At 37.0% G+C, this 71706-nt stretch overlaps 4 protein-coding genes and 1 pseudogene across 7 annotated transcripts; 4 read left to right on the top strand and 1 right to left on the bottom strand.

The window, feature by feature from the left end:
- Nucleotides 1-18662: 18662 nt before the first annotated feature.
- On the top strand, nt 18663-23275 carry LOC149381116 (Chaperone DnaJ-domain superfamily protein). Its single transcript, XM_089600900.1, has 9 exons — nt 18663-18892; nt 20106-20196; nt 20290-20350; nt 20767-20844; nt 21031-21104; nt 21533-21646; nt 21881-21988; nt 22716-22754; nt 22833-23275. The coding sequence occupies exons 1-9, from the start codon at nt 18804-18806 to the stop codon at nt 22917-22919; spliced, it is 741 nt and encodes a 246-aa protein (XP_089457026.1). The 5' UTR covers nt 18663-18803; the 3' UTR covers nt 22920-23275.
- Nucleotides 23276-24080: 805 nt separating this feature from the next.
- Nucleotides 24081-32700, bottom strand: LOC149381115 (serine/threonine-protein phosphatase BSL3). Of its 2 annotated transcripts, none has more exons than XM_089600898.1 (21): nt 31799-32700; nt 31481-31541; nt 31312-31390; nt 31105-31184; nt 30924-31018; nt 30692-30791; nt 30446-30515; nt 29746-29847; nt 29573-29654; nt 29107-29286; nt 28035-28302; nt 27723-27960; nt 27419-27589; nt 26618-26856; nt 26130-26214; nt 25957-26055; nt 25660-25859; nt 25497-25572; nt 25188-25323; nt 24950-25089; nt 24081-24851 (listed from the first exon to the last, which is right to left on the bottom strand). In XM_089600898.1, exons 1-21 carry the CDS (start codon nt 32229-32231, stop codon nt 24768-24770), a joined length of 3018 nt encoding a protein of 1005 aa, XP_089457024.1. In that variant the 5' UTR covers nt 32232-32700; the 3' UTR covers nt 24081-24767. The 2 variants fall into 2 exon arrangements, with proteins under 2 accessions (XP_089457024.1, XP_089457025.1); XM_089600899.1 differs by having other exon boundaries at nt 27723-27957.
- Nucleotides 32701-35300: 2600 nt separating this feature from the next.
- LOC149381114 (sugar carrier protein C pseudogene) lies at nt 35301-35735 on the top strand (annotated as a pseudogene).
- An 18379-nt stretch (nt 35736-54114) lies between these two features.
- On the top strand, nt 54115-58313 carry LOC149381113 (P-loop containing nucleoside triphosphate hydrolases superfamily protein). The gene is made up of 7 exons (XM_089600755.1): nt 54115-54529; nt 54945-55046; nt 55136-55222; nt 55530-55623; nt 56093-56149; nt 56756-56835; nt 56919-58313. Exons 1-7 carry the CDS (start codon nt 54282-54284, stop codon nt 58015-58017), a joined length of 1767 nt encoding a protein of 588 aa, XP_089456881.1. The 5' UTR covers nt 54115-54281; the 3' UTR covers nt 58018-58313.
- Nucleotides 58314-63783: 5470 nt separating this feature from the next.
- LHW (transcription factor-like protein) lies at nt 63784-70677 on the top strand. Of its 3 annotated transcripts, none has more exons than XM_089630166.1 (10): nt 63784-64559; nt 65318-65524; nt 65642-65723; nt 66259-66300; nt 66390-66449; nt 66872-68728; nt 68818-68919; nt 69344-69484; nt 69593-69718; nt 69790-70677. In XM_089630166.1, exons 1-10 carry the CDS (start codon nt 64465-64467, stop codon nt 69814-69816), a joined length of 2739 nt encoding a protein of 912 aa, XP_089486292.1. In that variant the 5' UTR covers nt 63784-64464; the 3' UTR covers nt 69817-70677. The 3 variants fall into 3 exon arrangements, with proteins under 3 accessions (XP_089486292.1, XP_089486291.1, XP_089486293.1); XM_089630165.1 differs by having other exon boundaries at nt 63792-64559; nt 69801-70677; XM_089630167.1 differs by lacking the exon at nt 63784-64559 and having other exon boundaries at nt 65366-65504; nt 69801-70677.
- Nucleotides 70678-71706: the final 1029 nt, after the last annotated feature.

Genomic DNA, 71706 nt, shown 5'->3' with positions numbered 1-71706 from the left:
TTTAGGATTCGGTTATGGATATTATTTAATATATTGAAATTCAATTCTCATTCTCTACTACTTTGCTTAATTCAAATCCATTTTTAATGCTTGTTCAAGCTTAGCTACCTTGTTCATGATTTTATACTTCAACTTGATGCTTGAGAAAGATTATGTTGTTAGTGTTTTGGTTTGAATTACTATGTTGCATGCCTAGGCTAGAGATAGTTAGGCTGCCATAGAATCGTGTGAATGCTCTTGGTATGAATGCATGTTTTTGTTAGGGATTGAGATCAAGAGAAGATTTTCCTAATTTTGACATAGGTTGTTAGATGCTCGAGAGAGATTTATCAATATCATTATGTGAGTATGATTAGCAAAAAGTAGTGAGGGATTATTGTTTGTGCGTGAAAGTCATGTATCCAAACCGTTGAATAAACCCGTGAAGCCTTGGTCCTTAGCCTCTCCTTCTGCTTAAGTATTTTGTTATTTAATTGATTTAAAACTTGTCATTAATTTGTGACATCTTTCCATCTTTCCTTTACGTTCAATTCGTGCTAGTGATTTGTTTGTTAATTAAGCTTGTTCCTCGTGGGATCGACACTCGTACTTAAATTCACTATATTACTTGGGCGACACGTGCATTGCGCGCGTAAAAATCGCAACAAGTTTTTGGCGCGTAAAAATCGCGTGCATTGTAACCGGTAAAACGATCAACATCGGGAAGGTGATCAAGGAGCGACTCGTTTTCTGCGCCAACCGCGACACCGAAGTGACGCTCGGGCACGGTGGCATCATAACCGGCATGTGCCTAGAAGCCGGGCTGAGAATCGTTCACAATGAAGCCTGGCTTGGTCTTGGGGACCCCATTGATGCCGAGAGAATAATGAAGCTCCGGCAATGGAAGCATGGGCACGCACATCCGGATGGGGCGGGATTCATCAACATCCCGGAGCAACACCGAGGCGACCCAAATGCCCCCATTCTCGGACCACCTGATGAACCGGAGCACGCCCCGACCCACCATGAGCGAGACAACAACTATGATGAGGTGATGATCATGATGAACCGGCTCGACTCCCGTCTGAGCGACACCCACACCACACTAGGAGGTTTCCTCAACGACTTCGGCGCGCGACAACGGGAGCGGGACGGGTTTCAACAGAATGTCTACAACATGTGGACTGCGCATCAACAGACCCTCTACCCGGACGCCCCGAGCTACCCGGCATATCCTCCGCACCTACTGACGCCGTACCCCGCTTTCCCTTCGTGGGATTCGGGCAGCTACAACCCTCCGCAACACGACGATGAGGGCGGCCACGACGAGGACGAGTAGGGGAGCTCGGCCACCCCCGCAAGGTAAGTCCCCTTTCCATCGTTTTTATTGTGTGATTACATTGAGGTCAATGTAAGTTTTGAGTTTGGGGGGGGGGGGGGTAATTGCTTGTCTTGCGGGGGATTTTTGTACATTAGTAGTTGTTTTTCTAGGTTGTTTTTGTCTTGTTTTAGGATAATTGGTAGAAATTAGTGTTTTGTGTGCTTTAACTGACTCAATAAATGTTTGTCGATGATATGGATAGTCTTAAGCCGTAGACATGTGAAAAAAAAAATCCGTGAATTACCGAGTGAAAAAGAATCTTGTTGAGTGTTGTGTTATCGCTTAAAGCCCGAATAATGTTTGTCTCGATGCTTAGAAGACCTTGAGTAGTAGTCTAACTCAGTTTTGAAAAGTGACCACCGAACACATTAAGAACCTTTTCGGATCCCTAGTCGAAGCGAAATTGAGCGCACATTGATCTAGTAAGAATGATATAGGCATTAGGAATAACCCGTCGAGCCAAAAAGCCAACCCGAACATATTATCAATTAGAACCCACTCACAAAAAGCCGAACGTTTGACTTTCTCGATACTTAGTCAGAAAAAGCCGAGCCATTGATTTGAAAAATCCCACAAAGAACCTCATTGACTTTAGCGACTCTTGAGTGACATGGTTGAGTGAATTTTTCTTATTTTATGACATGTTTCCGACTAGTCTCTAAATATTACATTGTCTACTAGAATACCACGCCGGTGTTTAGTTATTTGGTTATCTAAAAATAAATAAAAAATAAAAAAAAGGAGAAGAAAAAAAAATATATATATATATATATATATTTATTTATGTCGTATAGTTTTATTTTGGCGTGTTGTTCTATGTTGTTGTTTTAAGAGACTTGTCGTTTGTGTTGTTAAGTCAAAGTTTGGGGGAAACATGGGAAATAAAAGACTAAGGATAACGTTCTTATTAGGCAAAAGTTGATGCCAAGGACAGGGAGGTGAGTGAACGAGCTTTGTATGAGGGTTGTGATTTTGGTGAGAGGTTTGAGTCGCTAAGGTCGATGTTTTAGCTACAAAAAATATTATTCCATACCCTTGACCCTAGCCTAAAACATTACAAGCTTTAAAGACCTATTGACGAGCTAGAAATGACATGTGCGCATTAGTGGAGATCAAGGGTGAAGAGAAGGCTTATGGTGTGTCGAATCGAATAAATCATCATTCATAGAATCGATTTTTGTGGTCGCAAATTAGGATTGGGAAATGCTACGAATCTTGGGAATCAAAAGCCAATCGAGACAAAGAACATTGCAAACGGCTTGAGCTAACACGAACTTGTATGGATTCTTTTACATTTGGTAGTTGACTTAGAGTTTAAAACCATGGATTCCCGTGTCAATGTAAGTCTGAAGGTTTGAAATTGAGGCAAATATGAGTCAGTTAGTTCACGTAAAGCATTGAGATATACCAGTTTAGTGTAGGTAACTTCTTTGGTGTGTTTTTGTTTTGTGTCTATTATTTTGTCGCTTGAGGACAAGCAACGGTTTAAGTTTGGGGGTATTTGATAGGTGCGTGTCATACGTAGAAAACTCCTATTATCCCAACTAAATCCGAGCTTGTTCTTGGGTAGTTTTGAGGTTTTTCGTGTGTTTTGAAGGTTTTTAGGTCAAAAATGGGATTTCTATGATGCTCTGGGCAAATCCGTACAAATCAAGGCATTCGGGATCGAAAACGAGGCAAGAATGAAAGAGTCAAGAAGACTCCATACCTCGCGCCGCGAGGTTTGAAAAAGCTTCCCGAGTCATCTCCGAGCAGCTGGCGCGTTCCGCGAGGGTGTGGGATTGTTTACCTCGCGCCGCGACCCCAAGACCGCGCGCCGCGAGGTCGAAGAATTTCAGCGTCCAAAATCCCCGAGCGTCAAGCGTGGAACGCGACCTCCCGAGAAATACTACCTCGCGCCGCGACCCCAGTACCGCGCGCCGCGAGGTGCGCGAATCCAAAAAAGGAAACGCGTTTTCTGGAGCGATCTGGGCCGTCGGATCAAGTTTTGTTACCCAGTCTACTCCAAAAATTAGAGGAAACACCCTAATTTCGACCTAAGCCTATAAATACACTTCTCAAACTTTTGTTTAGGACTTTTTGGCACTTTTTCATTGTTTTTCTTAGTGTTTGGGAGAGATAGAAGAGAAGAGGAGTCCCGTTCTTCATCAATTTGGCGTCAATCACAGTTTTATTCTTTTCTTTTCTCTTGAACTCCCTTAGTTTAATTTTCAATTCAGTTTTTCAAGTATGTTTTCTTGTTCTTCCTTTTCTTTTATGTTATTTGTGTTTTCCCGCTACGCCATGAACTAATTCCATTAAGGACTATGGCGTAGCGGGTTTAGGATTCGGTTATAGATATTATTTAATATACTGAAATTCAATTCTCATTCTCTACTACTTTGCTTAATTCAAATCCATTTTTAATGCTTGTTCAAGCTTAGCTACCTTGTTCATGATTTTATACTTCAACTTGATGCTTGAGAAAGATTAGGTTGTTAGTGTTTTGGTTTGAATTACTATGTTGCATGCCTAGGCTAGAGATAGTTAGGCTGCCATAGAATCGTGTGAATGCTCTTGGTATGAATGCATGTTTTTGTTAGGGATTGAGATCGAGAGAAGATTTTCCTAATTTTGACATAGGTTGTTAGATGCTCGAGAGAGATTTATCAATATCATTATGTGAGTATGATTAGCAAAAAGTAGTGAGGGATTATTGTTTGTGCGTGAAAGTCATGTATCCAAACCGTTGAATAAACCCGTGAAGCCTTGGTCCTTAGCCTCTCCTTCTGCTTAAGTATTTTGTTATTTAATTGATTTAAAACTTGTCATTAATTTGTGATATCTTTCCATCTTTCCTTTACGTTCAATTCGTGCTAGTGATTTGTTTGTTAATTAAGCTTGTTCCTCGTGGGATCGACACTCGTACTTAAATTCACTATATTACTTGGGCGACACGTGCACTTGCGCGCGTAAAAATCGCAACATTGTGCTTTTGTTTGTTCCTCTGATTTGAAAGAGTTAAAAAGAAAAATTCCATTATGTGGACCTGAAGTTAACAAAATATAGATCTATTACTTCTAAAATACCTAAAAATAGATATTTTCTCTATTTCCGACAAGAAAAGCCCTTATAATCATATAGCATTGTATCTCATCGCATGCCACGATGGTCAAAATGGCATTTTTGTCCGAAATAAGGACAAAAATCATTTTTAGATATTTTTGAAGTAGGAAGTCGATCTAGTCTTGATATGTTGTTAACTTTGAAGTCCACATAATGAAATTTCTCTTACTGAATTGGTTGAGAATTTGGATATTCTCGTATTTTTGGATTCGATGGATTTAAGTGAGGGTTTGATGATGATTTTTGTGGAATTTGGAATTAGTCATTGAATTGACTTGTCTCATTTGTCTCGTGTCACATGGTTTGGAGTTTGATGCTTCTACACAGAAGCGTTGGAACTCAATGTGATTTGGAGATTTTATTTTGATGATTGAATTTCTCTTTTTCTTACTCGAGTTTAATATTAAAGAAATTGAAAATTTCTTTGGAGTTGTATTTGGATTTATTTGTAGAATTGATTGAGAAGTTAAGAATCTAAGAGTTTGGATTGATATGATAGATCTAGAGATGGTTTATTTCTCGAGTCCGAGATATTGAAGTCGTCGTATTTTGTCAGATTGTGGTTATAGTTTATGATTTGGAATTGAACTCGAGTTGATTTGATACTTGATTTCTCGGTTTTTGTCCGAGCTTAGTTTTTGGGAAATTTGGAAATTTTTCAGTATTGCTGTTTTCGTGCTTGTTTTTGTTTGGTCTCGTATTTGTAGCTATCGTTGAGAATCTTATCTAGTTCTGATATATCGAAATAGGGCACGAGCTTAGAAGCCGTTTAGCAAAATTGACGAAAAGTATATACTATTTTCGAAATGAAAATGGTTGCGAAAATGCCTCGACACCTAAACCCTTTTTAAAATGTGATAGAATTTCAAATCGAGAGATTGGGTTGTGAAATTGATCGTATTTTCAATATTATACATATATCAGCACCACCCAAAGTCGGAAGTCCGAGGAGAGCGCCGGAGGGTTGGAAGCGGAGTTGCCAGACGCAGACCCTAGCATTGAAGAACAGCGGAGCTGCGGAGAGGTTGCCGAAATGTCACATAAAAAATGTATGAAAAATCTCAGATCTGGAGGAAAAAGCTTCAAGAAAGAAAAAGTAAAAATCTGAAAATAAAATAGAAGACACTATGGCTTCCCTAGGACGGATCTCGCCGCACCAGCAGCGGCCGGGTCCTGGAGGGGCGATGGCGCTCAAGAAAGCCATAGTGTCTTCTATTTTATTTTTCAGCTTTTTGCTTTTTCTTTCTTGAAGCTTTTTCCTCCAGATCTGAGCTTTTTCATACCCTTTTTTATGTGACATTTCGGCAACCTCTCCGCAACTCCGCTGTTCTTCAATGCTAGGGTCTGCATCTGGCAACTCCGCTTCCAACCCTCCGGCGCTCTCCTCGGACTTCCGACTTTGGGTGGTGCTTCGTCGTCTCGGTCTTTGGTGTCGGAAGCTCTGCTCCGCCGCTCGTCTCGGGGTGTCGGCTGTGGGTGGTTTTTTTGCGGTGTTGATCTTTGACGACGGGAGGTCTACTCCGCTGTTGTGCCGTCTGTCGGTTTTTGGTTGCGGGTTCGTCTAGATCTGGCTTTGGGTCTTGGAGTTTTTACGTTTCTTTAGTTTTTAGTGTTATATTTTATTTTTTTTTATTATCTTTTGTTGGTGCTGTAATATGTTTTTGTTTGGAGGTGTGTTAGCCGTCATCCACGTTCTCGTTCGGGAAATTTTGTTAGACTTTTGTCTTTACAGCTTGAAGACGTATCTTCATCCTCGTCAATGGATCACGGTTGGTTGGATCTCTCCGCCATCCATAAAATAATATTTGATAGAGCGTGATCTTTGCTCTATTCTTCTTGTGCCTCTTGTGGATAAATTGGGTTTACCTTGTACTTGGCGTTAGTGGTTGATATGTCTCAACTTATGTCTTTTTTGTTCTTTGGATCAAGAATGTCTAAGTTATATTTCCGGGTGTTATACCTTTATTCTAATAAATGGCTACGAGCCTTTTTTCTTTAAAAAAAAAGAAGAAGGTATTTCAATCATCAATGGAGAATTATATTCTTTAAAAAGAAAACTATAAATCAAGTTCATTAACTATCCAAAACAAAATAATAATTAGAAAACTTTGTTGTCTTGTTTTAGACCTCTGAAAATGTGCATTGATTCCGAGTTGACCTGGTCGAATATAATTATAGTTCAACGGAATCGAAATCATTAAGCATTCATTAGCATTTTTTTTTCTAAAAAAGTCTACGCTTTAAATATATTGCCCGATTAGCATTTTAAATTCTATTAGTACTCGTACTATGCGTTAATATAATAAGTGGACGGTATATATATATATATATATATATAATAACGTAGTCTTGTAAGATGTGCCAAAATTCTGTTCCTTATAATGGTCTTAAAAAATGAATTTATTAGCGAAACGTATTATAAGACAAATCGTTTTCTATACATCAATTAGTCATCGTAAAACCTATTTTCAAAGGCAAAAGGAAGCGTCAAGACAGATTTTCTTAGCATTTTAATAAGTATTAGCTATTAGGTATCAACAAAAAAAAGGGTATCATTAATTATTGGAGAGCAAAGTTGGACATACCTCAATTGATCATTGCCTGAAACGTTTTGTTGCCATATTTATATATTTATTTTACATATGGTTATGCTTATGAAATCACTCTTATGCCGTTTGACCTGCTTTGATTGGAATGACACTGGGCTATATATATATCCTTTACTTCGCTTACAGAAGACCAAAGGTGGATAATATTCCATGAATGCGATAAAGTTCGGTTAGATTAATTTGGCCTTGGATTAGGAAATATTTCTTTACGCATTCACATATTCATGGTCAAACCCATAGACATTGTATAGGAAAATATCCTTTAAAATTTTGTCACACAACTAATCATCCTCTTCTTCTTTAATGTAAAATCTCAGCTTCTGTTTTTTTTTATATGGACATAATTACACCTTAAATTTTTGCACCGTAACAAGAAAATTATTTATATTTTATTTTTACAGATAAAAGTTAAAATGAAAAGAAGTACGAGGGAGATACTAAATTTAAAAGAAGGAAACTTATTGAGAACTAATTAGACAAAATATGGTATGAAAAAATACTTTTTTTTTACCTAAATGAAATAAAAATTATATTTTCTACACATACAAGTCAAATTAAATGCAGTAGAGAGATATAAATATTGAGAAAAATAAGAAATTTAAAATAAAAGATAATTAAATATTTTCTACCACAATTCAGCATTTCTCGTCACCATTATGTGCTACTTGTTAAAGACTAAGGAAGAGTGATAATAACTCTCTCGTCTTTATTGTCAATGTTTAAGATCTCTTTCCCATAAAAAAAAAAAAAAAAAAATATTCACATATGTGAGGATTTCTCTATGTCTTCAAATCAAGGTTTCAAATGCCGTTTTCAATGCCGTTTCGAGTCTTATAATTTACGGAAAATCGACACGTCGACGGAAAATCGAACGAAAAAAATGTGGAAAAGGACAACTGTTATGCGGGTTTTCACGCCGATGGAAAATCGGACGGAAATAATGTTGCCGAATAAATTAATAAAAAAAATACTTGTAATTTTAATCGAAACTTCAAACACTACGAATCATATATATTAAACATAGATATTCCACACTTGAAATCACACAACAAAATGTCTAAAATACGAAAATAATAAGTTTGAACATTACACACACATATATATATATATATATATATATATATATATATATTATGTCTATCCAATACACATATATTTATACCCAAGACACATATATTTATAAATAGGTGTATATAAATATATCTATGTATTATTTATGTATCTTTCATTTTTTAAATTTATTTTATTATGTTTTTAAATTTATATATGTATTAAAATAAAAACAAATAAATAAAACTTTTGTAAATAAACGTTTTGGCATCCATATAAAATGTCTTGGGCAGTTTGGTTTGAATGTCCGTGGCTTTGGTTTTTTTATTTAACTCAATTGGGCTTTATTTTATTTTGACCCATTAGGGCTTTAAATTCCTCCTCTCTAGTTTAGACATCTTCTCCTGCATATGTCCTTCAGCCATACTGTGCGCCGTTGTTAACAAAAAAAAATGGCTAATGTTGAAGACAAATCAAACGCTTACGTACGCCGTCGGGGATTCGCCGTTTGTCGCCGAAATAATGTTACTTTTTCTCTCCACCGTGTCAAAACAAAAGGGAATTCACCAATACTTGCCGATTTTCGCCGGCGCCGTGATCGTCTCCCACGTTGCAGTTGGAGCTCCGATTTTCCTTTTTTCTTTCTTTTCTCTTGACTTTCAGCGACTTTCCTCGAAATTTTACGCGTTTTGTGAATAAAATGAAACGAAAAAGCTTGATCGTTTTATGTCAAAACGACGTGTCGTAGTGTCGTTTCATCGGCTTTCGAACGATATATAGTAGAAAAACAACATTTTAGCTTTCGCCGGCCGTTTTTAGTCCGGCAGCGGCGAATTTCGCCGATATTTTAAATACTGCGTCAAATAGGGGAAGAATTTATTAAAATAAAATCATTATCTTATTAGATACACTAACACGATGAGTTAAAATGACGTCATATACACAGTATAATTACGAGGGCCTAAACCTAAAAGAGGATAAACTGGCATCTGCACCAAAAATGACAAATAAAGGGCACATTTCTAACAATAAATGTTTGAATTAATGACATTTTTGGCCCCTCGTCTTTGACCTCTTTAACACTTTGGTCCCTGATGAAAAAAGTCTGCAGTCTTGGCCCATTATGACCAGACAATTTTCATATTTGGTACTTCTGTTAATTTTTCTGTCCAAATTGCCGGATAATGGTCACGTGCAAGTCACGCCTGCGATACAAGGAGGGTAATTATCGTTTTGCCCTTGTTTGTATATGAAAATGAATATATAAATTAATGAATTCTAAATTAATAGAACAAGAAAAGAACCCCAAATCAAATAACCCCAAATCGAAAGTCCCGACCTAGAAAACCAGTCGAGAGAGAAGTGCGATTCGTGACTCAGCGGATCGGAGGAATTGGCAAGCGTGGAAGATCGATGGAGTCGAGTCAAAGTTCATCGTCGCGGAGGAATTTGCGCAAGCAAGGCAACAACGCCGGCAAGGTGACAAGTGAGCGTCGTGGACGAGTTCCGGCGTGTAAATGCGGTCATATCGGAGTCGAGTATACTTCATGGACATCGGAAAATCCTGGGCGAAAGTTTTATGGGTGTCCTTATTATAAGGTATGGATTTATTCTGGATTTTGTTTCGAGTTTGAGATTTTTCAATGTTTGAATTGGTGAACTTTATACCAGGAGAAAAATGGATGTGGATTTATTGAGTGGGTCGACCCTCCTATTTGTGCTAGATCAAAAATGATTATTCCCGGGCTTTTGAAGAGGATAAATTCGCAAGAAAATAGCTTCCCGGAGGTTGCCGATGTACTACAAGAAGATCAAGTAGGAGCAGTGGAAGAACAATTAAGAGCAATAGAAGCACAATTAGGAGCAATTCAAGAATATTTACTATCAATCGAAGAAAAGAATGAACTGAAACTCCTGAAGCGAATGATTCTGTTGATTTTATTGATTGTGTTTGTGTTGTTGATGAAGTGACTGTGGTAACTTAGCTTGGTTATGCAACTTATCAATGGTAAATCTTTGGTTATGTAACTTATCTTTGAGCAGGTCTTATGTTGTAACTTATTTTGGTTATGTAACTTATCTATGAGAAAGTCTTATTTTGTACGTTGAGCAGTTGATGAACAATGTAAATTCTTCCAATGTATTGATTCAACTATGTGTGACAAAATTGTAACATTCAATATATAGTAAGTTATGTCATATAATATGAGACAAATCATGATAGTCATACATCTGTTTTAAAGTTCCAAAATGAGATAAGTTATGTCATGTACTTCTAGGTTGCCACAAGTTTTTAGCCTTTTTTACAATATATACATGCTTGATTATAATCAAAGCATTAAACCAAAAAAATTGTTCAAAATAAGGACTTCAGACAGGCTTAATCTAAGTCCTAAAAACAGCATCTACTCGTCTCTGAATAAACCCCGCGGTTGCATGACGTTGGTCTTTGTGTTCTGACTCCTGAACCGCGGACTTCTCTGTTTACATTCAAAATGAGCCATGTCAGTCCTTATCTTAAATATCACAACTACGTTTCAAATTATAAACATACCCTTGTTGGCTGGATTGGTTGTGATCCTCGAGTTGCTTGGGATGGTTGAGAAGCCATAGGTGGCTTGTTGGATTGACTGGATGGTTGGGATGGTTGAGATGGTTGAGAAGCCATAGGTGGCTGGTTTGATTGACTGGGCGGTTGGGATGGTTGAGAAGCCATAGGTGGCCGGTTGGATTGACTGGGTGGTTGTGACCTTCGTCCTTGACGTGATGGGCGTCCTCGCTGTCCATTTCGATGTCGCTGAAAAAACCAAAAATGTCAGATTATAACAAGAGATATAACAAGAAACCTTCAATTACGTTACCTCATTTTCTTTCTGTCTTCTATAACAGGTTTTCACGTTGTGTCCCGGTTGACCTCATTCAGTGCACTTTGGCTGAACATATTTCCTCGTCATCTTTGTTCCATGCCTAGGGACTACTTCGTCATGTTGAAGTCGACGAAGCTTCTTTGGCCTTCCTGGTTTGACTCTGTTTGGAGGCATTGCCAGTGGTGGTTGTCCAGTACGTGGCCACTGCTCTAGAGGGTTGATTGGCTTAATATGATGAACATATGTGCTCTCGTAACAAGGTTTCTTGTATCAATGGGAGACATATGTCAAAGGATCTTCCTGTCGGTGCCAGATGCAACTGATTGCATGCGAACAAGGAATGCCTGCATAGAATTAGAGACAAACTTAATTAACATTGCAAAGAGTAAGACTGTTTACACTGAACATTGCAAAGAGCAGAGGAATACCTGACAAATTCCATCTATTGCATGAGCAGGAGTGTGTAGACAGATTCACGGCGTACATGGTTCCATACATGTTTGAGACTTGGTAATCAGAATCACCAGCCCAGTATGGAATATTCTCAGATGATAGAATTTTGTTTGCTTCGAGGATCTTGAAAATTCTAGGTCCAAGCTCACCATGCCACTTCTCAACGGCTGTTCTCTGTTTGGAGAACCTTTGCAGTAGGTACATCCGAATGCGCTCCAACAGTGACAATATTGGTTTTTGCCTTGCCATAAGCATGGCCCTAGTTCCGTTGAAACTTTCGCATAGGTTATTTAACACTATTTCACACTTAGGAGCTGACCTGAAATTGCATCTTGCCTAGTATTGAGGACCCTTTTCAATTAGCCAATCGTACGCGTCTTGATCTTCAGCTTTGATTAGGTCCATCTCTGCCTCAAACCGAGCATGAGAATAAGCCATTGCCGCGGCCATCATTTTCTCTTTCAAAAATGCTCCCTTATGAACCTGGTCAATTATCATTCAAGTCAGTAAAGTGCCAAATGAAGTACATGAGAACATAATATATTGAAAATAACAAATGTCATTTACTTGACCTTCGTAAAATTGCCTTGGAGATGACGTGCACAGTGCCTGTGTTCACCTTGCACTGAGCCCTCGCCCCACAAATCATTCAACGCCTCTTGAAGGCCTTTCTGTTTATCAGAAATGAACGTCCAATGGTGGCCGTTGTTGAGACTCAAATCGTCCCTGAGTAGGTCAAAAAACCAAGTCCAAGAGGACTTGCATTCAGCTTCCACAACAGCATACGCGATAGGAAACATCGAGTTGTTGGCATCGATTCCTATCGCTGAAAGTAACTGACCGGTATGTTGGCCTTTGATATGGCATCCGTCAACACCAATCAAAGGGCGGCATTGTTTAAATCCAAGTTTACATGCTTCAAAACATATATAAATCCTTTGAAACACTGCCTGTCCTTCACTGTTGAGTTCGGATTCAATCTTCACAGTTGACCCTGGGTTTGACCGCTTGATTTCAGCAGCGTAGCTCCATAATGCAGCGTACTGCTCATTATATGACCCTTCAATAGCCTTCGTTGCATGCCTTTTTGCCCTATATGCCTTCATCACGTTACACTTAAGGATATGGTCCTTCTGGACACGGTTCATGAACTCTGGTGCGGACCACGAGTCGTTAGTTTTGAAGCTCTGCATATACTCTTTCGCGAGCCAACTAGCTGTAGCAAATCTGTTAACGTTCACTCTAGGACATGTATGCTTTGGTTCATACGTCTTGATAAGGAATGCACCACCTGTTCCCAGACTTGATGCATAACACACCCATTTGCAATGTGAGTTCTTACACGCTGCCCTAACTCTTTGGGCCTCGTTTTTCTTGAAATAGACGTCTTTGCCCTCTTTGATAGCTTGTTGCCTGATTGCCTGCTTGAAGACATGAGAACTAGGAAATGACATTCCCAGTTTTAGTATCACGTGACGCATATCAATTTCTTCTCTGAACTCCTGAAATCGTGGCAGCTTCTTCTTGATGTGTGCCTTCTGCTTGCCCGTCACACCATCACGAACCTCTTCTGCCTGGTTGTTAATAAAGAATGTTAATATTTTGAATACCAACTATGAGATTGTATGTGTGTTTGTAAGTATGTTGTCGTTTTTTTATTTTTCCTTTTAAGTGTAAAACGACTTGTCGTTAGTTGTATGTGTGTTTGTATAAAAAAGGATTTTAGATTGACTTTAATTCAGCTTTTATTATGAGTTATGGTCAATATGCCATAAATTCAGCTTTTACTGATTGACTTTAATTCTGCTTTTATTTAGGATTTGCAAAGGTATGAGTTGGATGACTGATTATCATTTGCAATAATACCAAAATGTAAAATTGTAAAAGATATTCTATTATACCAAAATGCAATAATATTTTTGAATTCTAATATTTTATCACGAACCTCTTCTGCCGGGTTGTCTTCTGAGTCCGATCCATTGCCTCCAATGTCAGCGTCTATGTTGTAGTCGCTATCATCTTCAGAATCATCAATTAGAACGCCCTTCCCTTTCTTAACTACGCCTGCTAGGCCCAAGTCAACAGCTGCCTCATCCACTTCAATTTCTTCGTCACTCAACTCGAAACCAAACTCGTTCTCAGTTGGCCTTCTCTGATACGCTTCCCATGTCTGTTCATCCATGTCATTTTGTGCTTCCTCATCAACTTCTTCACGGTCTTCCTCCTCAATGTCACCCTGTGCGTCGCTTTCACTGGCCACGACATCAGATAAATGGTCATTAATGACTGGTTCAGGACCCGGGTCCTCATGCTCTTCTTGCTCAGCCACAACGTCGACATGGTGGTCTTCATCGTCCTCACCAACGCTGTTTTGTATAAGTAGTGGTGCAACTGGATGATCACAATAAATATTGACCTCCCAGCTTGTCTTCAGATTTTCAGCTACACGTTCCAGCAACTGACCGTCCAACTCAATCCAAATCACCTTACCCTCAGGCGCGTCCATGTAGTAATCACAACCAGTTGAGTAACCAAGTTCCTTTGTCATCATATTATTCAACACTTGAATAGACATTCTGTCTATATCTACAAACATAAACTGACTTACAGTGCCGCCTTCGTATTTGTCCAAACCATATCCACAGTCAAACCTCACCGCACCTCCATGGTAGACATTGATAGAAAACTTGTTTAGAAGTTCCTCTGAAACAAAAACATGGCAACAAAAGCTTTCATTTTCATGTACAAAGTAAACTAATAAATACCCATTTAAAACATGACACTCATTACATAAATACCCTCAAAACCCCACACCCACCCTTACCTGTACCAAACTCTACCGACAAAACCGGGACCACAACAAACACAAAAGGACGGGAAACAAAAAAAATCAAACATAAATGAAGCCACAACACTAGTGGTCCCATTACCCTCACTACCCATCTGCAAAAACATATCTCACTCGCGATTTATCCCCTTCGATAACAACAAAACAATAAAGAACAAATAAAACCATAAGCTTACCATAAGCCCCTTCTTGAATCGGGGTTCGAGATTTATCCCACTCGCGTTTCTCCCTCGAAGTGGCTTGCTTCGCCGGCGGTGTCGTACGTCTTTTCTTCGACGGCGATGTCATACTTCCTTTCTTCGCCGGGGATTTCATACGTCCTTTCTTCACCGGCGATGGCGTACTTCCTTTCTTCGCCGGCGATTTACCTTTCCTCCGCCCCATAGTCCGTCGTGTCTTCGGCGATTTGCACTGTGAATTTTTTGGGGGTTTCGCGATTTTTGATTTCTGCACTGTGAATTTTTTTTGGGTAATTATCGAATCAGTTTTTACATTTAATTTTATTTTTTTGAATTTCAAAAACACAATATTACACGAAAGAATTACCTTTCTTAGCGGGATTACATAATTACCCTCCTTGTATCGCAGGCGTGACTTGCACGTGACCATTATCCGGCAATTTGGACAGAAAAATTAACAGAAGTACCAAATATTAAAATTGTCTGGTCATAATGGGCCAAGACTGCAGACTTTTTTCATCAGGGACCAAGGTGTTAAAGAGGTCAAAGACGAGGGGCCAAAAATGTCATTAATTCTAAATGTTTTATGAACATTTAGATATTATCCGCCCGTATTTGCAGCCTTGTAGCTGTATCCGATGTTAGTGTGTCTGCTCTTTTGTTCCTTGCGAGAGTTATACTATGCTTCACTCATTAACTTAGAATTTAATTCATTTGTTTTCGTATATTGGACTTTAAATGTTCCGTAAAACAAACTGTTCAGTAAAAAGAGAGCCTAAAATACCTTCCGTAATCAAAGTTGCTTGCTTATCTTCACACAAATGTTATGTTGTACAAAAGCAGAAAGATTAAATACACAAACAACACCCTCTATGATACAAGGACGCTCACAAAGACTAAAAATTATATTGACATATGTCAATCACAATGAAACATGTTTCTAGGAAATATGATATATATATATGTAATATATATATATATATATATATATATATATATATATATATATAATTTTACTATTTGATATTTGCGAATCCAAGTTATGTTTTTTTTTTCAGTACTGGAAATTAAAACGTAGATCACTTCATTTTATAGTTACTTAAAGCACGGGTATTTCTGTATCATTGATAATGTGTGTGGTGATTTGTAAAAATAAATGCTTACTTGGCATTTAAAAGGGAAAAATAACACATTTATACCATGTGTTCTAGTGAAATGTCGAGTTTAACCCTCGGTTTTCAAAAATGTCGAGTTCATATCCCCTGTTTAACTAAAATGACGAACTTATATCCTCTGTTTAACTAAAATGACGAAATTATACCCTAAAATAAATAACAGCGTAACAAATCTCTCTTTCATTGATATTAACTCTTATATAAGAAAAACCAAATCAAATCTAAATCAGTACCCTAACTTCCAAATTCTCAATTTTGAAATAAAAATAGCATTAAATTGAAATTAAATAATAAAACTCATACCTCCTAAGAAATGACTTCATTCCGTGTTCGAATTGTAATTCTAAATCCTGAATTCTCTGTTCGAATATGCGATTTTGATGACTATCAAGTATCGATGTTTACCCATTTGTCTATTTCTGTGTTCTTCACAACTAAGAGACTGTTGTTTATTTTTTAGTTTTTAAATAAATTATATATATGGCGCGAATGAATAAAGATAATTGGTGTTTATATATAAATATTATAGTCAACGTCAATGAAAAGTCAATAAAAAGAATATTCGTGACATTGTTGTCTATTTCATGGTATAATTTTGTCATTTTAGTTAAACAGAGAGTATAATTTCGTCATTTTAGTTAAACAGAGGGTATGAACTCGACATTTTTGAAAACCGAGGGTTAAACTCGACATTTCACTAAAACATAGGGTATAAATGTGTTATTTTCCCTTTAAAAGGCGGTAAAATAGTGCTTAAGGATGTGTTAACATAATACTTCATCCCCAATGGCTTAGGTTGAGTGACAAGACTTCATGCATGTGAGGTGACCTCTAAGAAAATGAGAGAGTTCAATCCTTATGAAATGCAATATTGACATATAAAGATTATATCTTATAATTTGTGTTTAAATGTTCAATATAAGGTGTGGATCATGTGGGTTTGATCCAAGGTCATTGTCTAGATTAAACTAATTCACTGAACTTGATGAAAATTGGAATAACGAATTCCATCGTAGGCCCAAAAACTTTAGGTTTATTGTTAGTTCCCTTGGGTTTGCAGTGTCGGCTAACGGTCAAAGTTGATTTATTTGTATTATTTTGCTGATTTTCGTACCCAATTATCATTACTCAAAAAGAAAGAGAACTACAAATGATTGATTAAATGACGTGACAATATAATCTGGTTATGCCAATTTTAATTAGTTATTGACATAAAGTAGTAATCGGAGAAGCATGATCAGTAGCCAAACATGACCGCGTGGAAGGCTGAAGTCTTGAGGATGAACCTGGGGGAGAGACGCTATAGGATTATCGGGATATATGCCCCTTGATCCTTATAAGAGATTTGGTTTATGCTAAATTTCATGATTTCATCAGCAGGACGAGATCACATAGTTAAATAACGTAGTTAGGAATCTCATCTAAGCTTTTCAAGCGACAAATCTTAGAGTTAACATAGTGTTGCCTCTAGGAATTTTTGAAAGGCAACAACAGGTTGGAGCGGGAGCTTGAAGTTCTCAGTCATTGAACGTCACATATATAGAGACATAGTCACGACTTCCTTCCAAAAAGTCACTATCATCAAAGGGAACATCCAAACAGTAAAGATACATGAGAGAAATAGGGTACAGGGGGCATAAGAGAAAGAGGATCAAGGTTGTTTCTAGAGGATTGTACTTCCTAGAAACTGTCATTCATGATTCATAATACCTCTATAGTTGATTCAACTGAGTATACAAAGAGTTAGCCTACAATAGCATCTCAATTCAACTGGAGAACGATTAAGAAAGCTTGGTGTAGACATTCAAGATTCTGAAATCAGAAATTCAGAATCAAGTATTTCATCATATTCATAATTAGCAAGGGGAATTAAAAATTCAATGTCTGTTATTTCTTGTCCCAAATCAACGTCAAATGTATGTTGTCCCAAGCAATATAGGATACGTACTCTTGTTTTTCGCACTTTGAGCGTACAATTCGAAACACATATGACTATGAACTCAAGGGCTAAGTTTTGTTATATTAAATGTTTCGATACTTGTTTTAGAAAAAGACACACGTTTTAAAAAATAATCCAATTTTCTTTTCTTTTAAAGTTTAAATGCAGTGTATTTTTTTAACCGCATTCAATAAAACACATATAAGCATATAAGACGTAAGTCTTTATATCATTTCGTCGAGATCTTCGTATTGGTACTAAATTTTTACATGTGGGACCCCATTTGATCTATTTTTCCTTTTCTTTCTCTTTCATTTTCTATTACTTCCAATCACAGCATAGAAATTTGATTTTCGCTCATATTTTTCTTCTATTTTATTTTTCCCTCATATTTTTATTATCTCTTATTTTCTGACTTCCAAACGGGACTCGAGTCTTAAAATCTAAACGAAGTATTTTGAAGAGTCACAAACAATGTGCCTTTACTTCACAAATGCAGTAATTACGAAAATACCATTTTGTTATGACTTTAAGACATTAAGGTTTGTACAACTTCACGTCTTATTTAACATGCTCATTTACATATTTAGAGTGAATTCTTGAGTAAGAACTCTTACGTCACAAGATTTGATATAATAGTTTGACCTAATAATCATCACTTCAATTCGATTATTCTATCAACCACTTTAATAAAAATGTTTTGTATGACTATACTTATTTATTTCTTCATAGTTCGAGGATGTAGACTAGTAACAAATGAAAACTTCTAACTTTATTTATATCATCATAGCCGGATTATAAATTTCTGAGAAAGATATGATACGAATAAAAGTATGAATGATAGTGTGGTGGGTGAGTTCTTGGAAGTAAAGCGAGTTACTCCAATACTCTCAAAACAACATCCATGATCTACCACCGTAATCCAGCCTAAAGACGAGGAAAAGGCCTGTCCAATTCTCTCATGAGTCCATTTGCATAGTTTTTTTATAAATAAAAAAAAAAAAAAAAAAAAAAAAAAAAAAAAAACCCAAGGTTAATAGTGTCATTTCTCAAATACTAGAACTAAAAAAAGCCCATTTAGCCGAAAATGGTATTAACCAGAAGATCCAAGTAACGCGGGCGAATCAACCCGTTCATCCTTTCTTCTAATTTGTTTTTCAAAGATTTTGAGTCAGAGTTGAAGGACCAGATCGTCTATCAATCTCGCCGCAGAAAACCATGGGAGAGGTACCCACAGACGATGACTTGCTTCTCAAGGGTTTCTTCGCCGAAGTCGGCGAAGTCGAGAGAGACAACGAAGTTCTCAGGTTCTTTCTCGCTCTCTCGTTACACACTTCTGTACCATATGCAAGAGAAATTGATACGATATATGGTTTTACGTGATTCATCATGCGATTGGGTTTGGATTCTGGTTTTAGTTGATGAATTATTAGGGTTTCAAGGTGTTTATCTTTTTTTTCTTCTTTTTTCTCCAATTTTGTTTGTCTTGCGTTCTATTTTCCAACAGACTCGGATTACAGTTACTGATGGGTATTCCTATGATTGTGACTTGGATTTGCTATGAATTTTTGACACTCATGGATTGAGATTAGGCTGTCTGTGGCATATAAAGCTACACTAATGGATATAAAGGTTCTGATGTCTGAGTCGGTGCCGTATTGAAGGGAAGTATTTATTTGAGATTTTTCAAGTAAAATTATTGAAAATGAAACCTAGGTATCGGTGTCTGTATAAAAAATATATTCTTTTGCGTGGAACAACTACGTAGAAAGACCAAACCCCGGTGGCTTGTATCAGAAAGCACTCAGAAAACTACATCAGACTCGTTTAATATAAGTTGTTATGTTTTCGGAGATAAATTTGCTGATTAACCTCATTTTTTGTATTCTTTTATGTATAGTTTAGTTTGCTTTATCCGTTGTTTTTGCTTGATTCCCTTTGCTCCGTATGGACATAATGATAGTGGCTACGTCTCTCCTTAGATGATCTAAGAATTTGATAACCTGAAACACCATCATCAACACTTCTCTTCGTTTTTAAGTATTAGCAGTTTAATGCCACACTTAACGATCAGTCAAATCCAAATTGACATTTTTTTTTCTATTTAATGAAAATCAAACGTATTTATTTAGTTTTCATTTGCTCTTGAATTGCTCCTATCTTCAGATGGCCTATCTTTAGGAAATATGTAAGTTGTCTAGTTTTAGTTTCTAGGAAGATAAGAAGAAGAAGAAAAAAAAACTCTTATGAGGCGTATATATAAACTCCCAATTGTTTGATCTTCCATGGAATTGGAAAGTGTTTAATGTAGCATTTCCTTGAAGAGCATAGGTGGCTTGTTAGTTAATTGGGGAAATAGGTGGCCAATACTTCAAAGGTCCTTGAGGGAATTGCTTTTTTCCATTGCTTGGTTATGCGAGGTCTAAGTTTGCATATATTGTATCCGCTGATACCCGTGCTTTTGTTTTCCTTGTATGAGATGTATCGATATTCTGATACTAATAAATAAATAAATTGCAGGATCCTTGGGTGTTTTAAGTTGAATCCTTTTGAATACTTGAACTTATCATTTGACTCATCTCCGGAAGAGATTAAAAGACAGTACCGCAAGGTAATTCCTATGCGATGATGGAACCAGGAAGTCTATTTAGCTGTTTATTTCTTGTAGTCTGACTATTGATTTGACTAACTATTACGTTTGTAGTTATCATTGCTGGTTCACCCTGACAAATGCAAGCATCCTCGGGCTAAAGAGGCATTTGGAGGTTCATTGTTCTCCCAGTTTTTGCTATTTTATTTAGATATTCCTTCTTTTGTCTTAGCTTCTCTGACAGAAGTCCCATACTTAAGAGAGATCAACAAATTTGAAGGATTGATTTGTTTTATTTTTTTGAAGTGATTAATGTTCACATGTTCCACTTTTTAAAGAAAAATAAAATCCATGTATTCTTGCACTCTTTTTTTTTCTGCTTCATTGCTAGGGTCGTCGGCTATATTGACATGTAAAAGCAATAATGGTTTTTGTAGAGTTAGAAGTGATGTCATTCATTTGATTTCTATCTTAGTTTTTTAATTGTACTAGACTATGAAGTGTTCTATATTACTGGGAGACTGTCATTAAAAAAAAAAATAGAGGCTTCGTTTTTTCTTTATGTTAATTGTACTTGTTGACTTCTTGCAGCACTAGCGAAAGCTCAACAATTATTACTTGATCAGCAAGAAAGGGATTACATTCTTAGCCAAGTAACTGCAGCCAAAGGTCAATACTGTTTCTGGTGCCAAACAAAGTTTTCTTTACAGTCCCGCAATTAGTTTGGGTAACTAGTTTGTAATTTAATAAGTAAGGCTAATATGCAGATTGTTTAAGGTTAAGGTTGTTGCTACTGTTAACACCATGACCATGTCATGTGTATTCCTCATCCTATGCATTTGTCTTCAATTTCAGAAGAACTAAGGTCGGTGAGGAAGAAGCACCTGAAAAAGGATACAGCTTCCAAAATCAAGTCATTAGTTGAAGAGGTATGGTCATGTCTTGTATGTTTCTCATTTACACATTTGCTTTTAGTAATTTTCTGTTTCCTTGATAGCAGCAGTCGGAAAAAAAAATCGTTTCTCTTTTTGAGGGGTGGCTATACCTTATCTAATAACAAATGTAACTTATGTAACATTTGCATTTTCTTTTCTAGTACTGGTTTTGGTACGTTGGTTCTACAGTTTCAAACCTTGAATTGAATATAGTATATAAACACATTGTGCAATGTGGAGGATAGCAGCATAAAGCAGTCAGTCAGTCATGCAGGCTCTCTTTATTGTCTTGTTTAGGTCTCTGTTTCTTTCTGTTTTGGGTCCACTTTTTTTTTTTTTTAATAGAAGCCAATGTGAACGTCAACAGAATTACAAGGTTGGGTAAAGACGTTAAATGTTTTTCTTTTAAAAACATGTTGCAGGGTAAGTATGAACTACAACATGAACAGTCAGAGGAATTCCAACAAGAACTGAAGCTAAAGGTCAGACAGTTATTAACAGACCAAGAATGGAGAAGGAGAAAAATGGCAATGCGGGTATGTTTAACTGAGCTTTTTTCATTCCGCTGAATATTCAAGAGGAATTAAAAAAAATTGAACAGATTTCATAGAATTGAAAATCTTGGCAATAGTGACGAGAACAGGGACCAGAAAAAAAAAAAAAAAAAAAAGCAACCAGCCCCAATAAGAGAAAATTTCCTCTTCCCAATTATAGGGAATTTGCTAAATTCCGAGGATTTATTGACCCGGTTCTCTCTGGTTTGCATGTAGATATCTGAAGAGGAAGGTAGGTTGAAAAAGGACGAAGCGGAAACCAAAGAGATGTGGAAAAAAAAGCGCGAGCATGAAGAGCAATGGGAAGGAACACGAGAAAAAAGGGTTTGCTTCTGCATCTCCTCATAAACAACATCTATAGTGCATAACTAAGTAGCTTGTTTTTGTATTGTTTTTGGTTCTTTCACCATTCACATGTATGTTATAAATGGATCATAAGGTAGTTTCTCTTTAAAGGGTTGGTTTCCCACATGTCTCGTTAACTCTCAAATGCAAGCTCACTGAAGTCTCCAGGTTTCTGTCTCATCAATGTATTTGAGCTTTATCAATTATTGAATAGTACTTTGTGGAGAAGCAATACAATATAGTTAACTTCCTGCTTAAATGAGTCCGTTATACACTTTAGTGACGTGAATTGTCTATTAAGGTCTCTCTAAGCAAATCTGGTCAGTTATTTTTTTCACAACCATGGGTATACGGACTTTGCCCGACTAATCCCACGAGGCTGTGGCGGTTCGATCGGGAGACCCATTGGGATTATTATGTTGTGCGTTATTATAAACATTGCCCACATGATCTTTAGTCTTACTAATACCGGACAGCCTTGAAAGTTTGACCAACTATATCATACTTTATGTCTGATGCTCTCTGGCTTATTTTCTTGTCCTGCAAACATGTTTCCATGAATATATTTGTCTGTTCGTACACCAATATATTTGTCTGTTCATAAGCTAGTGGGACTCCCATGTCTATTTTCAAGGCTGTGTAATTTTCCTGGCAAAGTAGTTCGATAGTTCTGACTCGTATTCCAACTTAACTCGTGTCTCGACAGGTTTCGAGCTGGAGGGACTTCCAGAAATCTGGAAAGAAGGTGATATTGTCAGGCCGTACCTTTTTTTTCTTAAACAATGTTGTTTCAAATTTAAATTCCTAACCTCTGCAATTTCAGGCTAAGAAGGGAGAACTTCGACCTCCGAAGCTCAAAACGGAAGACCCCAACAAATCTTATGTACAAAGGCCGATAAAGAAAGGTTGATCGTGTGGCAATTGTGCCGTATTTCTAACACATGCTTATCAATCAGTACATTTACCTCAAATGAGAAACATTCAGTTGTTTATTTGAGGAGTTATGCGAGTGATGTTGTCCGTGTCTCTTGATATAATCAAATCTCTTGTACCATTTCCTAGATATGTGAATTATACTAGTAATGAAAACTCTGAAATAGGTTTTTGCTTTGGAATTTTGGTGGCCCCTCTGTGACGCAGGGTGTCCTGTTTACTAGTTTGGGGTACCATTTTGATGCAAATCAAAGAGATAGCATAAACAGTTTCTTTACTGATGATATATGTAACTATCAACTAATAGAATCCTGGACGACACGTATCATCAGATATTGTGATCTCACTTGAAATCATTCTAAGCATAGTACGTTCATCAATTTCAGCACAAAACAATATCTAATCAGTTTGTTCTCAAGTCTGTACGAGCAGGGGTCATCGTACGACTCTAATTCGTACTGGGACGGAGAGCACGTGGTACACTCTTTTTAGTAAATATACGATCTGCAATTTCGTGGTTTATCGGCAAGCTTTAGAGCTAAATTACTGTCTATGTCAGATATACTAGATTATCACTTGATTAAATCAAGAGGCGCTAAATTCAAACTCTCGGATTGTCGATGAAAATGTTCAAATTATTTCAGACCTACATGAATCCCAGAACAACCCAACTTTGATTTTGTGGTGCCAAACCTCCCTCCCAAATTTCAAACCCAATCAAAACCAGCAAGAGATGTCTGCGTTTGCTAAATAAATCGAATATGCTTACCGTCACTCTAAATGAATGACGCACTAGTATCTGTGGTAGCCCTTAGAGTCGACTAAATTAAGAGCATTACCAATTTTTTTTTTTTTATCAATTGTTAAGACAATAAAATACTCCTTTTTTTATAGTTTGAAGTGACGTGGTAAAGCTTAAAAATGTCTTGATACATATCACATTGTCATACTTGTTACTCTCCAATAAATCTTACTCTAAATTTACAATAGAGCATCCACTACAGATGGGTTAATTTAATAGAATGTATTCTATTTCATCAACTTTAACTGTACAGCTTATCGTACTAAAAAACACTCGTGAGCCTTATGGGTAAAAACGGCAGTACAGTAACACCCTACAAGTAATTTGGACAAAAAAAATCCCGAAAATCAACCTTTAATTAGCAGAAGATAAAATACTCCATACTCTCTCTAACGACCAAAACTTGACTTAATATTCTCGTCAAGGGGGACAATAAAAAAAAAATACAAAGTTGCTTGCTTATCTTCACACAAATGTTATGTTGTACAAAAACAGAGAGAATAAATACACAAAGCAACACCCTCTATGATACAAGGACGCTCACAAAAGCTAAAAAAATATATATGTCATCACAAATATGTCCTCTCAAAAGTGAGAAGCGGAACCTAAAAAAAAAGGCCATAGCACGAGGGATAAAAAAATTATTAACTTAGATGAGAAAAATACTCGGCACTACCAATCCATAGGACGAGCATCAGAGACTGATTTCTACCTGCTTGTGGCTCAATTTACAAGGTGGTGAGTGAATCAACTGCACTCGTTTTTGGCACCTCAACAAAGTAAAAATCTACCCGCTGCCCGCAAACCCGGATCCTGGTTTTGAATCTTCTCTTCAATCCAAGGCAAAAGCCAAAAAACTCTAAAAGAAACATACCCGTATTTTGGAATTTGGTGTATGAATTGGATGGGTCTATATAATGCTCTCTCTCTCTATACAGGACACCAAAAAACCCAGGTGGAAGGTATAAGCCTTTTCTTTCCCCTTTTCCGAATCTATTTTGTCGGATATGAACTCGGAATCGACTATATCCAAGCAAGCGAGCCTCGGTCGTTTGTTACTTGCGGTCGGCCCCTCGTTGGCGTTGGCGGTCTGTTTGCATTCAATTCCTGTTTCCATTGTTTTTATTTTTATATTAAAAAAAAAGATTAAAATCGGTCTGATAATGTGGCCACTGTACCCAACTAGTATATGCCAATATATATACCTGCATCCATGTGTCCTCGATGTGGCGTTCTGGAGATGTTTCTGGTGATGAAATCGCTGGGGGAAGTGGATGGATGAGTTTTGGCACCACAACAAGATCTCTGCCTAGAACTAAGATTGCTCCCGCGTTATTTGCAGTGCCTGTTTAAAGAGTGACAAATTTAGTTTATATCCTAACTATTACAACTAAAGGAGTTTATGAAGTTGCATGAAAAACTGGGATTCATCATTGGACGTACCACAATAATTTGTGGCAGAGAAGAGTGTAATCAGATGACCCTGAGCGAAACGCTCAAAGCCATCCATTACACATTCGTGCGCACGGACGATTAACTGAAGATCATTGTTATTGCAGAATTCCATGACGCGGTCAGGCTGGAGCAAAAAAGATGTAAATGTTTTAACAACCCAAACTGTTAAGTACTTCTCTAGTAAACTAAATAAATAAAAATAAAAATAAAAATAAAAGGATAAAAGAAAGCTTCCCATCTGTTTTGCGCATGGATACCTACTAAAAAAACAAGCATATTGGCACAAGTAAAACTCACCCCAAAGGTAACCAATCCTGGGCCCCTTGCATTTGGTCGTAAACCTTCCACGCTGTCATTTTCTGTGGGGTCAGACCTAACACAAAACAATAATGGAATTTTAATACCAGTTATGTTTAATCAGGTTGGAAAAAGATTTTAAACAAATAAGACTAGCACAAACCATAATAAATCCATAAGCACAATTGAGCCAGCTTCCATTGTGATTGGACGCTGAAGATTCTCAATTTGTTCAACATGATTTATCGACCGACCAATACCACCATGCATACAAATTATCTTTTTCTCGATAAGTGCTGCCAGAGGAAGCCAATTGAACAAACGGTTTATTCGATGCCATGCCCAAATTCCATCCCGTTCCCCCTATTGACAAATCAAGAAGTCGGTAAAAAAAAATTAAAAATAAAAAAATAAAAAACAATTGGCCAAGGAAAAAACACAGTAAAAGGTAACATAATACCATGCGCTCAATGCACTCGATTCGGAAGCCAAAAAGGGCATTGATATCCGCAGCTTCATGATTTCCCCGAATTAGATGAACATTTTGAGAATACTCAACCTGCAAAATTCCACCATTATGCCATTATTTTGACCAAGTAACGAGATTACCACTCAGAAGAATACAAGACATACCTTCAGAGCAAGTAGAAGACTAATAGTTTCTAAACTGTGCTGGCCTCGGTCAACATAGTCTCCTAAAAATAGATAATCGATATATCTGGAAGGTATTCATTAAAAAAAAAAAAAAAAAAAAAAAGAGTCAAAAGATTAGACAGAATTTCCCCACTCAAATGTTTAGGCTAGACTAAACACAGCCAATACATATGCTCTGCTATACTTCCAACATTCAACAGGGATAAACTAAAGTTTTAATTAATTTCTCAGATTTATTTCATTTTATTCTTCTAGTTATTTCCGATCCCATCCCCTTAAATATCTTAGGTGCTACAACTAACATTTCACCGTACTGCACTACACTCGGCTGCAATAGACCATTTTCATCAACTGCTCTTCCAGAGAAGACAATTCAATTTTATGAAACTAATATGCCAAAATGCTCATGCAAAATGCAAATAAGTTAACAGAATGATTAAACAGACAATTTCATTTGAAAAACTTACGCAATGTCCCCAGCAGTGGAAGGTGAACCGTACTCATCAAAAAGACGCATAAGATCTCCGAATTGCCCATGCAAATCACCAAATATCTTGATAGGAGCCTTAAGTTGTAAGACACTCGGTTCACTTGAAAATATCCTCTCAGCACTGTCACATAAATCTGCTATTTCATTGCAATCTAAGAAAAATTGTCGGCGGACAGGAGGTTTCCAGCCTCGAGGTTTCAGAAGATGAGCTATCACCTGATCAATGAAAGAGAGAACATAACAAAAATAAGTATACAAATAAAAATATAAAATAATAAAGTTATACACTTAGCACAGAAGAACTAATCCATTTAGAATTTATAACTTACCAAGTCAAATTTAATAAAATGCTAATTAACAAATAAAAAAGTAAAACTAATTCGCCAAGGATATGTGGCACAACAGTTTTGCACAAATTTGTCTCCTATCGTTGCACCCTAGGAGTTGAAAAGAAATTTAATTTTAACCATTTAAAGATGGTTTAAGTTTGAAAGATGGTTTAATTTTAACATAATTGGCCTAGCGCCCTTTAGCTTGTATCTTGCTTTTTCATAGTAAAAGCTTACTTTTTTCTCTATTTTTTTATCGAGTTTCTTCTAAAAAAAAAATAAAAAAAAAGTTTTAGAAAACATAACATTCTAGACATTCTCCCAATTCTACAGAAGACTTTTTGTAAATTTTTTTATAAAGAGCCGGCAACAATTAAATTCCTGATTTTCCGCACTAAAAAATAACAATGAAGAAATTGAATAAGGGAATATCATTAGTCATGCTTCACCTTCTTGGGTACACTATTAATAGACATCTGCCGATCTAATAATTTTCTGGCTGCAGTTGCACTTTCTGGGGTTCCATAGCTTACTCGCCTGCCTTCATTTTCAAACTGATCAATAGAGAGCTGTCTGACCATGCCACCCAGAGCCCCGCCAGTCTCAGCAGCTACAACAACCTGAATTTAAAACAAGAAAGGTGCTCAACAGTTTAAATAAGGGTGAGAAAATAAAAGGTAGGTATTTGGCCTAGCAGACTCGGGCTTTATCAAATGGTGGATATCATATAGAAATCAAATTCTTAATACTCACAGCTCTATGATGCAGTCGAACTCCAGCAGGAGGCATGCTATTTGGCCCAGCAGACTCGGGCTTGATCAATGTAGATATCTGTTTCCCACTCGGGGTTGCCTCTGAACCACGGTCTCTGTCAGGTAGATCAACTTCTCCATTGACTTGTCTTGCTTTAGCAGCAGCCAACGTGGCACTAATTGCTTCTGCTTCTGCTGCTGATGCTTCAACTAGGTATTCGACACCTTTGCTCAATCTTCTACATGGGCACTCCAAATTCAAGAACGAACGACCAAACACAGTCATCTAAACCCCCAATACAACACAACTTACCGTGATCCCTGAAGCATGGCATTCTCAGTGCTTATATCGGTGTAAATGTCACCATTCACAGGCGGGGCCACTGGATTTCCGACCACAACTGCACCATCAGGAGATGCTTCCGATATCGGCGGCCTATTTCGTTCATCAACAAAGTACCTCGTCGGCAGACGTCCTGTTTGGGCATTCGCAGCCGCTGCAGCAGCAGCGTGTGAAGCGGCAGATGTCGTTTCAGCAGCAGCAAGATCCTCGGCGACCAGAAGATCATCAAGCAGCACCCCTGTGGTGACACATATGCATCACATTATTGACCTATATTACTAGGTTACCACGGTAACATGTCAATGTGAGCCTAAAGGCTTCATAGTAAACCAGTTAATATCCTTCAACTTCAACTACAGTCCACAGACATTTCCAGCTATGGTCTTATAAATTGTATTTATTCATAAATGGTTCAACCACTCAATGCACTGTAATAAATATATTAGCACATGAAACAAAGAGGGGCCCTTAGGTTGCACAGTCAGGCTTGCAGTTTGCCATCATAGGGTCTGAGGTATTCATAAGGGCCACAGACCTGATGGGTAAAAAAATTCAATTTAATTGAAAAGAAAAAAAAAAGTACATGTAACAGGGCTTCTATTCAACATCAGGACTAGTAAATGCTAGATAGTGGAGAAGCGGGACTCTTAATTAATAAAATACTAGTCAAAATCCCACAATTGGCCAAGTGCTATCTAGTTTCGTTCTAGACAAAGCTTTCTTTTTCCCCTCTTTTTTAATATATTTTTCAGTTTCTCTTAAAAAAAAAATACTAGTCAAAAGTTGAGTGGGATGAGGCAGAGTTTTCATGGAACTATACTATTATTTTACCATACAATGAATGCAGACAAAATGCTATAGGGAATTACGGGTTTATGAAATGCTTATAAGAAAGTTCATGGAATAGTTGTATCAGCTGAGTCTGAACTGCAATTGAGACAGAGAGAGCATATCTTCGCCGGTTCATGGAATTTCGCAATAATTTATGAAGACTAAAACCATAATAACGAACCAAGTCTATAAAGAAAAAATCATATCATACCACCACGTAGACCGCCATAAATAAAGATCAAATCACCGACTGCAGCAGCAGCATGCCTGCATCTCCTGGTCAGCTCCACAGCAGCATCTCCACCGGCAGCATCGGCACTGTATCTGCCTGTTCTGGGGCTCGTTACAACAGACTTTGTATCGCACCAAACACCCGCTGCAGTATCCAACACTACATAGGGGAAATGGAGAAGAGTGTAAGATATACTAATAGAAGAAACGAACAATCTGTGATCTCAACAACAATGCGAACTTGTGCCAAAATAAAACAGATATAATAATAAGAGTAAAATCCTTCGGGATGGTCGAATCACAAAACTTTGAAATTCTGTAATTAACACATGCAGTGCAAGATAGCTGACTAAGAGCTCGATAATCAATTTTGATTCATTATAGAGGAGCTAACAGCCAGATAAACTTAATGTGTAAATGGTTGCCTCTAAGGAATAATCATTTACCTGCAACACTGGAAGAGTCTTCAACCATTCGCCCACCACCCAGTGCACCTCCGGATACATGTAATCGTGCATTTACAAAGACCTAGAATCACAATACATTTCATATTCTTAAAAATGTAACATATAATGCAGGGAATGATGGATATATAAAAACAACTAGCGATTAAACCCACAGCTGCATGCTGATATCGTGGAGATGGTGAAACCCCAGGAGCAATAGCCCATTCCCAACGTCCATCGCGGTGCTTAGCAAGTCCATATGCACTAGCTAATGGCTGCAAACAAAATAAAATTGTGCAACTAATTATGTCCCACAAATGCTTACGTATAAAATGGCTCTACATAATTTAATACCTAATCTGACTTGTAAAGGTCCTAAAAATAATAATCTATGTTAATTCAGCCAGACTAGTAGGAACAGGCTCTTTTTTTCCATTAAGATAAAACACATCGGAACAAAACAAGATGTCTTACTGCTCCTAAACTGATAAGGATATAAATTTATTCATTAATAGCATGAGTTTCATTGTGTGGAAAAAAAAACTGGTAATCTAATATTTATGAGGTATTATGCACTCAATTCTAAGGCATCAAAAATACTCTTAGAAGAGGGTTTTACAACTAGGGAAAACTTGTAGAGCCTAAAATTCATACAACAAGCATATGGAGGTTAGTTTGGTGTATTTGACTTGGCATTGATTCCAAAGCTTGCCATTTTAAAACAAGATTAAAATGGGCATTCCATAAATGGTTTTTAAGTTGTCACAAAAGAATGCATGAGAAAATTAGTGAGCGTCACTACATGTATTATAGCAACCACCAAAACAAGTTTCTTTCTAATTGAAAAAGCACCAAATGTTTACTTAAGCTTACCACACTGTTTGCATCTCTCCCACCACACAAGAGCAAAAGGCCATCAGACCGTGCACTTGCAGTGGCATACCTGATACAATTGAAACAAACTTCAAAATCACGCTGCTATTATTCCAGAAGATATTCCATCGGAAAAAAAAAATAATAATAATAATACAACACTACCCGCACGTGCAATAAGCACCAGTGGTAATAAGCATATTTAAAAGTCACCAAGATCCTAGTACGATGGAAAAGAGATATTACATGCAAGGTGGAGGACCCTCTCCTTCTGGTTCCAATTTGCGCCATTCATAAGGTTTGGCAGCCGTATCTAAGGCCCACACATCAGCTAAAGGTCGTTTTCCTGAAGAAGAAAAAAGCGCCCAATCCATCGTCGTTTGAGTTTTACGTATTCTCAAAATATAATGACCATTCGTCACAAATTTCATAGAGATTAATTAATTAAAAAAAAAAAACCAATGCTTGAAATGCTCACCATCATTCCCTCCAATGGCCATTAGATATCTCTGCCCCACCAAAGCCATTACATGACCATAACGAGGACCTGGTCCAGGGCCTTGAACAACAACTCTGCACAACACCTAGTTCAGAATACAGCAGACAAAAGAAAATCCCTAAATCACAACGCGGCTATAATATATCTCTATTTGTCAAACCTATGCCATCTAGGTCGCTGTTGTGTGAGATCAAGAACATGAAGATCCTCTGCAGACAAACCAGCTGGACCAATTCCACCCTGAAAAACAGCATTAAAGAATGAATCAAGAAGGTAATAATACAGAATCATAAAAACAAATTTTGACTGAAAATATCATTTGCAATAATAACAAAAGTAAAAAATAAAAAAAAAATACAACACTAACCTGAATAACAACCATAGTACCAACAGCGGTAGCTACATGCGCAGCCCTCGGCGTGGGTGGCTCTCCAAATGGAGTGATCCTGTGCAGTCCAACATAAGAAACTCATCCAACATAACGGAAAAAGAAAGGAAATTAAAGATAGAAATCTGCAATCCGTTTCCATTCTTACCTAGACCATTTATTCGTCAGCACATCATAACAGTGCACATCAGCCGTGGCACCCGCAAGACCTGAAATTCATGCGAAAAAACCGCAAGTGCCATATCAGAGCTCAACGGAAGAAACGTAAAATTTAATCGGAAATCTGAATCACCTCCCATGCAAGAAAAACATGCAGTGTTGATAAAGACTCCGATTAAAATAGAAACAAGGCAAATCTTAAGTTACCATAACGAGGCTCAATCAGGATAATTTCCGTACAACTACATTCATAGCATAAAAAATGAGGGGTTTGATATGAGTCAATTAGGTCAATATAGAGACGTACGGATTCCGGCGCTCCCAGCGGAGGAGGGCGTCCCGGAGGCGGCGGAATTGCCCTCGAGGGCGGTGGCCCCGCCGAAGAGGATGAGCCTGGGGCCGATGTAGCCCGGCGAGCCTTCCTCCCCGACGGCGGCCACGGCCGTGAGCGTGTGGCCGCACCTCGGCCCCGGCCCGTCCTCCTTCTTCTCCATCACAGCATTCACCACCGAATACGTCGGAGCGTGCCGCGGCCCCACCACCGGCGCCTGCGTCTGGGCCGCGCCGCCCACGGCCTGTTGCTGCTGCTGCGCCGCAGGAGAAGGCGGCGGCGGCGGCGATGGTGCCGGAGATCCATCCTCGCCGGACTCCGGCTGCTCCTCCGTCTGCTCTCTCTCCCCCCGCTCCTCTACCGCCGGATCGTGATCGTTCTCCGCCACCATCGCGGCATCCACGTCCATTCCTGCTCCGCCGCCGAAGATTTCTCCTACAACCCTGGTTCCCAAGATCCGAGCTAGAATTCCGACGAACCAGAATTCCTATTCACCATTTCCGGAATCCAATTCCTCAACCCTAACTTAGATCGTCTCTTTCCAATAAACTTTACGAATAAAATTAATGCCCCGAGAAAATTCTAGGTCTTTTTCGTTTTCGTATTTGCCTCTCTCTATCTCTCTCTCTCTCTCTGCAAAGCTCGCCTCGCTCAAAAGAAGAAACAAGGAGAAAGATAATCTCGAACAAACCCAAGAATTACAAAGGACATCGAAGTTGTAATGGAAATATATTTACTTTATATATAAAACACAAATCTCTTTCTATTTTCTCTCTTTTCTCTCTCTAAAAAAACCATTCTCTTTCTCTCTCCACGAAATAACAATCGTTGGCTTCCTTTTGCCTAGAAAAAATTAATTTGCGATATTCATATATCTGTGCCTCTCGTAAGCTTTTGCTTTTTAATTTTTATTTCTAATTTTTTGTTTGTTTATTTATTTTTCGGGTTTGTTATTTTAGTTGGATGAATTGGAAATGTCTTTTTTTTTTCTTTGAAGGAAAATTGGAATGAGGTGATGTGTTGTATTTTTTATTTCTTTCCTAATAATTACTTATTTTCTTTACTTTTCTTTGTCTCTCTCTAGAAGATAGTCTATTTAGATCTTTGGATTTTACTTTTCTCTCTCTAATTACATCAGCTTTCCCACCATAAACACAAAATCACAGGTCACAAATAAATCATCAGCTTTTGAAATTGAATTTGTAATAAATACATAGTAATATGCACCACGATCAATATATGAAGTAAAAATGTATGAAGTTCTCATCACAATTCACAACAACAACAAAATCATATTAAATTTTACAACTTCGTTGTATGAGATGTTGAATTTACGGTTTTAAATGAATTTGCAATTTTATCAAATTAAAATTAAAACTTTATGTTTTATAAAATTTAATTTTAGACCTGAAGGTTCTGCTTATTATTTTGATAAATAGTAGGCTGCAATTATTAATCATACTCGACTCAAGTTTTTTTTTTTTTTTTGTTAATACTCGACTCAAGTTATGTGTTACTACTCTTACAATATTGCACAGCTAATCAATTGCTGTTAAAATTCAACTGAGTAACAAACCTAGCATTTTTTTAGGGGGTGAATCTAACATTGTAACCAAAACTGATAGCAAAAATAATAAATCATCCTAATTTTGGCTAGAGTGTTGATTAAGTTAATGTGAAGTTGCAATATTAGCTGTTTTAAAGCCAGGCTTGCTAACTAATACCTGCCCTAATAGAACATGCACAACGTAATAAATCACCAAATTCAACATAAATCTTGTTTAATAAATCAGGCAATTGCTAGTTCTAATAATACCTACTATTAAAATCTATCTCAAATGATTTTTAAATTAAGACTATAAAAAACCCTTGCTCTAAATAAACATGATCTTAAAATATAAGGCAATTGCTCGTTCTAATAATACCTACTAATAAATCTATCTCAATTGATTTTTGAAATTAAGATTATAATAAGGAAAAAAATCAGAAATTGTTTGTTTTAATAGTACCTACTAAAAAAATCTATGTCAAAATATGATCTTGTACATTTCCAATATTTTTTTAAAAAGTAATTGGCGGAAATACATTTATATGGGTATGTTTTTTTTTATGTAATTGGCTCAAACTAAAGGTGTCAAAAGAGTCGGGCCGGGCGGTCCAACCCTTCTTTTTCAAGCCCAAACGAGGCTCGGTTCCGGGTCCGATCTAAACTTTTTTATTGGAGGGTAAAGTCGGACCTAAAAAATATGACCTTAGGCCCAAATCAGGACCAATCCCACGACTCTCGAGGCCGGGATAGGGCCCGGCTTGAGAAGGGTCTAATTTGAGCTTCAAAAATCTCAAATTATAATCATAAAAAATAACTCAAGCCCAACTCAGACCATTCATGAAGCTTGATTTGGCCCGACCCTTTTTCTGAAAAGGGCCGGATCCGTCCAAAACCTCTAAAAGAATGGTCGGGCTAGTTAGCCCACGAGCGGTCTGGCTCAATCGACAGCACTAGCTCAAACCATTGATTTTGTGAGATATTTTAATTTATTTTACCTATAAGCACATCAAATTTTGTTTTTTAGCAAAAACAATATTCTTTTAATAAAAATAAAAAATAAAAATAACCATATACACATATTTACCTAATGTGTGAATCTGATGCCGAAACCAATGAAGAGTCGGCCGTCAATGGGCATCCAGACCCGCTAGGCAAAGCCATTGACAAGCGTGTCGACGAGGAAGAGAACCCCACCGAAGAACATGGACCGTTCCCGTCCAAATCAGCTAGTGACATAGCTAGCCACCAGCGAAGAAACAAGCGCCGCCAGGTAAAGCAACAACGTGAACAGTGTCAGCTTCACGACGTGAACAGTGGAACGTGTTGACAATAGTACCTTCCCTCATATTCTTCCTATTCAAAACAATAAAAAAAATTAAAAAAAAAAAAAAAAAAAAAAACTTCTCCAAGAAGGTATTCGTCGAAGTGACACCACCTAAAACAAAACAAAAATACAAATAATCGGTGTCAGTGTTATAAACACACGAGAAAGTAAGTTTTCTTTCTTAAAGAGAGAAAGTAAGTTGGTTGTATTAGCAAAAAACATAAACACAAATGACGTTTTACGATTAAATCCGGGTCTTGTGGAAGCATCAATTGAGAATGAAGTCGTGGCTGGAAGAAAACGACAATTGAAGTATATGTAGTATGGGTTTTTACAAAGCCAAAATTGATGACACATTTAAGGCCGACTGCGTAGATTGCAAAAAGAAACTTGACGAGTGATCGAAAGATGAGACTAACTCGTTTAAGTAAGCATTGGGGAAATTGTCATCGCTAGACTACATCAATATGACAAATGTCATTCATCACATGCAAAACAAAAGAGAATATTTATACAATTATTATACATGTTTTTTATCCATAATTTTAAGGAAAGGATCTCGATTAATTTAATTTGTACAATCGGTGCCGCTTTACCTGTCGGAGATGGCACCGAACAAATTCAGAGGAGGGTCGAACATCGGGTTCCAGCTCTCGATCACTATCGGAATCGTGGTGGCAAACGTACTCAACTACTGGTTCACGGAAGCCTTCACCAGAATTGCATGGCGGCTGAGCCTCGGCGGCGCGATGGTCCCTACTCTCGTCATCACCATTGCCGTCGTATTCCTCCCTGACACCCCGAACTCGTTGATCCAGCGTGGGGAGCACGTGAAGGCGCGTGAGATGCTCAAGCGCGTGAGGGGAATCCCCAACGTGGACGAGGAGTTCGCCGACTTGGTGGCGGCCAATGAAGAGTCGTTGATGGTCATGCGGCCGTGGAAGAACATGACAGAGAGGTGGTACAGGCCTCATACCACGATGGCCGTTCTCATTGGCCGTGTTGTTCCGGAAAAGCCCGGCTCTTGCTATTTCCAATAATACCAACTGAATATATGCATGTGATTCTATAATAAAACACTCATTTGTTGCTGCTTCTTTCTTTAATAAAATAAGGCATGAGTATTGAAAATTGTTTACAAAATAAGTATTTGATATGTTACGTATATGAATTATGCTACAACTCTAGCGACTAGTGTGGAAGAAAATCCAACCAAACAATCAGTTAACAGCGTTTCTCCACATGGTTACGGACAAATAGCAAATGAGAGTAAAATTAAAAAACTGACGATTCAATTAAATTATTGTATTATTTAAGTAGTATGCTTAGAAAATATTAACCAAGTATTAAAAAAAAATTAGGGTACACACCCATTAATGCTGACATACCTTAAAAATCTCAATACAAATATAGATTTAATCTCAAGTTGACCTGGATTCAGTGATAGAGCTAAATGAAAGCTTTCATGTGGTTCTGTTGTGTTATGCTTTTATCATCCCTTACACGTGGCAACTAGAAGAAATCAACAGAGAATCAGTTACAGTTTCTGCAAGACTGTTGAATTATCTACACAGTTGCTTAGTTGGAAAGCAAATAAGGGCAAGTCTATAAATAGGAGAAGTTAGGCACATTCTATATAACACATTGTATTCACATAAACATTCCATATTCAGGGAAACATTGAGAGGCTTGAGATAGAGAAAGAGAGTTGGTAAAAGACTCAAGATTGAACAATGGTGTTTTGAGTGAATTGTAACCGGAGTGTGAAAGAGAGTTCTATTTGGTTGATAGTTGATTGATCTCGAATGTTGGATTAGGTCATTCTAGACCTAACCAGTGTAAAATGTGTATTTATTTCTTGTGCAGGAAGTAATCTTGATGATATTGAGAAATTCAAATCTGTAAAGGCATTTTCATAGCAATTGGTATAAGAGCCTATTGTTTCGTTTGAGCGGCCAAGAATGCGAGTCAACAAGGTCGAGGTGGAGCATTTCGACAGGAAATGAGACTTCTCACTGCGGCGCGTGAGAATGAGAGCCGTGTTGGTTCAAATGATAGTGGCTAAAGTGCTAGGAGGAGAAAAAGAACTATTTGCAATGCTGACAGCAACATAGAAGGCATATATTCTAGAAATCACGTACAACACTCTTGTTCTTCACCTAGGAGACAAGTTCTTGCGTGAAAGCTTGAAGGAAAAATCTGAAGCAGGGGACGGGACCATGAGATCCCATTTTTTGAGCTCCAAATGGCCAACTTTATCCACAACACGTTGTAAATGAAAACATAAAGTCATAGATAAACATCAATCGAGCCAATAAAGGATAGTGACAATAATAATACTAATAGCTAAACAAGTCCCCACAAAGATAAACAAAATGATACTAATAACTAAACAAGTCCCCAAAAAGATAAACAAAATAATACTAATAACTAAACAAGTCCCCACAAAGATAAACAAAACTCTCCTCCTGAATCAACTATCGTCAACGACAGGTCTGGCGGGGAAATCATCCTCGGTGACGTACTTGGACCAGAACCAATGCTTCTTCCAGATGTGGCTCATCTCGTCTATGGAGATCCCCTTGGTCTCCGGCAAGAAGAAGTAGATGAAGGCTGTTATGACAACTGTTGTGTGGGATTTTTCCCCATCCAAAAAACGTCAAGGGCCAACTCAAGTAAGGATGCATGGCAACCCCGACCCAAAGAGAAGAGCCCGGGATTGAGACAAGTCGAGCTCACCCCTGAGGGGACCTCCCATCCCGACCTCTAGCCAGGCTCGACCTCCAGGCAGGGTCGACCTCCAGGCAAGCTCGACCTCCAGGCAGGCTCGATCTCCAGGCAGGCTCGACCTCCAGGCCAGGCTCGACCTCCAGCCAGGCTCGGCCTCCAGTCAGGCTCGACCTCCAGCCAGGCTCGACCTCCAGCCAGGCTCGACCTCTACCTCATGTCTGAAGGGGGAGCCCGAGTAGATGACGGTTTTACCCCAACCCATCATCAAATCTCTATAAATACCTCTATTTTTCCTATTTGGAGGTAAGTTTGGCTCACACTTACAAAACCTCTGCTTCTCTCTCATCAGAGATTCTCTCTCTAGAACTTTGAAGCACGACACCTATACTAATGTTGAGCGTCGAAGTGCCCCCCGGAGGAAACCCCTTCGCGGTCCTTTAGCTCACGTTTCTCTCTTTTCTCAGGTGACGAGTCGTCGAAACTCCTTTTTCGACACGGCGGAGGTACACGTGTTGGGACAACTTCTCCGTTCGACCACCGCGCGGTCATAGGGTCCGGCCCTAGACCGAACCGCGGACCGGTTTTCGTGTTGATCCATTTTCAGGCATTAACAACAGCTACGAAGAAGGCAAAGAATATGAAGAATCTGAACTTGAGGTGGCACAGCATGGTCAAGAAGACTTGAGCCACGACGAAGGTGAAGAACATTTTCACTGACACGTTCGTGCTCTAACCCGTCGATCGGACCTCCAGTAGGAAGATCTCACTCGGCACCAACCATCCTAGTGGGCCCCATGACCACGCGAAACCCGCCACATAGATACAGATGAACGTCACCACGAGTATTGCGTACCATCTCGGTAGTGTTGTCAATGGTGCCCACAAGAAGAGTTGTAATCTTTATTTTGTACATTTGATGTAATAAAGTCTCATGAAGACTCTTGCTTGTAATTTCCTATTCATTCATTAATAAAGTTGAAACGTTCATTCATTCTTTCTTTGTTTGAAGTTTTATGATAAAACCTTAGTCTTTTAGTCCATAAACAAACCCAACAACTTACGAAGAGACAAATGTAGATTTGCATGAACAAACTCTTCGTAGTTTGCTTAAAACGATATATTCGCAATCTGATGGTCAAAGGACTATTGACCTCAGTACGATTGTTAGAAGAATCTATGATGTCTGGTTATGAGGCATTGAGAGTTGGAGACTCTATAGTTCTTCTAGGTATCTTCCGAAGGTACTGAATTGACCAGTGCACTTCTAGAGACAAGATAAGAACAAACCATTTAACCTCTTATGTCTCGAAGTCACTATGTATGAATTGCATCATGCTTACCTTAATCCTGAAATGAGACATGTCATTTCACAGCTTAGTATTCTCATTTGAGAAAGTCAGAGTTCGGACTCACTATGTGATTCCGAACAGGGCATATTGGTGAAATACTAAGTTGTGAGAATGTCATGAGTAACTTTGTGAAGTTCTCATGGATATGGAATTCATGTACAAGATTGCTGAAATGCAATGTATGTCACCTCATGCTTTGTTCCTTGGAGTGTGAATAAATGAACTGGCCAGTGTCCAAATTGAGTCCTGACTCTTTTGGATGAAACAATGTGACTTGTTAGCTCCTCGTCAATACATTGTTTCTAACTTATTCACAAGCGACAAAGGAGTTGAGGAAATAACAGCTAGAATGGTAAAATGGTAATTTAGTAAATCCCGACTAGCTGATGACATTCATGAAGGGTAAACATAGATAATATTCAGTGGATCCGCTCATCATAATTAGGTCGAATTCTTGAGTAGAAAATAAATTCATTTGAACCGAGAGATTTTCAGTGTCAACTCTTTAGTGGAGTCAGTTGGCATTAAGCTAAACTTGGAAAATGTTTGTGAACTTTTGAGTCCAAGTGTTTAGCTCAAGCTTTGTTCATTTGGGTCCATGAGGTCACTGTCACGAATCACATCGATAGGAATGGTTAAACTGGAAGCTAAGTTAAAACAAGAACGAAAATAGTTAAAAGGGTATTTTTGTCTTTTGAGACAAAGGATGAAATGAATGTCAATAAATTTTTTTGACAAGTTCATTTGATGACTTAATGTCACTCGGCCATGACTTGATCATTGGGCCTCGTGAATTAATTTCATTTCATAAGAGTTTTATTGAAAATTCTTAATGGGCCTTTTTCATGTTCTCATGAATAAATGAAGAAGCTTCTAGAAGCTCCTTCTAGAGACATGTTGGGCGCCTACCCTATAGAGAAATAGGAGAGTTTATTTTGTGGATAAATGTATTTAGATACTTGCCAAAAGAAAAAGAGGAAACAAATTTGCATAAGGAACTTCGGCCATGTTGAGAGAAAAGGCAAGCCATGAACAAAATTGGAAACAAATCAAGGCTTCTAGAAGCCCTTGTTGGCCGAGTGTCTCAATAGGGAAAAGAGGAAATTGGCTCATGAATATGTGATATTCTATAGAAGAGGAAACTACCTTATTGAAGGTGAGACCTCTCCTATAAATAGGAGCCTCATTTCCTCACATTTCAATTCATCCAAGTTTAAGAGATTTGAGAGACTCTCTCTCTAGAACTTGTGGCCGAAATTCTCTCTCTCTCTCTAGTTTATTTTCGATTTTTTTTTCTTTGGCACCTAGGTCCTCACTTGACCTAGAGTTTAGCTCTGCGACTTCGAGACTCGTTCTTAAGTCGTGGTGTTTAAAAGTGCCCACTCACTGATTCCTTTTATTTCGAGTGATTTAGTGATAGAAACTTTCGTGGTTGCTCGAGGTGCCGAGGAAAGGAAGAGAGACGTGCTGCGAGGGGAGACGAGCGTTGTAAACTTTCCAAAAGCTTCTTCAAAGTTCAAGCTTCAAGAAAAGTTAGTAAACTCTTAGCTCATATTGGTTTTTAATTACATGTACTTGCTTCTTTGTCTAGGTTAGTAAAAACTGTTTTTACTTGAAAAGAAATTTTTTAAAATTCCGCCGCTTCCCGAAGCGTTTAATCTTTTTCTTAAACCCTAGATCAATTCCAACAAGTAGTTCTCCTGGAGTTCCATCCACACCGAACTTCGCTGTGATTAAAGCCGCAACGGCAATCTGCAAAATTAATAACCAAATTTTTTTAATATAGTAATTTCAAGGGATCATTTCTAATTATATTAGATACATTAATAAGAAATTTCGATACGAATTCCAAAAATAAATATTTAATTTTAAAGAGGGAATATTTCTAATTTTAATAAAAAAAAAGTTAATTACTAATTGAATGTATGTATATAGATATAAAAAAAGAACTAAAAGGACTAACATGCAAAAAAAAAATAAGTTACCTGGGAGACAAGCATCTGTGCGCCACCGACGAAGAAAAGCGCACGTCGTCCCCACTTGTCGACGACGTACATGGAGACAATGGTGGCGACGCAGTTCACGATCCTGGTGATGACGACAGACATGTACATGAGTATCCACTTTTAATGGTTGAGTATGTTTGCTTTAAAACTAAAGGTGTCAAAAGGGTCACACTACTACAAAATACCTATTAGAAGTCGCTATATTTGCGTCGGATACATTTTTGAGCGACGCATAACATTATTTTTTGGAGCTCGTTTGACGTGGAAAAGATTAAAATGAAGCCATTTTAATTTTATTGGGCCACGTGGCCTGTCGTCGCTCAAAAAGCAAGCGACGTGGGGCGTCGCTCGCTTTTTGAGCGACGCCAGCGACACGTGGTGTCGCTCAAAAAACGAGCGACGCCCCCCCTTTTTTTAAAAAAAAAATGCATAAGTATTTCGCACAACAGTTATTTCACACTTCATCTTCTTCATTCGACATTTTCTCTCCAAAACCCCCAAATACCTTCATTGAAACCCACCTCCACCACCATTACACATCTCCACCGACCACCTCCACCACCATTACATATTTCTAGCACTCTACTCCGGCCGGCGTCGTGGTTTTGGTGAACGTTTTCGGTCGTGACGCACGGGTAAGAGGTTAGTTTTAGGGTTTTTTTAGGTTTTTTTTGTTTTTTTGTTTTTTTTTTTTATTTCATGATATTAGGAGTAAAGACTCTTAGGTTATTTTTTATTGATTTCGGTGTGAAGGATGTGCATTTGTTGTTATTTACGGCCGTCTCCGCGCCCGTAGTCGCCGCCGGTCCCTCCGCCCCTCTTTCGTCCGGTCGCCGTCGTCGGCTTAGGTAGAGTTTTTTTTTTTTTTTTTTTTTTAATAAACATTTTATTAAATTTGTTGTTACATATTTTCAGCCTCTCATTAGCTTGTGGACGCCTTTAATCCGGTTTTCACTCGCCGTCGCCGTCGCCGCCGCCGCCCGTGTTAGCATCCAAGTAAGTTTTTTATTTTATTTTATAAAATGTCAATTTTTTTTGTACATATTATATTGGGCGTCGCTTGAAAATTGTGTGTCACTAGATAATAGAAAATGATTATTTTTTGTGTTTTTGATATATGTATCGATGTGTTATGTTTACTAGTAGTTTATAGACTTTAGACGTCGCTTTTTCTTTGTTGGACATGAATTGTGTGTGAATTGTGTGCGGATTTTGTTGTTTTGTAATGATTAAATAAGTTATGTTTAGCTAGTAGGTTAGACTTTAGATGTCGCTTTTTTTTTTGCACGTGAATTGTGTGTGATTTTGTTGTGTTGAGATGATCATATATGTTATGTAGTTTAGATGTCTTTTTTTATTATTTTTAAATTGGGTTTCATTTTTGTGTATAGCTTTATTATGGATAAGTTATGGATGTCGGCTCGTAGAGATTCAAATCAATATGTGGATGGTGTGAGAAAGTTCTTGGACCATTGTCTTAGTGTATGTGAAAACATAGAGAGAATTCCATGTCCGTGTGTCAAATGTGGGAATTTAAGCTTTGGTAACATTACTACCCTAAAAGAACATTTGATATGTAAGGGTATCGATCAAAGCTATAAGATATGGATACACCATGGAGAAAATTATGTGGCAGAACATAATGTTGTCGTTCAAGAAAATTTCGATGAAGAAGACGTTAATGCCCCTTACATCGCTGAGATGGTTAATGATTTGCAAGATGAACTTCAAGACAATCCCGACGAGCTTTATTCTCTTTTAAGTGACGCCGAAACTCCTCTATATCCTGGTTGTGTCAAGTTGACCAAACTTTCAACCTTAATAAGGTTATTCAACTTAAAAGCCAAATACGGATCGAGCGATGTTATGTTCTCAGAACTTCTTGGCTTGCTAAGAGATATATTGCCAGAAAATAATCAGATACCCTCGTCTGTATATGTTGCAAAAAAAACTCTAGCGGCTATTGGTTTGGGATATAAGAAAATTCATGCATGTCCAAATGATTGCATCCTTTACCGTAATGAGTATGAAACTCTTGAGCAGTGTCCCATGTGTGAAGCTTCTAGGTGGAAGCAGAAAAAGGATACAGAAAAGCAATCTAAAATCCCTGTAAAACTATTGTGGCACCTAACAATCATTCCGCGTTTTCGTCGATTATTACGAAATCCTAAGCACGCTCAAAGTTTGACTTGGCATGCTAACCAAAGGATCGATGATGGAAAGCTTCGACACCCCGCAGATTCGCCTGCCTGGAAACATGTTGACTCAAAGTGGTCGACGTTCGGCAAAGAGTCTAGAAATCTTCGTCTGGCTCTCTCATCCGATGGTATTAATCCACATAGTCTACAAAGCAGTAGATACAGTTGTTGGCCCGTGGTTCTTGTGACGTATAATCTCCCGCCTTGGTTGTGCATGAAACGCAAATTCATGATGTTATCTCTACTTATCTCTGGTCCCAAACAACCAGGTAATGACATTGATGTGTATTTGGCTCCATTGATAGACGAACTGAAGCTGTTGTGGGAAAATGGTGTCCAAGCTTTTGATGGACATCTTAAAGAGGAATTCACACTTCGGGCTGTTCTGTTATAGACCATAAATGATTTCCCGGCTTATGGAAATTTATCTGGTTATTCTGTCAAAAGCTTTAAGGGATGTCTGATTTGTGCAGACGATACTGAAGGTGAATACCTGAAATATGGGCAAAAAGTTGTGTATATGAATCATAGACGCTTTTTACCATTAAATCATCGTTTTCGCAGATGTCAAGCGGCGTTTAATGGCAAAAAAGAGTTTCGTACAGTTAAAAAGCCATTGTCAGGAGTTGAAACCTTTAATATGTTGTCGAAGATGAAACTTAGGCCTCTGGGAAAAATTGTGAAAAAGCCGAAGAGTGATACGTCTGTAAAGAGGAAAAGAGGGGAGAAAGTAGTCTACGACGAAGGAAGTTGGAAGAAGAAATCGATATTCTTCGAGTTAGAGTATTGGAAGCATCTACTTGTGCGTCATAATCTTGATGTCATGCATATTGAAAAGAATGAGTGTGATAGTGTCATTTCTACACTGCTTAACATTCCGGGAAAAACAAAAGATGGTATATCGTCGCGGCGAGACTTGGTTCATATGGGAATTAGAACTGAATTAGCTCCGAAGGAGAATGGAAATCGTACATATCTACCACCATGTTTCTCCTAATCCTCCGGATTTCACAGATGAGGAGTTAATAGACTTTATGGTCGCCGAAGGTGTCTCGCCACAACCGCCGCCACGCAAATCTAAGATTAAGAGACCCAAAAAACCCGTTAATCCACATGGAGCCGAGCCGTACGTACCATCTCCAATTGCTGAAAATGCGACACGTACTCCATCTACTAAGGTTAGTACATTTGTCGTGACTTGTTCGTAATAGCGCTCAAATAGAATATAATTATTGTTTATTGTCTTATAGGAAACTACTTGTTTGCTTGCAATTGGGAACATCGACAATATCGTCGCATCGGGAATTTTAATGATCGATGAGAACCCGAATCCCATGATGCACACGAGGCGTCTAGATGCAGAAAATGTCAGAGTTGCAGTGATGTTTGTAGAAGACAAGCACATGAACGATCCACTTCCCATTCCTGTAGATGACGAGATGGTGATTCTATCCGACGCGATAAAATCTATTGTTGCATGGCCAAAGAGACTAGTTATACCAGATGATGAAGAAGTAAGTATATTTTGGTTTTTGGTTATATTATATTACTATAGATGTAATTGAAAGTGTATGCAGGTTCTCACACGAAGCTCGAAGAGGAAAGGCAAATCAACTCCGGTCGCGCCTAGAACGCAACCAAAAACTCACCCACCTCCTCCTCCGACTGTCCCACTCACTCAAGATGTCGCTAATCCAATTACGACGTTGTTGGATATTGTGGCAAACACTACAGACGATCATTTATACACTATGGACACCGATCATGTAGTATTTGGCACTCCTGCGGATTTAATGGTTTTAAAAGAAGATATTGAACAGTTCTTAGCATCCGAGGAGATTAGAGCCACAACTATTATGATATACATGAGGTATGTATACTAAAAAAAACTATTTATTTTAATTACGGAAAATCGTATATAACTTGTTCATTGATTAGGGACTTGTACGCGAATTATCGACAAACCGAATATCGATTTGTGAACCCGGTGGAAGTTGCAATCGATGTTAGACCTAAGAGCTTCGATGATCGAGTGAATCATATTGCATCTCGGTTGGATGCTTTGAGAGGAACACAAATGTTGCTTATGCCATGGAACTATTCGTAAGTTCGTTAATGAGTTATTATATATTTTTTTCAAATTGTTTATAAGTTAAGAATTTTTTTTATTTAGGAGGCATTGGATACTTTTGGTCATGGACGGATATGGTCATGTGTACCATTTTGATCCTCTTCATCATGCTATTCCGAGTGATCTCAAATCCGTCCTCTCAACGTAAGTAGTAACTTTTTTATCGTATATGACATTTTTCAACTACAATTCTATTGTGCATTTAGACTTATTAGACTTATCTTATGTAGAGCGTTTGGAAGATATTTTAACGTGTCGTTGAAGGTCGCTTGGCATAAGGAAAAGGTACTATAAAACATACATAATTTTAATATAAACATGTTCATAAAAATGATGTATTTTACCATAGGGCCCGAAACAACCTTCAAGTACGGAGTGCGGATATTTTGTCTTACTAATGATGAGAGATTTTTTTAGAGGGAGATCATTATGTGATACCCTCGCACATGTAAGTATCTAATTAATAGAGTTTCTTAATATGTTATGTATGTTTATTAATATGCTTATTTATTTTGATTTCAGTTGCGATCGTTGCAAACTTACAGTGATACCGACATGGACGAACTTCGACAAGATTATGCTAGAATTATTGTGGATGGTATGTTGATGTCTTTATATTGAACTATGATGCGTTAAGTTACTAGAATTAGTCTAAATATCTTTATATTGAACTCAAATTATTGTGAAAATGGTAAACTGATTGTAAAAACTGCGTTAACTGTTATTTTGTTATGTTAAAAAAAACTTGATTATGAAATTTAGCCCGAAAAGTTTGAGCTGCTATATGTTTTTCTGCTTGGTTTGAGTATTGTTTCGTCTGTTTTGTTGCAGGAAAATTGGGTAAACATAGTTTTTAAATATTAAAAAAAAAAATATGGAGTCGCTCAAAATTGAGCGACTCTAAAAACCTTGAGCGACTCTAAAAACCTGGAGTCGCTCAAAAATTGAGCGACTCCAGGTTTTAGAGTCGCTCAATTTCTGAGCGACTCCAGGCTGGCGTCGCTCAAAAATTGAGCGACGCCAGGTTATTAAGCGACACCAATAAAAAGAGCGACGCCCAATTAAAAAACCCGCCAATCCAACGTGGCGCTTACGTGGAGCGTCGCTCGGTCATAAGCGACGCCAAAGCTTTGGGCGTCACTAACATATGCGTCGCTCAAAAAGCGACGCCCAAAATATAAAGCGTCGCTTTTTGAGCGACTCTAAAAAGGTATTTTGTAGTAGTGTCAGGCTGGGTAGGGCCGGTCCAACCCTTCTTTTTCAAGTCCAAACGAGGCACGTTTTCGGGCCCGACCTAAACTTTTTATTGGAGGGTAAAGTGGGGCCTAAAAAATATGACCTTAGGCCCAAATCAGGAACAATCCCTCGACTCTCGGGGCGGGGTTTGGGGCCGGGCTTGAGAAAGGTCTAATTTGGGCTTCAAAAAGCCCAAATTATATTCGTAAAAAAATACCCCAAGCCCAGCTCAAGCCCTTCATGAAGCCTGATTTGGCCCGACCATTTTTATGAAAAGGGTCAGATCCGTCCAAAACCTCTAAAAAATGATCGGGCTAGTTACCCCACGGGCGGCCCGACCAAATTGACAGCACTAGCTCAAACCATTGATTTTGTGATATTTTAATTTATTTTACCTATAAACACATTAAATATTGTTTTTTAGCGAAAACACATTATATAATTCTTTTAAAAAGATAAAAAAAAATAACCATATACACATATTTACCTGATGTGTGAATCTGATGCCAAAACCAATGAAGAGTCGGCCGCCAACAGGGGCAGACCCACGTAGGCTACGGGGGTGGCCCGGGCCACCCCCACTTTTCCAAAAAATAATAATATTTTAATTATAAATATAAATAAAAAATAATTATAACAAAAAAAACCGGGGCTTCCGTTAATGTTTGCTATTTAAATTTTAAAAAAAAACCCTATTCTTCATTTTTCTCTACTTTTCACTTATGCGCTCTGTCTCTCTGCCACTTCCTGCCGCAAATCAGAGCAGAGGTAAGTTATTTATTTATTTAATTCTTTGTATACTTTCAGCAAATCAAAAAATTCTGCCGCAAATCAGAAAATTCACTTTATTTTATACATTATACTTGTTGCCTGAAGTAAAGTATATTGCCTATTTGTGAACTTTAGATATAGCCTATTTGCGGCAGACTATACTTTTGCTTATGATAGTGCCTTTTTTTTTAATTCAACTTGTATTGTTATATAGTTTAATTGACAACCATGCGGAAACAGCTTCATTTATTTTTTTTAATTCATTTTTTTTTTCAGATGAAAACACCCACAATTCATTCATTCTTCAAAAGAAAAAATATTGAATCTTCATCTTCAGATAGTCAATTACAGTCTAAGGATCATGCTTCAAAATTGCAAAGAGTTGAAGTTGTTGCCGAATTTGATATCGATAAATTAGAACGTGATCCAGGTTTACGACCACAAATATGGAAGTATCCATTCGATAAGCGTGACGAAGTTCGAAGAGCTTATATTAAGAATGGACCATATCAGCCTATACTTTCTATGTATCCAAAATCAGGTGAAAAACATTCTCGAAGTTTTCAGTCATCTATGTTTACCCGCTTCTCATCATGGTTTGAATATTCTCCTGCAATAGATGCTATATTTTGTCTGCCGTGCTTCTTATTTCATAAAGAAGATGGACCATCAGGATCCAATGCATTCACTGTTAATGGGTTTCGGACGTGGAGTAAAGTGGGAGAGAAAAATTATTCACTGGTGGCACATGTTGGAAAGGATCATAATTCTCCTCATCAAAAGGCACAACATGCCTTGTCAGATCTCTTGAATCAGTCTGCTCATATTCCAAACCGGTTCGAGAATTTTATATCACAAGATATAATAGATAATAGACTTCGTCTTAAAACCTCCATTGAAGTAGCTAAGTGGCTTGCATACCAAGCATGCGCATTTAGAGGTCATGATGAGTCTAGCACATCAAGAAATCGCGGAAACTTTTTAGAATTGTTGAGATATTCTGCAGCTTTAAATGATGATGTAGCAAACGTTTTGGATAAAGCTCCACGAAACGCGTCATATCATTGACAACGATTTCTGATCTATGTCAATGGTTGGTGAAAACAAGATAATCGGAAATATTTCCTTTGGTGTATAAAGTGATAACTCTTATTCTCACACTTCCAGTTTCTACCGCTACTACTGAACGTTCTTTTTCAGCGATGAAGATAGTGAAGACCGCACTTCGTAACAAGATGGAAGATGATTTCTTGTCGGATTGTTTGCTCGTTAATATTGAGAAAGAAATTGTTGAGATCTTTAGCATAGATTCAATAATAGATGATTTTCGTGATATGGAATCAAGACGCTCTTTATTTTAATTAAATTATGTATTAGGATACATTTTTTTTATGATATTTAGTTTTTATAATATAATATTTTAATTAAATTATGTATCATGACATTTTTTTTTCTTGGCCACCCTCAACTTCAATTCCTGGTTCCGCCCATGGCCGCCAATAGGCATCCAGACCCGCTAGGCAAAGCCATTGACAAGCGTGCCAACGAGGAAGAGAACCCCACCGAAGAACATGGACCGTTCCCGCCCAAATCAGCTAGTGACATAGCTAGCCACCAGTGTAGAAACAAACGCCGCAAGGTAAAGCAACAACGTGAATAGTGTTAGCTTCACGACGTGAACAGTGGTACGTGTTGACAGCAGCACCTGAAATTCATTTATATGGTACGTTTTTTTATGTAATTGGCTCAAACTAAAGGTGTCAAAAGGGTCGGGCCGGCTAGGCTGGTCTAGCCCTTCTTTTTCAAGCCCAAACGAGGCTCGGTTCCAGGCCCGACCTAAACTTTTTTATTGGAGAGTAAAGTCGAGCCTAAAAAATATGACCTTAGGCCCAAATAAGGACCAATCCCACGACTCTCGATGCCGGGATTGGGACCGAGCTTGAGAAGGGTCTAAGTTGGGCTTCAAAAAGCCCAAATTATAATCATAAAAAATACCCAAAGCCCAGCTCAGACCCTTCATGAAGCCTGATTTGGTCCAACCCTTTTTCTGAAAAAGGCCGGATCCATACAAAACCTCTAAAAATATCGTCGGGCTAGTTAGCCCATGGGCAGCCCGACCCAATCGACAGCACTAGCTCAAACCATTGATTTTGTGATATTTTAATTTATTTTACCTATAAGCACATCAAATATTGTTTTTTAGCGAAAACAATATCCTTTTAAAAAGATAAAAACTAACCATACACACATATTTACCTGATGTGTGAATCTGATGCCGAAACCAATGAAGAGTCGGCCGTCAATGGGCATCCAGACCCGCTAGGCAAAGCCATTGACAAGTGTGCCGACGAGGAAGAGAATCCCACCGAAGAACATGGACCGTTCCCGCCCAAATCAGCTAGTGACGTAGCTAGCCACCAGCGAAAGAAACAAATGTCGCAAGGTAAAGCAACAACGTGAACAACGTCTGCTTCACGACGTGAACAGTTGTACATGTTGACATCAGCACCTTTCCTCGGATTCTTCCTATTCAAAACAATCGAAAAAAACTTCTTCAAGAAGGTATTCGTCGAAGTGACACCACCTCAAACAAAACAAAAATACAAATAATCGGTGTCAATGTTATAAACACACAAATGAGAAAGCAAGTTTCTTTTCTTAAAGAGAGAAAGTAAGTTGGTTGTATTAGCAAAAAAACATAAAAACAAATGATGTTTACGATTAAATCCGTGTCTTGTGGAAGCATCAATTGAGAATGAAGTCGTGGCTAGAAGAAAATAACTATTGAAGTATATGTAGTATGGAACCGTTTTTACAAAGCCAAAATTGATGACACATTTAAGGCCGACTATGTAGATTGCAAAAAGAAACTCAACGAGTGATCGAAAGATGGGACTAACTCATTTAAATAAGCATTGGGGAAATTGTCATCGCTAGACTACATCAATATGACAAATGTCATTCATCACATGCAAAACGAAAGAGAAAATATACAATTATTATACATGTTTTTTATCCATAATTTTAAGGAAAGGATCTCGCAATATAGTAATAATGCAGGAGTATCCACTTTTAATGGTTGAGTATGTTTGCTTTAAAAAGTTTTGCAGTGGTTATCAACTATAATTCAATAGGGTAGTGAGAAACACAGTTAAAAGTGACATTTTGAGTATTTACAAGCTCAAGAAAATAAAAAGAGTTATTGGCGGCAAACATACTCAATGTTTTTTAGTTGTTGCATTTAATATTTATTCTTTAAAAGTTGTGACAAAAATACTCAATGTTACAAAATCGTACCTCTATTATTACATGACCGGTATATTGGATGGAAAAACATTTGTAAGCATCTAAAATTATGAAAAATATTAAAATAAATAATTCGTGTTATGTTTAAATGTATTGACATAAATTAAAACCTCTCATATCTTTCTCTCTCACAAACATATATATATATATATACACACGCACTTAGACATATGTTGACACATACACTTAAATCGTAGTTTATTTTCTCTTTTTTCAAAAAATTGTGACAGTCTTTATATATATATATATATATATATATATATATATGTGGGGGGGGATGTTTTAATTTTGTCTATATATTTAAATATAACATAAATAAATTGTTTTTTAGGGTTTTCAGATGGTTACATGTGTATTTTTGTCTAATTTAACGGTCAACGGATGTACGATTTTGTAACATTGAGTATTTTTACCGCAACTTTTAAAGAATGAGTATTAAACTGCAAAAAAAAAAAATATATATTGAGTATTTTTTCCGCCAATAACACAAATAAAAACGATGAATTTGTTGGAGAAAGTAAGGAAAAATTTACTATGACGTTTTATGTAGACATCTAACAATTAATATAAGTATTATCTGGCTATCGTGGCACATTTTGTGGACATGTGTTAGATTTTACAAAATTGTGTTTAATGTAAAAGTTGATATACTTCATTTTTAGGGGAGAGTTGTTTCATATTATATAAGCTCATTTCTAAATATGATTATTAAAGAAGGACTCAAAAAAATAAATGAGGGGATTGAAATATACATGATATTGTTCTTTTTTTTTTTGGTGCGGATCTTCTAAAAGATTGGATAGTTCGAGAAAATTACAAAACAATTGAAAGTGACGTACACTAATAAGTTATATTGAAATTATAAATAAAAATGAAACTCTACAAATTTGATACTTAAAATTACTTTATACTACAACACATGCATTTTCTCGTTTGAAGCAATCGGGTATTCAATATGTTGTCAATCTTTTCACCAAACTCAATAACTTCTATATTATGACTCGGATTTTTTTGGTATCAAATATGTTATTACTATTTTTTTTTTTAGAATGCGAGCTAAAATTTTATCTTTATGATTGGTTTTCTTATGTCCTATTAGAAATACATGCTATACCATATGTTGTGATTGAAAAGTCCGACAACTATCGAGATGAAATCCATGACATATTATCAAGAATGACTTTGTTATATCCTCAGTACAGGATGAAGTCATTTAAATGTTACTTTCCTTAGCCACGTGGAGGCGAACGTTGTACAAAAAAAAACATGAAATATTCTTGACAATATGATATCATTAGTAAATGAATATGACTTGCATGAAAATAATTGAAAAAAATAGAAAATATAATTGTAGGTGTTATAGATTCGACGATCGTTTTCTTTGTCCATTGACAAAAAAAGGTCAAAGTTTGATTTGTTTACAAAGTGACGCTACAGTTGAGAAAGTCAAGAATTTAGATTTTCATATAAAAGAATCACTCACGCATATGATAGGTGATTTCAATGTATTGAATCGGTGGAAGACGTAAATAATAGAATTTCTCGTACTATTTCAAATAGCCTATGACATATTTGCTATTATTGTCAAGTATGAGGGTTATTGATTTATATCATATCAGACTTTTGATGACAACTATAGGAGCATTTATGTATGTTAAAAAATAGTTGATGAATGAAATTCAAGGTAATTATGTCGTTTTTACAATCACATTTCAACTTGAAAATATTTTACTTTCATACTCATTGAGTCAATTGTCTTAATTATCTTTGATCAAAGACACTCGTAATAGAGATGTATTTTCTAATCATATTTGTGTTTAAAATCTCATGTGCTATTTTCATAAAAGTTAACTTTTTTTAAGAAACATCTTCATCAAGTGTCAGGAAAAAGGAGCCGTGGAGACAAACTTGATTTGTAGCTCTTTTTACAAAGAAATCAAAATATGATTATATATATATATATATATATATATATATATATATATATATATATATATATATATTCTTTTGGAATTTATTCACTTTAAACGGTATTAATCTATTATCGCTTTGATTTTTTAAGTCAATTTTTTTGTTAATTATTTTACTAGTTGGTATACTCAATCATGTAATCCGTAATCTAAAATTGTAAATTGAATAAACATATATTGAGTATAGTTATTTTGCAGTCACTTATCATATAAGTATACACGTCACCCCCGATCCACTTGAAGAATCAAGTAAACATGGCTTGAATAAAGTAGCCAATTAGGAACTAAATTTTGGCAAATTAACCAATGTTTGGTTTATTTGTGAAATAACCAATAAACCACATTAATTGACTTGATCAGACTATTATACCCTACATTAAATAAATGAGATATTGAATTAAATAAAATAATAAATTTGAAATCAATCAAATTTTGCGCGAAACATGGAACTTATACCCAAATATACACGGCAACTGCATTCAATGCAAAAAAAGGGAAAAAAAGTAATCATCATAAATCACATATACGAAACTTGAGATTTGATCACGCCGTTGATTCTGCTTGCCTTTCATCCTCGCCGCCGCAAACGAAATCGATTCGACTCCACCACCGTCTGAAACAAATTTACCGACACAAATAAACAACGTATACAATGGAGAACACAAAATAAACATAGATAAACACAAAATTAACACAAATTTACTTACATATATTGACATAAATATAAATATAAATGAATTAACAAAATTTAGTTACTTATATAGGCTCCGTGATGGCCGTCTCAAGACATTGATGGTGCCGTCAACCGCCGGCGAGACCCCAAAATAAATGATAAGATAATACAAGTTTTCCAAATAATAAGCATTCGAGACAGAGGAAGACTAGGAAGAGGCGATGTCCTAGAAATTGAGAGAGAGAGAGAGAGAGAACCGCCGACGAGGGCCGAGGGAGGAGTGTGACGTCGTCAATTAGGTTCTATAACTCTTGAACCAGATTCGATGATACGAGTACAAAAAGTGTAAAACAGAGAAAAAATTACAGCTCTCACTAGTGGTGTCGCCGCAGATCTGTGTCGGTGTGTCCAGAGTCGGAGTGAGTCTTGGTCCACGACGGAACCAACACGTTCACATATACACACCCAACACTATCGCCGCCGATATGATTTGTCTTGGCCAGCGACAGATCCTCGATTGACCGCGCCATTGTTTGTGTTTTGGAAAATTAGGGCTCGTGCATTAGGCAGAGAGAAGAGAGAATTTAAAATGTGTAACCGCAATTCTTTAATTAAGGAATTAAACAATTCAAGTAATTAAATATAATTTAGGAATATTTTTATTTTGAAAATCATTAAAATTACCCCATTAATAAAAAGGTTATAATTGGTACACAATAATTAATTTTACTTGTCACATCATAAAAAATGACTAGTTTATAATTTTTAATCGAACGTTGACTAAACTGCAATTGACAAGTTTCACGCCGCTTACTATTTTTATGTTTTAATTTAAACAATCGGAGAAATCTTTTGAAATAATAGGTATAATGTTGTATACGGGTTAGCGGTTTGACATGTTCTCTCAACCCTAATAACATGATTTAACCTAGTGATTGGATAAAGAGAGCATATGAACATGTAAAATATATTAATATTTTACATATCAAAGTATATAATATATATGGTATCAACTGGCGTTATATTTTAATTCTAAGTAAACTATATATATTTTTATCATTTTATTTTTGAGAAAGAATTGAAATCGAATAATAAACCTAACATAATCGAATTGGGTTTTGTAAGCTCAGAAGAGAAGAGACGAAACCAAAACTCTATTCAGTGGAAGCAACGCCGAGAGAGAGAGAGAGAGAGAGAGAGAGAGAGAGAGAGAGAGATGGGGAAGAACGAGAAGACAGGGCTCGGGAGGGCTCTGGTGAAGCAGCACAACCAGATGATACAGGAATCCAAAGAAAAAGGAAGGTTTTACAAGAACCAGCAAAGGACGGTTCTCGAATCCGTCACCGAAGTTTCCGACATCGCCGCCATCGTCGAGCGCTCCGACGCCCAAACCGACGACGATGAAGAATCCCGAAATCTCCTTCCCTTCTTCAACTGCCCGCCGCCCAACCGTCCCATCACTCTGTATGTTTCCATTCCATTCCCTCGACCTACTTTCACATCCTCGATTACGTTATATCGTTCCTTATCACACCGTGTTTGGGAGCTTCGAGCCTTAAGATTATTAATTTTTTTTTTGTAATTGTTAATTCATTAATTTAGCACATTGGCAGGTACACGAGCATGTAGTTTATGTCTATTAACTGTCCGATAGAGAGTTTATGTTCAGTGATTCAGTTCCAGAATGAGAAACTATCCATCTAGGTTTCACTTGTGCCAATCGCGGGTTTATTTTTTGTTTGTTTATCGTTTAATTTTGTTATGAATCGGATACATTGTTTTCGAAACGTTTGGGCTTGTTTAGTTACCGCTTGAGTACATGCCCCATTTATTTTTTCCATTTCGATCAATTGTACATTCTTTTTGTTGTTGAGAGCAGGGATGGGAATCCACTTGGCAGTGAGACAAGTCCCGAGGAAAGGAGGGAGATACAAAGACAACAAGAGGCTCTACACGCTAGTAGTCTTCGGATCCCCCGGCGGTATTTCTTCGTTTTTCACATGCTCACCTAGTGTCGTATCATTCACTACACGATTTTGAGTGCCGATTTTTCGCTCTCTGTTTATTTAGGCCGCAATGGAATGCCGAAATGTCTGTGGAAGAGCTTGATGCCAATGAAAAGAAGTCTTTCCTCACATGGCGTCGGAACCTAGCTAGGTCATATCCAACTCATAATTGCTTATTTTCCTTTTAAAAAAAATATAAACATTGTGGAGTTGGGTTTGAACAATGATGTTGCTACTTTTTCCTGCCCCGCCATATAACAAGTACAAAGCAGTACTCTTTGTGATTCCGCATAGAAATTTGCTTGACTCTGCATTTTTTTTCAGTACTTATAGTGATTTGAGTACGTCATAAGGGCTTGTAACATGCTTCCTAATTACTTTCGAGATTTTTTTACTGTCATTATTTATATCTACTGCTTACTTCTTCATATACTAACCCAGGTGTTTCCTAACGACAGTTTAGAGGAGAATGAGAACCTTGTTCTTACACCATTCGAGAAGAATCTGGACATCTGGAGACAACTTTGGCGGGTGGTCGAGCGTAGTGATTTGGTAGGACTCTCATTGACAACTCTATGTAGAGAATGTTTCCATAATAATAGTCTCTGCTGTGTCTTGAACTATTTGCTGCTTGAGTAAAGTAATCATGTATGCTAAACCATGAATAAGGGATTACAATTGGCAAGTGATAGCACTCGGGTTAACTGCTCCAAATAAAAATATGACATACGGAAACTCCTTTTTTTATGTATATATATTGGCGTGAACCTCTTCTACTTACTTTCCTGATGTGAGAATCTATGTTAAACTCTGGGTGACATTACCTTGAAACCATTTTTTAGCTTTTATACTGTAAGGGTTGTTTTTTCTTTTGAAACCAAAGCTTAATTTGACAACAACTTGGCTGGGAGGAGGGTTTTTGTTTTTTCGAGGCTAATTTTATACTTTTCTCTCTCTCTCTCTCTCTCTTTTTGGTGTTTTATATAATAGTGAAACTGACAAAAATTTATGATGTTTCCAGCTTGTGATGGTTGTGGATGCTCGGGATCCTCTCTTTTACCGCTGCCCTGACCTTGAGGTAATTACTTTGTTATCCTTTTAGAGAATAAATGTTTGCTTGTTACCAGCTAGTTACTTTGGTACATCAGGATCAAATATTTGTTAACTGACACAGATTGAATCCAATCTAGAAAGCCATTCTATATTCATCTGCAGTGAGTTTTAAAAATATATATATATCTAACAACTGATTAACGTTATTTTCCATTGACATTTTTTCCCATGGCTTTTGTTTAGTTTGTTTGTGTTTGCATTTCTGTGCTAAATTGGTTGAATGGAGCTAGGTTTGACAGAGTTCTTTGAGGCGCTTTGCTTAGAAAAAATGAAACTAATTTTACCTTGAACAGAGGATGATACTTGTGGTTTTTCTGAGAAGCTAAAAAGTATTAGTGAGGGACTTTTATCTTAAGCGACAGGAATATTAAAATTGGCAAGTTCTGCTGTTCTTGAAGGGGTTTCACATGTTGTCTTTCATGGTCCCGAAAAATCACTAGAAGTAGAGTAGTCCTTACTAATTTTTTTATTTTTTTATTTGGATTAAATGTAATGCCCAATTCGCCTTTGCATTTGTACTAGAAAATTGTAGCGTATAGAAATTTGACAAGGCACTTATGGTTGATCACAGGCTTATGCACGAGAAGTCGATGAGAACAAAAAAATGTTGCTTCTTATTAACAAAGCTGATCTTCTACCCCATTCAGTCAGGTTGGCACTTTTCTCATTCTTCTTTCCCTGTAGAGCTTTAATTTGTCCTCTTCTTGCAATGCCAATATATGTTCTATCTCCAGGGAGAAATGGGCAGAGTACTTCCATCTCCATCAGATTCTCTTTGTGTTCTGGTCGGCCAAGGCTGCTTTTGAAGCTCTAGAAGAAGAGAACAAATTAAGCACCACCCCAGAGAAAAGCGTTCAAGAAAAGTCGGAGTCGGACGATACAAAAGTCTTTGGAAAGGACGAGCTTTTGTCTCACATACAGGCCGAGGCGGAGAAGATTGCCAAGGCAAGGAGAGAGTCAAGCTCAAGTGTTCCCGAGAGCTCGGCTTTAAAGAGCGTGACCGTGGGGTTTGTCGGGTATCCGAACGTGGGAAAGAGCTCAACCATTAATGCGTTACTGGGCAAAAAGCGCACGGGTGTCACTTCTACGCCGGGGAAGACCAAGCATTTCCAAACGTTTATCATATCGGAGGAGCTGACTTTGTGCGACTGTCCCGGGCTGGTGTTCCCGTCGTTCACGAGCTCGAGGCACGAGATGGTTGCGTCGGGGGTGCTCCCGATAGACCGGATGACGGAGCACAGAGAGGCCATTCAGGTGGTCGCGAACCGGGTCCAGAGGAGCGCCGTCGAGCAAGTCTACAACATCAAGCTCCCGAAACCCAAGTCGTACGAGCCACAGTCTCGTCCGCCTCTGGCCACCGAGCTCTTGAACTCGTTCTGCTTGTCCCGGGGCTACGTCGCCTCGAGCGGCCTCCCGGACGAAACGAGAGCCGCCCGCCAGATACTGAAAGATTACTTGGACGGCAAGCTTCCTCATTACCAGGCTCCCCCGGGGGTGATTCTCGGAGGAGGAGGAGAAGAAGAAGAAGAAGGCTTGTCGGATGACGATGGCGAAAATGATTCCTCCGTCGGCGACGACGAGACCCCCAATGTGGGCCCCACCCTCGAGCATGTCCTCGAGGACCTCAACACGTTTGACGTCTCTCAGGGGCTCGCGCCCGGGAAAGCCGGAACGAAGAAGGATCGTAATGCTGCTCATAAGCAGCACAAGAAGCCTCAGAGGAAAAAGGACCGTACGTGGAGAGTCTGGAACGATGGCGGTGATGGAATGCCGGCCGTAAGAGGTCTTCACAAGACACCGAATATGGGCCCTTTGAAGATTTCCGAACCATGATTGTGTGTCTGATAGAGCAAAAGCAAAAGCCAAGGAAGAAAACAAGATGGCTCTATACAGTTTCTAAGCACTCAAGTCGTATAGCCTGTGTCTTTTCGTATTTATTATTAGTATTTTTGAATTTATTCATGCTGTCGAGTTATAGAACATGGTGTTTACTTAAAATTTTCTTTTACACCTTCAGACTTCTACAGTTCTGCGTACAAGTAAAGATGTGTGATGGTAAAATGTTTTTTTTAGTACCCTCTTCACTGAACATTTATTTAAGCAGATTTAGTATTTTGTTTTTCTCTCAACGGTTGGCTTTTGCTTCTTCTAAATGTTTAATATATTTATTTAGTTTTTTGGGCTTATTAAAAATTTATAATGCATTTGGGCAAATCGTACTGATCGGTCGGGCAATGGTTTGATAGCATAAATGGAGAGAGGATGCTGATGACTGATGACGAAGTTGCACAGATTACAGCTAGTTCAAAATCATATAAAGATAAACAGAGATCTAATTGGATTTTGCTGATATTTTAATATTTTGTATCATGATTAGCTTATCCTTTAATGTTCACACCAAACTACATTCCCAACTGGTAGTTTGTGATTATCTTATAAGGTTGTTTCCATTGAGTAATAAATTTTTGTTCTTACGTTTTTTTCTTCCTAGGCTTCTAGACGCCAAGCCAGAGATTTTCATTTTCCTTCCTAATATCCTTCGAATTTTCATTTTCCCTCGTATTAGTTTCTCTTCCTCAAATTTTCATAGTCAATTGTAAAATTCAGATTTTAAACTAGTTTTAAAGAAAAGTAAAATAACGGAAAATACATAATATTTGTGTTTTTTTTATTGTTATTTAATATTTGTATTTTTTGTTCTCCTATATCCCCTATTAGAAAAAACAAAAAATTGGCTACGTAAGCCACCTAAACTATAGGAATTGTAAATTAGCCAACATTTGGTAAATCATTTGTAAATAGCCAACTTGCATACGTGGCAGCCTATTAACTACCTAAAATATATGTTTGGTTGTGTTAAATAAGGCTTTTATTAATTTGTTAATAAGTTTACTTGGCTATTTACAAGAAATTAACCAAATGTGGGCTATATCTCAGTCCACTATATCCGTGTGGCTATATAACTTAATAACCCTAGAAAAAATTCTAATTTTTTCCAAAAGTAGTTTCCACGAAAGAGTAGCCCAGTTTTCTCTTAAAAACACTACACTTGACATATTATATCAACTACTAAATTTAATAAGTTACTATTTTTTTTTATGGTTTTCATGATTGAAAAAAAAATAAGTGGCCAAAATTATTTTTAATTAACTGTAAAAGATAATTAACGTTGCTCGTATGGTAGACATAGAGAAGTTAACTGTACACAAGCAACACTGATTCTCTTTTAACTGATGTTATTTGAGATTTTTTTTAAATATAAAAAAAGGATAATCCTTGCTCGTTGCTTGCAAGAATGAAAAAAATATATAAATCATTCCTTGCTATGATAACTAACAAAATTCATAAATTTGTTTCCATATGCCACAACATTTCCATCAAAGTTTTCACACGATCTCTTTAATTTCTCTCTAATTATCTATATTTTCTTTTTACAAAAAATTAGCAAAATAGCCAACTTAAACGATTGAGTTTAGCAAAATAGCAAACGTTTTGTAAATCTTAGATAAATAGTAACTGCATTTTATTTATAAATGTACTTTTACAAAAATAACCAAAATAAGTTCAATTTTTTTTTTTTGGGGTATTTTTTGTAAATATACACTTGTAAATAAACGTAAATAAAATACAGTGGTTATTTATCTAATATTTATAAAACGTTGACTTTATTTTGCAAAAACAAACGTTTAAATTGGCTTATATACCTAATGGATCCTTCTTTTTAAGCTTTTTCTCCGTTCGGTTGTGCCAATTATTTAAGTTCTCTGAATATTAATCCAGAATAGATAAACGGTCTCACCAAGATAGTTGTTTACTGAAATACTATCCATGAGAATCATTTTTAAATCTTACCACTAAGTTATGGTATATGATAAGGGTTAAAAAAAAAAAAACAAAAAAAAAACAATCAAATGGCTTTCAGATATGAACATTCTTGTGAAAATAATCCCAATTTCCCCTGGATAACCAATTTTATGGATTTCATTATTTATTTTTCTTAAAAAGTTGGAATGGAATATGAAATTCCATATTTATTTTAAACAATTATTTTTAATGTTATATTAAGAGATTTATTTGAAAGGTTTTTATAGTTATGGGAAAATTTGAAAAAATGACAAAAATTAAAAAAAATAAAGAAATTAATTTAAAAACTTAAAATATGATGACTAGTTAGAAACATATTAATATGAATAAAAATATAAAAATTATATGATAACATCATAATTTATTAAAAATAATAGTTTTTTTTTCAAATAAATGAGAAATACAAAGTGTCACACAAAATAAAATACAAAGTTTCAAATTCAAATTTAAAATATTCAAATGAAGGAGAAGATGTGCTGTGTGAAGATGATATATATATTTTTTTCAAATTTTGTAGTTGTAAATTTGAGAGGGAAATGAGTAAATTTGAGAGAGAAATGAGAGATGTGTGAATAAATAAGTGTTAATGGGAAGTATTTATAACAAATAATAATTTGGGTTAAAATTTAATTATTTTTAATATTTTGGATCTCCAACATTTATAAACCCAATGGCCAAAATATTTAAAATAAATTAATTTAAAATAAATTAATTTAAAATGATAAGTTGGATCCAAATTAATGTGAAATCCGTCCAATTTTTCATTTCAATTTAATATAGGGTCCACCAACTTTTCCGTATTAATTATTTTTAAATTTAGACCGTTTAAATTTCAAGAATTTTTTTTTGGACAATGTCTGTCCAATAAGTTTCGTCCACCATGAACCTCAAGTCAAGACTTAGTTCTTGAATATTCTAGGGAAAATATCTAGAGTACCCCTCGTGTTTAATCGAAATGCGAGATTTATCCCCTCTATTTATAGAAATATCAGACATACCCCTTCAGTTTAATATAAATGACATATATATCCCCTAAAAAAATGTTATATTACAAATATCACCCTTTTCGTTTATTTTTTACAAAAAAATAATTTGAACTCCTCAAAATACCCTTAATAGAATAAATATTTATTTACTATTTTATTAAAAAAAATCAAAATCTCTCTTTATAAAAAAAAAAAACCTTAACTTTTTATAAAGAAATTTTTTAATTTAATTTTTTTGTATATAGAATAGAAGATAAAAAATTATTTCATTAAGGGTATTTAGTGGATTTCAAATTATTTTTTTTGTAAAAAATAAACGAAAAAGGGTGTTATTTGTAATATAACACTTTTTAGGGGATATATATGTCATTTATATTAAACTGAAGGGATATGTCTGATATTTCTAGAAATAGAGGGGATAAATCTCGCATTTCGATTAAACACAAGGGATACTCTTGATATTTTCCCAATATTCTATTGTTCTTAGCATTTTACGAACCACGCCTATAACTATATTAATAAGATCCGGTCAAAATTATAGGAGCTAATTTTTCTCTTATTTCTTAATTTGAGTCTACTATCATACACAAATTTTTTTGGTCTACTTCGTGACATAGAGGGGACATCGTGGGGCTGCAAGTCTGACTCCATCGACACATACCATACTCCCGAGAACGGGAAGGACCAAAAATTCATTTCGAGTTTCAATCTCAAGTTGTTTTAGAGCCAAACTCAAATTCCATTTAAGCTAGTCTTGACTCTTACAGGTGGTCATGGCCAAATAAGCAATCATTTAAGACCCATTTATCTCAAAGAAACATTAGGCCTCAAAATTTGGTAAAAAAAAGCCCAAATTTTTGTATTAATCCAATTACATATTAGAACAAACAAATAGTCAAGTTTTTTTTGGCTTATTGTTGTTGCTAATCAATAGGCTTGTAATGAGTAAGCCCAATAATTAGGATTTCAATATTTATAGCCATCATTCACACATGTCAATAAGGGTTTTATAATCAACCACAATCTTAGCCATATTGCACAATAATAATTTTCTCATCTTTTCACCTCATTCATGCTCTAATAGTGTTGAAGACAAGTTTTGAAAAATTGATTATTTTCATGGAAGCTTATAGTTGTAAGGTAAGATTTAAGTTTGATGTATATTCATTTTTATATTTTACCATCTTTTGTTTATTTGCTTTTTAAAATATAGAACAATTATGACCACTAACAAATATGTTTCGGGTTATGAAGAAGAAGAAAAAGAAGAATTGGTGAACTTGCAAAAATTAGATATTGAAAAATTTATTAAAAAACGATTTAGTAACCAACATGGCGGAAGAAAACATGAAGAAGTGAGTGAATATGAATATGATGATAATATATTTTATTATGTATTTTATGAAAGCTATGAATTGTTTTAATATTTATTAAAATTACGGTCAATGGTTATAGTTTTCTTAATAATTTGCTATATCATTAATGATTTTTTTTATAAAGCCCCGTTTTTTTATTTCGCTTAATGTCTCGATATATATCGGACCGGCCTTGAAGTGGTTGTTACGTTTGTTTATAAAGGAAGCATGAACCATCTTCATTATTGACAAGAATGTGAGAAAACAACTCACGTGCAATAGAGCTCATTCATAAACTTTTTCACAAAGTTAGTAACATTATTCTTGTTCTTCGTGTTTATTGCTATTGTATCTCTCGCATGCTATAAACTAGTATAGTTTTCTTGAATGTTTTGATTATATCGCATATGATTTTCATTTTATCATCACATATCCCTAACATCATTCCAATTTCAAACACGTCGGTACTCTTCTACTTATATATACATTTAGAACGATATGTTCTATCCCGTCAGATAGGATCAACCAATTGAAATGCACAAAGCAACTCACAATAGCTCATAATTTCATGTAAAATTGACTTGATGAATACCTCTTTTTCAACTTCTAAATTTATTACACAACTTCTAAGTTTGCTCCAAACATTGTTACAAAGAAATTATTCTTCTTTATGGCAGATGCAAGAAAGTGTAAATATTTTACACGACTATGACAAAGAACATACGACATGAAGCAATATTGACCTAGTGGCGGATCCATAATTCGTAATTATGCTTGTTGTAGCAAATTCTAAAATTTATTACTCATTTTAAATATAATTTTTTTCCATTAGACATTTATTTTTAACAAGTGTCGTTTTTATTGGTCCTTGGCTCCGCATTAACCTTATGCTCAAAACAAATATACATTTTTCATATTCTACTTCTCATCTAGATGCTTTTGTACACCTTTAGACACTTTTCACCGTGCTTACCTTAGTAATTAGCCTTGTAACATCATTAGCTTTAAACATTAATAAAGTCATTTACAAATTTACATTTAATTTTGATACCAAGTTATGTTGACCAAATTGTTTGTTGGTCAATTCTATTTCCGAAAAAGAAAACACATATTTGTACTTTCTCGTTTGCATAAAAAAGAAACAATTAAAAAAAAGGTAACACGTGGCGGTGGGGTAACATAGGCAGTGGTGTACTGTAATTAAACAAATAAAGCAGGGGCAATAAGGCATTGCGGAGATGACGTCATAACGACAGCAACCCGCACTAGCACTGTCATATGTAATTTTATATTGTTATTTTACGATTCAGACTAAAAAAAGAGGCCACACCACCAACCATTCACATTTCCTCTTTCTCTCTCATCGGCTTGACTCGAAAACACTCCCACACAAGCCGACAAAAACTGATCACCCTCAGTGGTACTCCTCGTAATTTACTCCCAATCCAGTCCCTATTTCCGAACCCTCTCTCTCTCTCTCTATCTCTCTATGTATATTCTTCTTATTATTAGCGCAGCACTTTAACACACTCCAACACTCTTTCACAGACTTCACACAAACACACACACAGAGCACAAACACAGAGACCAGAAAAGAGAACCACCACGATTCGCCGAGCTATTCCTCGATCTCTCTCTCCGTACCCATGGGTATATTCATCAAGCTCGAAGCTCGCGGAATAGTGTAGAACGAACCGTGTCTCCGGTTTGTCCTATCTTTCCGTCCTATCGGCGAGGCTAGGCTTTATTTCTCTCTCTCTCTCTCTCTCTCTATCTATCTCTCTTGTATGGCCATGGCTGGTCGTAGATTTGTGATCATCGTCGGCGATTTGGATCCGGAGAGGAAGAAGAGTGGTGGTTTGAGGACAAAGCAGGCCGGTAGAGGATCGTGCCGTGGAAGTTAGTCATCGCCGGAGAATGTACGGTCTCAGTCACTGACCGTATCGTGCTTGCCTGCGCTTGTTTTTTTCCTTCTTCTTTTCATTTCCTATCTCGCTCTATAGCTTTGGCTCTCAAAATATATCTATATTTCCCTCCCTCTCTACATACAAAGATACTGTGTACTGTCCTCGGCCATGGGGTATCTTCTGAAAGAGGTGCTCAAGACTATCTGCGGCACGAATCAGTGGTCTTACGCTGTATTCTGGAAGATCGGATTCCAAAACCCCAAGTAAGCTCTTGTGGCTCTCTTTGCTTGTAAATTATTCTCTCTGCTTCGGGTTCTCGATGAGAAATTGGATTTCGACTTATTCTCGGAGACAGTCTACTCATATTTCGCTGGCCTCTTTTAGATTTTTCATTTTTAAAAATTACAAGAATTGATCTCTTGTGTGTTTTCATTTGTATTCGTAGTTTTTGTTTGTTTTGTATTTATTTGGGACTAGGGTTTATGTTTGATATATTTGTGGTCCTAAGTTTGAATGTGATTGTCATGTTAAAGTCTCACATATTACTGTAATGTTAAATTTGTTGTTTTATGCGATGTTTCTAACTCTACTATTTTTGGAATGTTGTGATTTGGTTTGTTCTGTTTTGTCCTCAAGATTCCGAGATAGATATGTGCTCTTACCAGATTCGCAGCCCGTCTCTGTTTTGATCCACTTAATCGCTTAAATTAATTGGTTCGAGATTTTGTCTTCCACGTTTTGTACTATTCTGGTTTAACTTTCTTGTTCCTCAGTGGGGGAGAGATATCTTTAACTTTTTATTTTTTTTCATTGGAAGTTAATTTTCTGTTGAACTCGGCTCCTTTTTGTCATTTGCTGTTTGGCTTCTTTGTCGAGATAATTAACTTTATTATCTTTTAATTTCTCTCCGACAAGGGGCTATTGAGCTTACTTTTCTTGGGGTTTGTGAAGTAGGATTCTTGGCTTAGGTGATTGGTGATGATTTATTGTTAGATGATTGATGATTTTGACTTATTGGCAGGCTCTTAATTTGGGAGGAGTGTCACTATGAACCTTCAAACTCTTCTTCACCTTCATGTTTATCTGGAGCTGAGGGCACTGATCTACCTTTTGGAGAGTGGGAAAAATTATGGGTGTCTTCTCAGCTTGGAAGTCAAGTGGGAGATCGAGTCACAGCACTTGTTAACAAAATGATGATCAGTAATCAGGTTAATATAATGGGGGAAGGGTATGGTTTTGCCATCTTTGAACATTTATAATGCATTTATTTTCTGTGTAATATCTATTCACTGTCTAACGTGTGTGTTAATTTTTGTTTTGTTTTTTGTTTTTGTGTATATACCAGTATGGTTGGGCGAGCTGCTTTCACTGGAAATCATCAATGGCTTCTGTCAAGCACATACGCTACATATTCTCATCCACCAGAGGTATGGAGTAGTATTTTTAAGTCCTAGAAAGCTGTACTGAAGGACTGTCTAAATAATACTTTACCTTTAAGGTTATCATCACGTTGGGGAAGGACTGATCTATCATTTTTGCCATCCAAGTTGCTTTGGAAGTCCAAAAAAAATAAACGGATGCAAATTAGAAGCTTCTATATGCCCTTTTAATTAATAAGAAATGTTTTGTATGAGTTGCATGATTAATTTTCAGTATTTCCATTATGTTATTGGCTTTATAGATTAGTTATTTATTTATTATGAAGATAGCAGGTATACGGTAAATGTAAGATTGTATGAGAAAAATTGAAAATTATGTGCTGAGTCCTGACTTATATAATTAATTTAAATCTTTTTTGTATGTTTAAAAATCCAGATTAGTAGGGGTTGTTGATTTAGTAAGCTAGTGTAGGCAACTTACAAAGTATTTTCCCCCTTTAATGCATGTGAATGAAAAGTTCATGCAATGAATCAGTTGTGGGCTCAAACAACTGAATTAATGGAATCTTTCTGACTTTTTCAGGTCCTAAATGAGTTGCATAATCAATTTTCAGCTGGAATACAGGTGTGACATATTTTTTGTTGAGTAGGAATACTTATCGTGCAAATATTTATCTTGCTTTTTTGTTCACCTTACTTGGTTTTCATATGCAGACGGTTTCTGTTATTCCTGTTCTACCCCATGGTGTTGTTCAGCTCGGTTCTTCCTTGGATGTAAGTGCTTTTACTTGTTTGTTCACTTGAGTATGAAAATGGCTGCAGTTTAATATCATTATGTCATATTGAAATAGAGAGAAATATGTATTCTTAGGATTTAAAGAAGCTATGTTACTGCTCAAGAAATCGGTTTCTAGTAAGATTATCAGACCCCACCAGTGGCTCGTTTTTTGGGTTGCCGATTCTAAATATATTATGCCCTGTATATAAGTTTCAGCGAAATGTTGAAGGGGAGGGACTTAAATATGTTTGGGGGTTGCAGAGATGTTTAAGCCTTAATATTATGAGAGTTTTATTGCTAAATGATGCCTGTTATTCTCTTTCACTTTAGTTCCTTGATTGCACATGGTTAAATGAATAAAAATCTTTCCAAGTTTAAAAACACAAGTTGGTTAATGAATAGATACTTTCTTTTTCAGATCACGGAGAACATAGGATTTGTAAATGACGTTCGGCGTTTGATTCTGCAACTGGGATCTGTTCCTGGCGGTCTCTTATCTGATAATTGTTCACTGAAGGATTCTGTTGAGAAAATTGGGATTCCTGTGACCTCTGGACTATTCATGGCTATGGATCCGTCTAGAACATATAAGACGACAAACAGTTCAGCTACTATGGGAGATATCTATAACCAACAAAGCAACTTATCCCAAGCTTCAAGCCCTGTAGGCCGACTTCCCTATTCCGTTGCTAACCAGATTCAGCATACTCAAGAAACTAGCTCATTACCATATGAAGGTTCTTCCATGAATCTGTTTCCCAAATCTCACGATGGCCCTTTCCAGGGAGTCGATTCTTCGTGGAGGAAGCTTAAGTCCGCTTTTGCAAGCCAATTTAAGGATGGAGTTGTCGGAGCTGAAGTGATCCCTTCGAGCTCAAATGCATGCCTCAACCGTCAGGCTTCATACAATGCAGGGTCTGCGCGCAATGACAGCTTAAGTGGGTATGGGAAATCTCGTACAATTCAGGGCAGCCAGATATCAACGGAGCAAAGGATACGGTCTAGTTCCATCCACAATCAAGTTGTCGACGATAGAAATGTATCGAATGGCCTGAGCACATCTCGGCTGAGCGGAAATAGAAGCGTGCACATGAATCACAGCTCTAGTACTGTTGGCGTTCCATTTCTCGAAGGAAGGCAGATAAGCAACGGGATTAAAAGTTACTCAGGGTCAGCCTCAGGTCGCTGCTCTGCTTCGAACACAGATGGAGGAGCTGATGCCTATCTGCCTGGTACTTCCATCCCTGGGATTGACTTTCATAATTCTGAACCAGTAAAAACCGAGGTGGTCTCTTGTGTAGCTGGTCAATCGAGTGTCAGCCAAATGCTTCCGCTCCCCAAAGGATTTGCTGGCGGGCAGTGTTCAAAAGATTCAAATATTACTCGAAATGGGCTGGCGCTGCATGAAAAAATAATGGATACCGAGTCATTTCAGGCCCTTAATATCTCATTGTTTGATACAGATGAGAACACATTCTTGAACGGCCATATCCCCGACTTTGTTCGCGAGTGCCAGGACTTTGATAATAAAATTGCTTATTCTGGCACAAATGGTGATCTGGAAAACCAATATGCTCGGTCGTCTTCAGGAAATGACTTGTTTGATATTTTTGGAATGGATTTCAAAAATAAGTTTCTCGGCGCCAGTGAGTTAGATGGAGATAAACATAATATGCATGGCAACACACCAACATACTCGAGCATCAAGGACCCAGAATCTGCTTTTTATTCTGAAAACGAAGGAATGTCAGAAAGCGGCATCTTCTCTGCGATGGGAACTGACCATCTCTTGGACGCCGTGGTATCTAAAGCCAAGTTCAGCACCAAGCAGAGCTCTGAGGATAATTTGTCATGTAGAACGACCATGACAAAGAACAGTAACGCCTCTGTGCTGTGCAGTTCGTCAGCATATGACCATGTTACTTTGTCTAAGTATACAGGAGGGGAAAAATGCCAGCTTCCTGATTCTCTTAACAAAGCAAAGATGGTGAAATCAAGTTCATTTAAATCTGGGTGTAGCATGGAGAACTCAGGAAATTGTTCCCAAGGAACAACAGTCTACGGAAGTCAAATTAGCTCCTGGGTTGAACAAGGGAACGGTATGAAGCATGAGAGCAGTGTTTCAGCTGCATACTCCAAGAGGCCAGATGAAGTTGGCAAGTCAAACCGCAAAAGGCTCAAACCTGGAGAGAACCCTAGACCGAGACCAAAAGATCGCCAGATGATTCAAGATCGCGTGAAAGAGTTGCGCGAGATTGTGCCAAGTGGAGCAAAGGTGGTTGCTTTACACTCTTCAACCATGAGACTTGTGCTGGAAAGAGTGTCATGATATTTACTTTGGTCTCTCTATTGTTGTTTTTGCAGTGTAGCATAGATTCACTACTTGAGCGCACCATTAAGCACATGCTTTTCTTGCAAAGTGTAACAAAACACGCTGACAAGTTGAAGCATTCAGGAGAGTCCAAGGTATCGATAATCTGGATGCTCTTATGTATTTTTTCATTTATTTATTTTTGGGTAGGATACTATGGATTTAGCAGCGATACCATGCATCTTGTGCGTATTATAAAATGATATTCTGGAAAAGACAACTGTTTCCACAAGTAATTTTTCACCCCTTTCATAGTAATTGTTGCAACTTGCACATCTATATTTATTTTATTGTTGTTAATGGAGTTTCAACAAGGCTCTTTTATTTCGACCCCAAGTTGTGGTACAATGGAATCAAGACCATATAAGAAATGGAAAGATTACCACGGCTTTCTACCATTCTAGAAAGTAGTAGTCTATATGAAAGTGTATGGTCTATATGTTTTCAGTTTATAACATTTTAGAGATATTATTCAACATCAGAGTATAAAGGTTAGTAATCTCATGTGTGGTGATACAGATTCTTAATAAGGAGGGTGGACTGCTTTTGAAGGACAACTTTGAGGGAGGGGCAACATGGGCTTTTGAAGTTGGTTCACAATCTATGGTCTGCCCTATCATTGTCGAGGATCTCAATACCCCTCGCCAGATGCTTGTGGAGGTACAGAACATATTAATCTTTTTGTACTTGCTGAAATTTGAGCATCTATTTATTTAATTTTTTTTTTTTTTTTTTTTTTTTTTACATTTTCGTCCACTTGCCTTGCAGATGCTTTGCGAAGAGCGAGGATTCTTTCTAGAAATAGCAGACTCAATCAGGGGAATGGGTTTGACCATTTTGAAAGGAGTGATGGAGGCACGGAATGATAAAATATGGGCTCGTTTTGCGATCGAGGTAATGTCCTCGTCGAAGCAGTCATTTCTTCTAGTTTAAGGGTCAGCATAAAAATGATGTTAATGCTTTAGACTCGATGCAGGCAAATAGGGATGTGACAAGGATGGAAATTTTCATGTCACTGGTTCACCTTTTAGAGCAAACCCTAAAAGGTGGCGGCAGCGCATCATCGTCTAATTCCGTCGAGCTCAACGCTTTGGTGGGCCCCAAATCCCCGATAACCGCAACTGGTAGGCCCGGTAGTTTGCATTGAATCCCCCCCGCTTTGCTACGTGTCGATTCTTCGGTTTTGGATTTGTTGAGAGCTAGCGAAAAACTGCTTTGCCATGACTGACATGAATCCCGGTCCAAAGATGTTATCTGAAGAGAGGCATGGGGTTTCGAGTGTTGACTAACTTCCATCTTTCACAAGCGAATATCATTGCTCGACCTCACTTATATTAAGTACGTGGAGGTTTGGTTGATTAAGCTAATTAGCTAAAAGAGGTTCGACTTCTAATTCGGCGTCTTAGTTAGTGTTTTTAGTTATTTAGATTTGTATGCAATGATTTTGATCGACTGACCTACCGGAAAAAAAAGACGAACCAAGGGGTTTTGATGGAGGTCACCGATCGAGATTTTTTTCCCCTTTCTTTTTTCTTCCACTGGACGTGTTAGGATGGTATACAGGAGAGAGTTAGCAAGATATATAACTGGGTGTGGTGGGTTTCTGTATTAATTAAAATGTATAGAGGAAATGGGGATATGGAATTAGGGTGGGGGGTTTAAAATGTATTTTAACCAGACTATGTTCAGCTTCTTTGTATTGGGATTTCTCAGTTGATTTTTTTCTTCTTTTCGAATTGTGTTTTCCTTTGTTTATAGAACTTCTGAAATTGACTCGTATTCTATCCCAGATAATTTTTAGATTTCTGCTCTACGCTAGTAATGTATGTGAATAAAGTAATTTATTCATCAAACTTCAGACGAAAGACGTAATGTAAATGATTGATAACTTTTGACGTTTTTAGTGTGAATTTTAAAGTAATGTTCGTATTGAATCTAGTTTATGCTGTATATCTAAAACCGGCCAAAATAATATTTATAGCTCATATGTTGCACCATATGGTCTGATGAAAAAAAAATAAAATAAAGCAGAACCTATTTAAAAAGCATTAAAGCATTTAGATGAGTACAATAGGGTTCTTTCACATCAGCAACTCAGAAAATTAAGTTAGTGGAAAATGTTTGTAATATGGTGTGAAACCAATATGATATCTGATTTTGTACATAAGATAAAAACGAGTGGATATATCATATATTAATATCCATAAAAAAAAAAAGTTCCATGATATTGACAAGATTTATAGAATTGATTGACTAGTGTTAAAGATTAGAATTGACAAGAGCTTTATATAGTTGTTAAATAATGAAGCAGAACAAGGCATTTTTTTTTGGGTAATTTAGCAAAATAGCCAACTTAAACGTTAAGAATTGCTAAATAGCCAAGGTTTGGTAAATAGTAGGTAAATAGCCATTTTTAAATATTTACAAACGTAAATATCAAGTAAATAGCCACTGCCATATTAAGCCACGTCATCATATATGGCTATTTACTTAATATTTACCAAACCTTGGCTATTTAGCAATATCAAACGTTTAAGTTGGCTATTTTTCTAATTTTTTGTTTTTTTTTTTGCTATAATTGATCTTTCATTTCAGGCTGTCGAGTGACGGCAATTGCGTGTTGGAATGGAGAACTATAATTGGAGCGAAATCATTATTGGAGTCTCGTTTGATTCACACATTTATTTTGCTACAAAAACCACCAAAAGGAAGAGTTGAATGAATGTGAAAAGAAAAGTACAGAGGCCCAAAAGAGTGCGTAAAGTTGAAGAAACATGAAGTAGCAAATTAAAAACAGACATCATTTTTCAACCACCACGCCTACAATTCGAACAAAAGCATTTGCCAAAAGGCCCTACACTATGAAGAAAGTAAGAAATAAG

This window comes from Urtica dioica, chromosome 11 (assembly GCF_054948205.1).
Source record: "Urtica dioica subsp. dioica isolate 48M chromosome 11, U.dioica_male_clone48M_v1_H2, whole genome shotgun sequence".
NCBI lineage: Eukaryota > Viridiplantae > Streptophyta > Magnoliopsida > Rosales > Urticaceae > Urtica > Urtica dioica.
Note: the sequence above shows the minus strand (reverse complement) of the source record. Positions and strands in the feature narration are given on the sequence as shown.

Bases quoted from the DNA above. Each gene is read 5' to 3' on its own strand.
- LOC149381115 (XM_089600898.1), bottom strand. From the start codon at position 32,231: ATGGACGTGGATGCCGCGATGGTGGCGGAGAACGATCACGATCCGGCG. The intron at 26,056-26,129 runs GTATGTCTTGTA...GGAATTTTGCAG, and splicing joins GTCTTCTACTTGCTCTGAAG to GTTGAGTATTCTCAAAATGT. The intron at 24,852-24,949 runs GTATATATATTG...CAATGGAAACAG, and splicing joins TCGAGGACACATGGATGCAG to GAATTGAATGCAAACAGACC.
- LOC149381113 (XM_089600755.1), top strand. From the start codon at position 54,282: ATGGGGAAGAACGAGAAGACAGGGCTCGGGAGGGCTCTGGTGAAGCAG. The intron at 55,047-55,135 runs GTATTTCTTCGT...CTGTTTATTTAG, and splicing joins AGTCTTCGGATCCCCCGGCG to GCCGCAATGGAATGCCGAAA. The intron at 56,836-56,918 runs GTTGGCACTTTT...TTCTATCTCCAG, and splicing joins CTTCTACCCCATTCAGTCAG to GGAGAAATGGGCAGAGTACT.
- LHW (XM_089630165.1), top strand. From the start codon at position 64,465: ATGGGGTATCTTCTGAAAGAGGTGCTCAAGACTATCTGCGGCACGAAT. The intron at 66,301-66,389 runs GTGTGACATATT...TTTCATATGCAG, and splicing joins AATTTTCAGCTGGAATACAG to ACGGTTTCTGTTATTCCTGT. The intron at 66,450-66,871 runs GTAAGTGCTTTT...TTTCTTTTTCAG, and splicing joins AGCTCGGTTCTTCCTTGGAT to ATCACGGAGAACATAGGATT.
- LOC149381116 (XM_089600900.1), top strand. From the start codon at position 18,804: ATGGGAGAGGTACCCACAGACGATGACTTGCTTCTCAAGGGTTTCTTC. The intron at 18,893-20,105 runs GTTCTTTCTCGC...AATAAATTGCAG, and splicing joins AGAGACAACGAAGTTCTCAG to GATCCTTGGGTGTTTTAAGT. The intron at 21,647-21,880 runs GTATGTTTAACT...GTTTGCATGTAG, and splicing joins GGAGAAAAATGGCAATGCGG to ATATCTGAAGAGGAAGGTAG.